At 38.1% G+C, this 70,333-nt stretch overlaps 6 protein-coding genes and 3 pseudogenes across 14 annotated transcripts in view; 5 read left to right on the top strand and 4 right to left on the bottom strand.

Moving 5' to 3' along the window:
• The window catches only part of LOC113679884 (4-aminobutyrate aminotransferase, mitochondrial), an 18,359-nt gene extending 8,044 nt beyond the window's left edge, over positions 1–10,315 (top strand). The window contains exons 9-18 of one of the 5 annotated variants that reach the window (XR_016180339.1): positions 1,359–1,422; positions 2,161–2,309; positions 2,992–3,073; positions 4,517–4,572; positions 4,882–4,943; positions 5,956–6,061; positions 6,775–6,921; positions 7,965–8,105; positions 8,579–8,690; positions 9,400–10,315. Coding sequence is in view for 3 of the 5 variants with exons in the window: in XM_027196858.2 (XP_027052659.2) it covers positions 1,359–1,422; positions 2,161–2,309; positions 2,992–3,073; positions 4,505–4,572; positions 4,882–4,943; positions 5,956–6,061; positions 6,775–6,921; positions 8,579–8,690; positions 9,400–9,524 (915 nt within the window). In the remaining 2 variants the exon portion in view is untranslated. Of the gene's footprint in view, positions 1–1,358; positions 1,423–2,160; positions 2,310–2,991; positions 3,074–4,504; positions 4,573–4,881; positions 4,944–5,955; positions 6,062–6,774; positions 6,922–7,964; positions 8,107–8,578; positions 8,691–9,399 lie in introns of those variants that run through there. The other 4 variants (XR_016180338.1, XM_027196859.2, XM_027196858.2 and 1 more) reach the window with 4 other exon arrangements.
• Positions 10,316–11,407: 1,092 nt separating this feature from the next.
• On the bottom strand, positions 11,408–12,777 carry LOC113679885 (uncharacterized; annotated as a pseudogene). Its single transcript, XR_016180340.1, has 3 exons — positions 12,646–12,777; positions 12,452–12,492; positions 11,408–12,219 (listed from the first exon to the last, which is right to left on the bottom strand). The product of XR_016180340.1 is annotated as an uncharacterized LOC113679885 (transcript).
• A 391-nt stretch (positions 12,778–13,168) lies between these two features.
• Positions 13,169–14,586, bottom strand: LOC149038849 (uncharacterized; annotated as a pseudogene).
• A 114-nt stretch (positions 14,587–14,700) lies between these two features.
• Positions 14,701–17,081, bottom strand: LOC113679887 (uncharacterized). Of its 3 annotated transcripts, none has more exons than XM_027196864.2 (4): positions 16,781–17,081; positions 15,696–15,783; positions 15,016–15,141; positions 14,701–14,889 (listed from the first exon to the last, which is right to left on the bottom strand). In XM_027196864.2, the coding sequence occupies exons 1-3, from the start codon at positions 17,060–17,062 to the stop codon at positions 15,053–15,055; spliced, it is 459 nt and encodes a 152-aa protein (XP_027052665.2). In that variant the 5' UTR covers positions 17,063–17,081; the 3' UTR covers positions 14,701–14,889; positions 15,016–15,052. The 3 variants fall into 3 exon arrangements, with proteins under 3 accessions (XP_027052665.2, XP_027052664.2, XP_027052663.2); XM_027196863.2 differs by having other exon boundaries at positions 15,043–15,141; XM_027196862.2 differs by having other exon boundaries at positions 14,701–15,141.
• Positions 17,082–27,372: 10,291 nt separating this feature from the next.
• Positions 27,373–29,125, top strand: LOC113680308 (uncharacterized). Its single transcript, XM_027197321.2, has one exon. The coding sequence runs from the start codon at positions 27,402–27,404 to the stop codon at positions 28,167–28,169; it is 768 nt and encodes a 255-aa protein (XP_027053122.2). The 5' UTR covers positions 27,373–27,401; the 3' UTR covers positions 28,170–29,125.
• Positions 29,126–29,309: 184 nt separating this feature from the next.
• LOC113680307 (thioredoxin domain-containing protein 11) lies at positions 29,310–42,528 on the top strand. 2 transcript variants are annotated; one of them, XM_027197319.2, is made up of 14 exons: positions 29,310–29,470; positions 29,747–29,960; positions 31,613–31,750; positions 33,345–33,425; positions 33,879–33,969; positions 34,497–34,600; positions 35,126–35,194; positions 35,802–35,936; positions 36,542–37,468; positions 38,098–38,152; positions 38,837–38,985; positions 39,485–39,597; positions 40,363–40,443; positions 40,994–42,528. In XM_027197319.2, the coding sequence occupies exons 1-14, from the start codon at positions 29,391–29,393 to the stop codon at positions 41,601–41,603; spliced, it is 2,847 nt and encodes a 948-aa protein (XP_027053120.2). In that variant the 5' UTR covers positions 29,310–29,390; the 3' UTR covers positions 41,604–42,528. The 2 variants fall into 2 exon arrangements, with proteins under 2 accessions (XP_027053120.2, XP_089040643.1); XM_089184517.1 differs by having other exon boundaries at positions 29,324–29,470; positions 29,903–29,960.
• A 3,112-nt stretch (positions 42,529–45,640) lies between these two features.
• Positions 45,641–47,676, top strand: LOC149038848 (uncharacterized). Its single transcript, XM_089185175.1, has one exon. It carries the CDS (start codon positions 46,786–46,788, stop codon positions 47,227–47,229), a length of 444 nt encoding a protein of 147 aa, XP_089041301.1. The 5' UTR covers positions 45,641–46,785; the 3' UTR covers positions 47,230–47,676.
• Positions 47,677–47,993: 317 nt separating this feature from the next.
• On the top strand, positions 47,994–63,225 carry LOC113680309 (signal recognition particle subunit SRP68). Its single transcript, XM_089185174.1, has 13 exons — positions 47,994–48,331; positions 49,352–49,418; positions 50,445–50,558; positions 51,209–51,404; positions 52,422–52,504; positions 53,721–53,925; positions 55,801–56,040; positions 56,182–56,424; positions 57,512–57,606; positions 58,511–58,640; positions 60,326–60,401; positions 60,675–60,724; positions 61,672–63,225. Exons 1-13 carry the CDS (start codon positions 48,217–48,219, stop codon positions 61,900–61,902), a joined length of 1,845 nt encoding a protein of 614 aa, XP_089041300.1. The 5' UTR covers positions 47,994–48,216; the 3' UTR covers positions 61,903–63,225.
• Positions 63,226–66,616: 3,391 nt separating this feature from the next.
• On the bottom strand, positions 66,617–68,078 carry LOC149038847 (uncharacterized; annotated as a pseudogene).
• Positions 68,079–70,333: the final 2,255 nt, after the last annotated feature.

The following is a 70,333-nucleotide window of genomic DNA, read 5'->3' as shown; positions in this document are numbered from 1 at the left end:
TGTCTCGACAATATAGTGGCAATGCATCTGTTATTGCTGTTTTTATGTTGATCAAAACATCGCCTTCCTGAAATACACTTCCATTGAATAGATCGGTCCATAAATTTATGCTACTTGATAATGAATGGACAAAAATTTCATGGCCCTCGCGATCTTCGGTTCTGAGCGAAAGGATTGACTCACTCGCTTGTTCAGAACTGCTACGGGAATTTCTTCCATCTTTTGTCAGTTCATTCTTGGTTTGACAAAGTTTTACTTTACAAGGAAAATGATTTAATTCAAAGAGCAAAAGTTCATCGCGAAGACTAATCAATGGAGTTAGAAAAGTCATGAATTGGTTTCCTTTATGGCAATTGTGATTTTGCAAAAATTACGACTTGCCCACAAACAATATCACTCTGGTTACTTAACTCTGACGATGCTTTTACTGCCGCGCATAAAGACGAAATAAACGCTTTCTATGACCACCTCAACAAATAGAATGCCGACACACAGTTGACCAACGAAGTTGAAGAGGAAAGAAGTCTCTGTCTTTTGGACTGCTCGATAAGCTGTGACGAAAGCTCACCACGAAAAATAGTTTCTAGGAAACGGTCGCATATTGACAGATAACTAAACGAATCGTCTACAACTTGACATTACTTAAAGCCAAGACTAGTTTGCAACAAACCAGACAGTTTATCCCTCAGAGGAATACCTTGGCCGGCTATGTCTTCCCCAAGAAAAAAAGTAACGATGACCTCATCAGACCAAACAGTAAACTACTAAAACAACTGAAATGAGTGTGAACTCCGTCGAACGCTTATCTCGTAAGACTACTGTACTTAAAGGGTATTTCTGAAACCATCTCGAGCTGAAATAGCTCCACAACGCTATCCACAGGCCGATTACTGCGCGACGACATTTACTAGTGGAGACCAAATATAAAAACGAAAGTGGCATGCAAAGAAAAATAGTTGTGGACCAGCGACTTGGGTCAAATCGCTGATAGACAGTGTCGAAGGGTGTTTAAGTACCTGCGGGTTTGGCACAATAGACAAATTTATTCTGTCTTGAGGGTTGAGCTATAAGGATTTCCTGCTAGATCTTTAGTTGCAAAGGTGTCCCATGAAAATATCATCAGCTGTAGACGTTTCTTTGGTTTAATCAACTGACTTGATAATATAAATTGGCCACCGTAAAGGGTTTCTAAGCTGACGTTTCGAGCATTAGTCCTTCGTCTGAGCGAAAAACGAAGGGCGAACGCTCGAAACATCAGGTCAGAAACTCTTGTAGTTGGAACAAGTGATTTTTGATGCCTAGAACATTTGTTCGTTTTTACATAGTTTAACAAAAGGGAATTTCCTGTACTCCGTTAGGCTCCTGGCACACCACCGTTAACAATTCTTGGTTTTGAGAGAGGATTCCATGGTCGAACTCTGGGTAAGTTAAATTGTTTTAAATACTAGGACACATTCAAGACTGTTGTGGAATACGCATTGATCTGCAAAAACACCAAAAAGACGTTCTTTACCAGACATTTAAATGAGAACATTTTACTTATTATTGTAGCAATGCAATCAAATTCTCAAATGTTAAGAAAGACGTCTCTAAACGTCTGCTTCGTTTATTGCAAGTTTCTTTTCTATGTTGATGTAGACTTTTAACTTTTTGACCTCAACCTTGTTGCGGAAGGTCATTATACCAAACTGTGAGTATCAACTGAGTACTTCGTGTCATTGGAATGATGGCCGGCCAGGAGCGTTTGAATGGTGAACAGATTGGTGCTTTGGACATCGCGGTTTTAATTTTAGGATAAATTAATCTGATTGATTAATAACAGTGGAAATTATGTCCAGCGTTCTCTCAGTAGCAACTCGTTGGTTCCCTCTAGAGGGCTTCCCTCGCGCGAGACAGCCGATTGGTGACACCGTTATATAGCTGGGATAGTTAAGACTGCACCTCAAATGAGTTCTGTATTTGGAAAAATAGGATATTGAATTTAATGAAAGGTAACATTCCTCACCCTTCCCCCCCCCCCCTTCATCTCTCCTTCATAGGCTAGACAGAACCAACGAACCAATGAGAACAATAGTCTAACTCCGAGGTAGAAAAACAGACATTAATCAGTGCGCATAGTGAAAGTGTCACAATGCAATGAATTTGTTCTTTGTTGCTCAGGTGCTCTTTCTACCACTCGATCAAAAGCAATGGCAAGAGTAGACATTCCTACATTTGATTGGCCGAAGGCGCCATTTCCTGTCCTGAAATATCCACTTGCAAACTATGAAAGAGAAAACAAAACAGAAGAGGAAAAATGTTTGGAAATGGTAATGTAATTTGGCAGTAGTTTGAAGTCTGATGATGGTGCTATTGCAATTCTCACAACGTCTTGTGGTTCTGTTTTTGTGGTTTCTCCCACCTATAAGAGACTCGTAAATCTTCGAGATGAGTGAGTGAGTGAGAGAGTGAGCGATGGTAACTTTAGAATTCCGATTTTGACCTTATGTTGACCCGATGTTTCCCAGTGCTACTTACTGTTTGTTTCGGACCATCTTAGTAGTTCGATATGCGCACTCGAGACACATTTGAGTTCTCACCTTTTGTGATTTGTGGGTTATGTCCAATAACATATTATGTTATCATCCTTGTTGTGGCTACTACCTCAGTCTATAATGGGAGACAGTAGCCATGAGGTTATGGGGATGAGAGAACGAGTAGGTGACGGTATATAACAATAGACCTCCGATCTCGACCCAATTTGGAGTATCTTATTAGTTTGACATTCTTACTCGATACACATTTGAGTTCTCCCCTTTTGTGATATCAGGCTTATTGCTGACACTATAGAAGACAGCAGAAGACAATAAACACCTCACGATCATTTAAGGATTGCCTATGATAAAAAACAGTACTTTTCCTTGCTGAAATGTCTCGTGAAACTTAAAGGAATATCAGTAGCTGCATGCAGTCTTAAACTGCTTATTTATTATTCTTGTTTCTCTACAATAGGCTCGTCAAGCTATCATTGATAGTAATAATGCAGGCAAACCAGTTGCAGGAATAATCGTCGAACCCATTCAAGCTGAAGGCGGTAAGAGTGTAAACAACAGGGAATCAAATTTGCTCCTATTTAAAATTTTTGGTAAAAAGAAAAAAAAAAGTTGACACTGGCTAAACGAAACGTCTAGAACAATATATTTTTCGGCCAGTGTCACCTTTTTTTTAACTCGAATTGCGCGCATGCGCAACAGCGAGTTCTAGATACGATGTGGGGAATGACACTCACTCGCTCGCTCGATTGTTCGATTCCTGTAAACTTTTTTTCGATTTTAGGCTTTTGAGTGCATTTGATAGTGGCGAGCAATAAACAAACGAAATGGCGACCTTTGTTGTTAAGAATAGTGGTGGGGTGACAAAGAAGCCAATGATAATCTTAAAAGAGTTTTTTTTTTCGTTTTAGTTTCAACAAGCGGCGCCAGTGACTGGCAGGCATGCAAGGATTCACACTGAAATAACGGAACAACCTTCGTTTTTCATAAAATTGTAATTTGCAATCCTTAAACTTGAGAACAATCCCAAGATTCATTGAAAATTTCACTTACTGCGAAGCGCTCGGAGTTTACAGATGTTCAAAAGCTTTTTCTGTTACGGCGTGAGATCGAGGACAAAATCGATCATTACGTTTCGTATCGTGTGTTTTTTCCGTGTGAAGCAACAGAACATGCCGGCGACTAACGAAATTACAAGTTAACACGAAAATCAAATAACACCTAAACAAACAATTTTAGCTACCGATTTTCAGTGAATTTTTAAAGAACAATTTTCTTTTACGTTTCAAGACAATTTGAAGATTCAAAATACATATTACGTACTAAAATGCGAAAGTTACACACCACAAAATTGATAAATAGGCCTGAAATGAAATTCTATCTTGTTATTGATTATACGTTACCCAGCACGTGACTAAAATCTACCCAGGCGGAGATCCAAAATGACGGTGGCAGTCTTGGCTTAGTGATATCACTCAAAACTCGTTCCCGTTTGTCTCATTTGATAAAGAGGGAATCGTTAATGTTTTCATTAAGACAGTATTGCCTTGATTTTCTAATATTTACAATGATAGACAGTAAATTTCACTTTTCACCCACATTGACTTCCAACCTTTTCTTTTGAACCAGAAACAGAAATGATATACGTTTAAAACACATGACATCATCCACCCTTGTCAAATGCAATAGCATGATCATTTCAATTGTAATGCCTTCTTATCCCAAGGTTACTTTGTTTCTTTGCTACATTAGCGAACACTGAACTACTGCTCGTACTCTAGATATGACAATCAACCATAATATACCCTAAACCAGATAACATTAAACATAATCCAAAGAATCGTGTGTCAATTCACGAGTTTGCTCACAGAGCACTTTGATTTAATTCTTTTTACCAAAATTTTTAATATGCCTGGCTACACACCGAATATTTTTTGCTCCTATTTATATTATTATATTTCTTGAAATATTAGATTTTCTTTCAGGAGATAACCATGCAAGTGCTGACTTCTTTAAATCTCTTCAGAGGATCGCTAAAGAGGTGAGAATCCAGTGATCCTGGTTACTAGAGAATCCCATCTATCCATGAAATTGGGTCGTCATGAGTGGCTGTACATCTATACTTACATATGCACGCAAAATTTTTCACATACACAACAAAAGTGACTAAGTATGCTGGTTGTTTCCACACGTTAACGTTCAGTTAAATCTATTGAGTGTAACGTTCTTTTATTTTTTGATTTGTTTTTATGTCGTTAACAGCACACCAGTTCACGCGAAAGCAAACTAACATAGAAAGATCGTTATTACTATTATTGTTATTATTATGATCTTAACTCTTTTCTGGCAGTTTGATGCTCTGTTTATCGTTGATGAAGTACAGACAGGATGTGGAAGTACCGGTAAATTCTGGTAAGTATGAATATTAACCTCTATTAACCGAGCTCGAACGCGTCTTTGAAAATTATTAGTTTGAGATCGCCACGCTGGGTACCATTATGACCAAGGGCTAAATTCCCTGTTGTAAGGACCTTGCTGCGCTTGGTGCGTACGACATGACCTCGAGTGAAACATTTTCCTTCCCACACAGTCAGCAATCACATAATGTAGCGGAGGTAGTGAGTAGTTCCACCTAGACGTAATAATGACGCATTCCTAATGTTTCCTTCTTCCTCAAAATATATGCGCAAATGACGGGTTCTGATTGTTATACTCTGCAATTTTTTTTTATCATGGAAACGAAACTCGCCCAAAAATTTCAAACCAGTTTTTGGTCGCGATGAGAATTGCAACGTGTGAACTGCAGAGTGCTAGTTTTCTTCAGACGGTGAGGGCTAGTGGTTGCCCTATGTTGCATTATGCTTTGCTGTGATTGGTTGGTTTTCAAAAGCTGTCATTGGCGCATTTCGATGATGAATTCCCTCATCGGTCCACTGCCGTGCCGTTGAGTCGCGGCTTTCTTTTTTGATCAAGGGGATCCATGTTTTTGGAGTTGCCATATCAGCCTCGTTAACCCTGCATGTGAAAAACTGTGGTGACCTCGATCATTAAATGTTAAATCACTGCAGAGCGTGCAGCGTCCCGTGTTGTATACGTGTTGTTGTCTACGTTTTAGCGAGTCAGATGTCTCAGTTATGCCCCTTGATTCTTATCTGTATAGGTCTTTTAGTTCGTAAATTTTGTTGCCTTTACACGAAATTCTCTTAATCATTTTGTTTACAGGTATACATAATACATTTTCCTTACTGAAATTTTAGTAACTGCTCAATATTTTTTCTCAGTTTGACTTGAAGTCTTCTTTAAGAAAGAATTAAGGAAAATGACATCTGACACGCAGGAGCCGCCTTTTTTACGATTTTGCACATGCTAAGAACATAATGAAAGCCAAAAATTTATATACGATATCTTTTTATTGACCCGGCAGGGCACACGAACACTGGGGTCTTATTGAACCTCCTGACATAGTGACCTTCTCAAAAAAGATGCTAATCGGTGGGTTCTACCATAGGCCAGAAATACGAGTTCAGCAGGTTAGTTTCTTTCCAATAGAGAAACGTGTTGCAGTTTTATTTTGCAAATATTGTTATCACAAATATTGAATATGATTAGTATGTGCCGCAATGTTGTATTCTGTGCGAAATTTGTTCTCTCATTTAGAATGATTTACTCCAGCTGTAACCATACGTACATTTTTGCTCATTTGTCTCAGTCGCAGTCTGTGCACTGATGTTGGTGAAGTAAGTTGTACCCAATGCCAAAGCAGGATTGGTGATTACCCTTCCATAAATCAGAGCTCGCAGGTCATATCATTCCGTTGTAAATATATCAGTCCGGTTATATCAGTCGCTTCCTACCTGTATCCCGCTTTTGTGGTGGACGTTGTCCTGATGAAATTTAAAGGAAACTCTCGGTTCGTTTTTTAGAAATATCGGTCCGCTTATTCTGTAAGAGTGCTCTGTTAGGACTGGGACTGGGAACGAGACGACCGCTATTCACAACATGCAAAGCGCCATGTCTGGTATCCACCAAGACTATTAGACATTAAATCAGCAGGAAGCAATATATAAGCAACACTCCCATGTGCTGTGTCTGTGGTGGTAGTTACCGTTCAGTGTGGAAAGTGGTCAGATACTAGTCGACGCTTGCGCTGAGCTCACCAAAAAATTAGCAACTTCAAAACTACTTCATTTGTTTTTTTGGTAATTGTTTCATAATCCGACAGTTTCTATTATTTGTTTCGTAGCCACTACGTATCTTTAACACGTGGATGGGGGATCAAAGCAAACTTGTTCTTTTAAAAGAAGTTGTTAAAGTGGTGCGAGAGGAAAGCTTACTTCAAAGAGTACAAGAAAGTGGCAGGGTTTTGTTGAATGGCTTGGAACACATGCAGGTGATCACATCTTTAATGTGATGTGGTGTGTTGTGATGTAGTCATTGTGTGTTAGGTGATGTGCTGTGGTTCGTACAGTGTCAGTACTATATAGACTAGTGTTCGTTTTGGACAAAGTAAGAGAGGAGTAAATATGCTATTGTTTTGAATCTTACACAAAAAAGTATTCAAGGTTTAGTTCATTGTTCAATTGCACTTCGTCCCTTGGTTTTAAATTTTTAACCCTTTAACTCCGAAATTCTAAGTAGTAATTCTCCCTACTGAGTTTCGTTAATTTTCTTGCACCGACACCAGTGAATAGTTTTTAGTATACACTAAAACAGTGAGATAATTCTGCGAAAAAAGACGATTCTAACTCATTGATTCCTGCAACTGTTAAAATATTATCGGGCGCAAGTCCCGCAAGCGTTGCTCGGAGGTGAATATGAGCGCGGGTTATAAAACAAGCTGTTATAAATCATTTACTTTGAGGAAATAGTTTTTCCAAATTTTTGTGATACACAAGGATAAGATTGTGAGGTCGATTTTTATCACGTGATAGTAAATAAGGGCAGAGCCCACTTCCGCCTATTTCCTTTTATTATCTGTCGCCCAATAGATAGCGAGTAGCGTAGCCAATCAGATTTTTGCTCCTGTGATAGAACAGCCAGTGGATTCATGCTAACTTACTAATAGAGTCCATATTGCTGTGCGTATGTTCAAAAATTCAGTAGAACTCCGCTAACTCGAACTCTCACCGGGGAAACGAAAAATGGTTCGAGTTAGTGCGGTATTTGAGTTTTCGACTGAGATTGCCGGTTGAATTTCAATTATCCCTTTGATAATTAATAAGGAATCATGTTCAAGTTTTACCATTCCTGCGCAATTGTTAGTCCTTTTCGTACATTTAATTTGTTTATAACAGCTTTTTGATAAGGACGTTTAGTTTGGGAAGGTTAGCCAAATGTGTTACGTTTCCCACACATGTTCTCACGTTCGTGTGATTAAAGATTGAGACGTGTCAATTAGCTATCTTTGACGTTTATCGACCGCCGAATTCTCAGGGTAAAGTTAACCGAGTTCGTGTCAGCTGATCGTAAATGACTGAGGAATTGGGATCAAATCCAAGGAAACCGGATCTTGTTCGAGTTTGCGGGGTTCTACCGTAGATCACAGATGACGTCAAAAGGTGGTAGAACAAAAAGGTGATATTGCTGTTCTTACCTGATTTTGACGTCTTATGTGAATGTACAGACCTAAGGCAACATGGAATCTACTTGTTTTATTTGATAAAAAGGCGAAATGTTGTTAATGACGACGTCAACTATTTGTCTGTTCTTCAGTAGATCATGAGTAAAAAACCAATGAAAATGCGTGTATAATCCAGCTTATCATAAAACAGTCAATACTATAAATCTACTAGCATTCTATCACAAATGCTGTAATCTCATTGGTTTCGCTACTCGCCATCTATTCCGTGATTGATAGTGATTAAAGTGAGGAGTGAGAGGCGATGTGCGGTAGCAAACTTTTTTTCATCACTTAGGGGAGAACTCTAGTCTGATGTTTTTCTAAGATTTTCTTAACATGTTTATTTAATATCCTTTTGTAACTACTTACAGGTGAATTTTAACGAGTAGTAATGAGGTTGTTCACACAATATTTTTTTATACTCTAGGAAAAATATCCGGGATTGTTTTCTCGTGCCCGTGGTGTAGGAACATTCTGTGCAATCGATTGCACCGATGCAGATACTAGAGCAGAATTTCTTTCAAAGATGAAAGCCAATGGTTTGTATCCAAGTCACGGAAGGGGGCGGTTTGAAAAGGGTTCTATGGGTGCGTTTGACTTTCCCGCCCTCCCTCACTCCCTCTTTTTCGAAGAAAGCTACCTGGTAACCCACTAAATTTGACAAAAACGTTATATTAGGACCCCTCTACTAAGAAATCCTGCTGACACATTCGTGACGAAATACTCTCAAAAATAAAAAAATTAATTGAAAGTTCGATACAAGGGTAAAATTGGACGTGGATTGTTGAAATTGGACGTGGATTGTTGAAATTTCTCATGACCTACAGCTGTGTACCTTTGTTGATGGAGTTTCTAGTGATATTATGTCCCATTATCATCTTCAATCAAAGGGAATTTCTCGCAAGTAAAGATAAACTTACGTTATCCACATAGACGCGGACGCTTCCTCGAGATAGCTTTACATTTGGACAGCGGGTAGATTAGCATATTTGGTTTGAACTTGGAAATGATCAACTTAATTTACATTTGAACGAAATTCGTTAGAAGTGTGCTGCACCAGATCCAACCTGTCCTGGAGCTTGGGCACTTTAAAATTATTGAGTTTCTGAGGCTGTTGTCCTGATAGTTAAGACTGTTAAAATTTTTGTTAAGTAGGAAAGTTTCAGATTTCTTTGTATTTGATTGTCTTCATTCACAGAGAAACTGCAATCAGAATTTAACTATTGTTTCGTTTTTCCTTTCCGTCAGGTGTGGAGATGGGAGGTGGGAGTGGGGAAGTAAGCATCCGCTTCAGACCAACATTGACTTTTTCACAACGTCACGCAGATATTCTGTTTGAAGCAATGGACAAAGTGGCCTCCCAAATGCGATGATGTTGGATGTCGTTTACTCTCGAGTGAACCATACTTCTCTTTGAAATTTGTTTCAAGTGCAGTGATTTTTTTGAAGGAAAACTGTCAACGAACAAAGTTATTTTGATTTCCGGCATTTTTTAAATCTAAATTATGTTATGTCGCAATGACATTGTACTGATGCTATATAGAAGTAAGGTTAAAAATTCTATTCCATACCGCACTCTGTTAAATGGAGGTGAAAACTATGATTTCGTGGCCCTTTTGTGTTATATTAGGAGGTTACAGACTTGGAAGGTTCAGGAATACACCCCAGTGGCTACCTAAATCTAAGTGCACAACTCAGATTACCATTCGCAAATTTCTGACGTGTTTATTGGCTTTGTAGTAAGTTTTGCGACGTCGTCCTAAAGTCTTAAGGGATTTTCGTTACCAGAAGGACAAGCATGAATTAAGTGATTTTGAATTGCTCAAGCAGTAGTTTAGAAGTGGAGAATGTTCAGCTCTTGGACTGTTTAAACAATGCAACTGAACTCTCATTTGATTAAATAGGGTAAGTTTGTAAAGAAACTGTGGTGCTGCGTGGGAGGGAGAGTAAAACAGGGTAATTTAGTATTATCAACTGAGTTGATAGCATAATCGGCCATTGTGAAGAGCTTAAAAGCTGACGTTTCGAGCGTTAGTCCTTCGTTAGAGGGATTGGAGGAATTATGAGTTGTGTGTGGGTCTATATGCAGAAAATCGAGCTATGCTGTTCATGGAATGTGGTGACATTCCAAAAATAAAACAAAAATAAACTACGTGAATGAAAGTGATCCTCGCAGTAATTTGCACTACTTGAGCAGTATTGAAAATAAGGCCTGAAAAAAATTGAGGCCCGTGTGGGACTTGAACCCATGACCTCTGCGATACCGGTGCAGCGCTCTACCAACTGAGCTAACAAGCCACCTTGGAGCTCGTCAAATAAACCCGTGAAGTGACGAATAAACGGCTAAGAATATATGAAAGTCATATATTTGAACTGCGGATAAAGACGTGAATGAAAGTGATCCTCGCAGTAATATGCACTACTTGAACAGTAGTGAAAAGACGTGAATATTCAAGTCTCGTACAGGCCTGAATTTTTCTCAGGCCTTATTTTCACTACTGCTCAAGTAGTGCACATTACTGCGAGGATCACTTTCATTCACGTCTTTATCCGCAGTTCAAATATATGACTTTCATATATTCTTAGCCGTTACAAAATAAACTAGTTGAATGAAAAGCGCTCGTTGATACCGTGGGGACTAAGAGTACCGATTTGAAAGATAAGTTTTTCTTCTAGAGCTTTGCGGCTTTCCCGAACTGTCTGATGCAGAGAAAGGCAGCAAAAAGCCATATGCTGCTTAGAATGATTAGGGAGATTAAGGGGTCTAGCGACTGGTTTGGATGCGTCCATCTTTCTACGTCGCGAGGGTGTTCTCGGAATCGGTCACCAAGTCGTCTTCGTGTTTCACCAATGTATGAGTTTCTGCAATAAGTACAAGTTATGCAGTAGATGACAATAGGGAACTTAAGATCCGAGGACGGCGGATGTCTACGACGAGGGGGGACTGAGAAGAGGTTGCCGTCGCAAGGCGTGAAAAATCCTTAAGAGACCAAGTCGAAGGCGGGGGCGGCATTGTTTATATATTTTCGATTTTTATCATAAATTACTTCAGTCATGGCTTCCTTTAGAGAGATGCGTAGCATTCTTCTGCAAAGTTTTGAGGGCAGAAGGCATAATTCAGCCATGTTGGCCGATTCTGGTCTTCTTGATGAACTCGAGCAACATGCTTTCTCAACAACAAGAGAACCAATGGCTCTCCATGGCGACACGGCCTATCCTCTGCGTGTTTACCTCCAGGTACCTTACAGAGGTGCAGAAATTACACCACAAACGGAGCTACACAACAAAGCCATGAGTTCCGTTCGCATGTCTGTCGAGTGGCTTTTCGGGGACATTGTAAATTATTAGATTACTAGAGGTTTTATGATAATTTGAGACTGCTGCTGCAGCATTAGCGTGAACATCTTCTGAAATTTTTGCATTTGTTCTTGTTGCTGTTTAGTTTGCTGCTGCATGACCTGCATCAAATCCTGTTGCTCTTTGGACTGCTCCTTCTTCTTACTTTCAGCCTCTAATCGCTGCTTCTGTAGCTGCATTTCTTCCATTTTCCATTTCTACATGAGATCGTTCTTTTCTCGCAAATATGCCACCATGTCACTGCCACTTCTTCGACGTTTTGCTCTTGCTGCTGTTTCATTCTCTAACTCATCTTTTCTTTGTCTTTTCTGTGTCCCGCCAAGGTTCTCTAGAGCTCTGTATCTCATTTCCGCTGCTTTGGCACTATCGACTTTCTTTTTGTCATTTTGCGCTGTTTCTTCAACCACAGCTTCTTTTTCTACTATCTCCTCAAGTGCTTTTTCAACGTCACTCAAATCTGTATCTATTCCACTTGCCTTTTCTTCATCTCGCATCTTTGCTCTAAATTTGTCGCTCAAAGGAGTTCATCGTTCTCTAACAGATCGCTTCGTCACTCTGAGTTGGGGATGTTGAAGGCTGTTCAGATTGTTCGCTATTTTATCCCAAATTTGGCCCCTTGCAATGCTTCCTTTCTTTGCCTTGAATGGTTCAAGAACGAGAATCTCCTGACAAAGAATATTGTCATGTTGTACAGTCCACTCCATGTTGGTTCTAAAGATAAAAGTCAAATGTTAACGCTTATTTTCTTTTTGTTTGTGTTGCATGTTGTTTGTCTTTTTTTTTTTTTTTTACTGCAGAAAAAACCCTTTTCTGTTCACCAAATATGCAAGGCACTTTCACTTTCAGAGAGGTTATCAATTATTAAGCGGGGAAGCGTAATTTGTGTTGAGTTTCACCACATTCATTGCTAATAACGTGAAGAAAAGAGAATAAGAGAACTTACTGAGCAATCTTCTTGGCACTCGTGTCGGCTGCAACCATGACCTGTTTAGTGGAAAAGGAAAAAAACATGTTTTTTCTCGAAAATTAGGTCACAGAAGAGTAGGCAAACGAATTAAATATATTTTTGACTCCATAATGTGCAAAATATTCGAAAATTTTAAAAGATATTTTATAAAAACACTGTAATCAACTCACGTTTTGTACGAAACGGCAAACTAGTTGTTTTGACGTCGCAGACAACACAGCTACGGCTGGAATTTACGGGGAACAGCTACCGAAAGTAGGTAAACACACATTCAAACTTCCGCCCGCCGTCGTAGACATCCGCCGTCCTCGGATCTTAAGATCCCTGCTACTACACGCCTAAGTATTTTGTTTTTGGCGGGCACGACGGGACCCATCCCAGTCTTACTCTTCTATTGCCGTCGCCATTCTAGCTTCCGTCCTGGTATCTTAAGTAGTTCCCTAATGGCGGAGGTGCAAGTGAAGTGATCAGTGATCTTGATCCTTTAACTCCCAGACCAAATTTGTACTTCTCCTTACTGTGAACCATACAATTCTTATGATGCTAGTTACGAGAATTTAGTATTGGATCAACTAATTATCCCCAAATCGATAGTTTTCTTTATTCTGATCACTTGACTGGTCGATATTGTATTAATATCGTAAGGAGAAATTCTGTCTTGGTCACTCATGGGAGTTACAGGGTTAATGGATCTCTTGGGTCCCGACATTTTCTCTACGTTATGAATGAAAGGGCAAGTTTTGCATTGGGAGCGAGTGCATTTGAAATTTCTAGGTCGGTCATTGGTTTGAAATAACTTCTGACCAAAAGGTTACCAATATTTTGTTACTTTTGAATGAAATTAGAGGAGGTTGCGAAGTGATAGTATTGAATTGTTTAGAAGTAATTTAAAGTTTTTAAGAATGATAGATTTAACTGCGGGGTTGTGAGGGTCAAATGTGGGAGTGAATGGAATGCAATCAGTATTTTCCTTCTCGGGCGTTTGTGGTGCTGACTGTCGATCAGTTTGTTGGTAGTGGCCCGCTTGAACGACAGAAATAGGGAAGCCACGTTCATCGAAAAACTGGCTCATTGCCTCTGGCGGACTTTTCCGAAAAATCAGAGTCGTCACTACGTTAACGACGAAGTCTGAGAAACTGTGAGAAAGGTACGGAATTCTTAACGTGTGATGGGTGCGAAGATGAATACAACAAATAGCTGTGTGAATCTGTAGGTTTGTAGTAAACATTAGAGCATAGACCGTTGTCTTCAAGCGAAATCTTGACGTCTAGAAAAGCTAAAGAAATGTCGGAAATTCCCAGGTATATTTTAGAGCCGGGTGAAAGGAACTGACGGCGGTTATAATTTAAGTGAGCTCTTCTCTGGTAGAGGAGATAGTAGCGATGCAGTCGTCAATGCAGCAACCGCAGAGTTCAGGTTTGCGGCTGTTGTAAAGAATGGAGAATTGGTGTTCGATAAACCCAACAAAAAGATTGGCGTAGCTGGGTCTCATTTTAGTACCCATGGCTACGTCATTAATTTGTTTGTAGTAGGTGACACCGAATGAAAAGCGACTGAGAGATAGTACTGGCTCGGCTTGACAGAGTAGTGTTTCAGAGCTAGGTTCCTTAACAGTGCGTTTATCGAAAAAATGTTTGAGGGTCCGGAGACCTTCATCATTGAGAATGACAGTATAAAGAGAAGTGATATCGATGGTGAAAAGAAGTTTGTTTTGGCTTTTCGTTCAGTCATGATTGTGGTGCAAGACAATTCTCAAACAGAGAATTCAGTTGTGTGTGGTACTCAGTTTATAGACCAATCATAGAACATGGTAAGGCAAAATAGATGTACACTTTTAGGTGTATGTTAGTCTTCATTTACTGAACATTCTTCCATTAGTTTCAAACACCAGGAATCTCAACTGAAATCAACCCTTAGAACAACACAGCAGATTTTTAGGGGAAAACCGTACCTGCTCAATTATACATTCATGGCGTTACATTCATACAAAACTGTTGATCAGTTTAACCCCAGTAATTAGCACATTTGACTTGTCTTGCAGAATTTTTTTTTTTTAAATCCATTAGAAATAACTTCCCATGTATATTGACATGATAGCTTAAATACTTCATTACATCAGCAGAGCCTTTGTCAAAATAAAACAAAAAAAAGAGCCACTTAAATTGAACCCTCCCCTCCTCATAATTTTCATTTACCCCTCCACCACTATTTAATAGACAATGAAATGACAAGAAATGACTCAAGTTTATTTACTGAGCAGCATACATAAAACTTGATTTACCAATCAAACTGAGAGCCTATAAAACACCAAACAACTCAAATTAAAACAAATGAGAAGCAATAGAGGTGGGAAGCCTCCAATGTAATTTCACAAAGCACATAGTCATCTGATCTCCTCTCCATTTGGTAGAATACTGTAATATAGAAATTATCATTAAAAAAGTGGTTTACTTTAAGTTGCTTCAGACACAACAATGAACAAAACAACAGACAATTCACAGGAAAAGCAGTCAGTTTCAGTAGAAAGTGAAACCATTTACATCTGAGTGCTGGGCTTGGCTGAGTACCTTGCTCGTGTTAATGTATATCTAGTGCCTTGGATATGAACTCTACGGCATCTTCTACAGTGAAAACCTTTTCAGCCTCTTCATCAGAAATTTCAATACCTAAAGAGAAAAATGCAAAAAATTAATTGTTCAATTTAAGTACTCAGTAGTCAGACTAAAATCATCTTCTGGTGAATCAGTCAAACACTGCCATAATCAGAATCTTACACAATGATCACTAGTTAACATTTTTCACAGAAGCAATTTTCTCACAAACTGTCTAAAGTTAACTTGTGTGGTCAAGAGGTCAAAAACTATCAAGCTATGTCAACTTTTTGCTTTAATAACAGCAAAAGTAGCTTGTCCACATCCTAGGATTTCACACTGTGCCCACAACACATTTTTGTTTTCTTAATTACAGATCATACAAAACTACTTAAAGGGGTTTCTTAGCTCAGTGATGCACAATGAAACCAATTTCTACTACTGTTGAACACTAGCCTGACAGCAGTTCCTCATTATTAGTGCTGCATGATGCACATCTCTTCCCCAGCTGGAAGATTTGAGACAAGTTTAGGAGAGGTTTAGAAGGGATCTGGCTCCAATAATGAAAGCCTGTAAGAATACTAGGGCTCTTTTCATGCTATATTTGTTATTAAAGCAAAATTTCTCACCAAATTCATCTTCCAGTGCCATGACAATCTCCACTACATCCAAACTGTCCAAACCAAGATCGTTGACAAAGTGACTCTTACTCGAAACCTTTACAAAAGAAAACGGCAAAAAAATAGAGTTAAAAAAAGGAAGTAAGATTTTTTTTCCTTTCAAAGTGTTGCCCACATAATACAACTAAGGATGACCACATGTCAAGCTATGTCAACACCCATACCACTGGAAATACCAACCACCAACAGAAACACAGAGGCATTCTGTGGAGGCCCAGGAGACTCTCAGCAGAAACAAATTTTGTCTGTGACAGGCCTCTGTTCAATTTGCTAGCAAGCAATTTAGATTTCAATTTTTTCTTTCCCTTTTTTTTTTTTTTGTTTTTTTGTTTTTTGTTATTCTAACTCAAAAGTGGCTTAAGCAAGCAATGACAGAATACATTAAAGGTTGCTGGTTGGGTGTGAGCAGCAAAAATTGCTCCCACAACAATTCTTAAATAAATTTAGTAAATTTATTAGCCATTCTGGTATATTTCACTTACAGCCAGGCTCCTTTTTTCACTATTACCTTGACCCTCTTCACCTTCTTATCTCTCCCCATACACTACCTAGTTTTGAGCACAGACAGGTGATGAAGATCACCATACGCAATCAGGAGATGCTAACGCAATTGAAATTCAAGAACTACATACAAGATTTTTTGTCATGAAAACATAATTGCTGTGGCATTTATGGTGGCATATTATACTTGGCTAGTCATTCTTTAGCATGCTAAACAATTCAATTCAAAAATAAGTTCTTGTCGATAAAATGAGTTCCTTTCAATATTTCACAACAATGTTTCTTGGAAAATGTCATTAACATTTCAATGCTCAGTTTGACATGTCAAATATTTTTGAAAATTTAGCCCTTGAGGGTCCACCATATCTGAAAGGGTTAAAACTGGTAAGTAAATAACATTACCATCTTTTAATCCAATAATCAGGAAATGGACTAAAGGTACGCGCTTCCAAATCAATTTTCAAGTTGCTCTTGGCGAAAATACTCCTGTAAGATCACACCGACATAATTCCAATAAAATGCAAAATATTCACCTTTTCAGGATTCACTTTGTCAAAAAGTTTTAAAACATCCATCGCCCGTGTCTGAATTTCGTCTCTTGTCAATGCCGTTCCTGCGTCAGCGAACATGCGAACACCCACAAGAGCAGGTCGCATTTTTTCAAAGGAGTTACTCCCAGGAAATGTACTCTGCAGGTGTTTGTTAGAAGCAAAGATTACTCGTGGTAAAGAGCAAACAAGGCGTGTGTGCCGTCCCCTTGACAAAGAGTGACAAAAGAGACCTCTACCAAGACGTCGACACATGCTGGTCGCCATTTTCAGTTCTACGACAACTACCTTGATGAATTGTGGGAATATCAATCGACATTAGTTAGGCAGGTACGTCATGTATGGGTAATTACTATGTCCACAATACATATTATGTTCAGTACTTTACACGAATATAATGTCCTATATCCTCACTTGGATGTTTATTTGTACCCAATTCATTGACCAGCTCCCAGTTGGCTTGTTAGCTCAACTGGTAGAGCGCTGCACCGGTATCGCAGAGGTCATGGGTTCAAATCCCGTACGGGCCTGAATTTTTTTCAGGTCCTATTTACACTACTCGTTTCAGTAGTGTTCTTTGCTGCGAGGATCTTCTAATTTCATCTCTCCACCGCAGTGCAAATATGTGAATTTTCATATATCTAAATTCTTCATTCACTTGGATGTTTATTTGTACCCAATTCATTGACCAGCTCCTAGTTGGCTTGTTAGCTCAATTGGTAGAGCGCTGCACCGGTATCGCAGAGGTCATGGGTTCAAATCCCGTACGGGCCTGAATTTTTTTCAGGTCCTATTTACAACTACTCGTTTCAGTAGTGTTCTTAGCTGCGAGGATCTTCTAATTTCATCTCTCCACCGCAGTGCAAATATGTGAATTTTCATATATCTAAATTCTTAATGTCCTATACTTTACATATAATATCCCACACACATACAGCCATACACAGCGATACAGGGCTATAAACAGCTATATACAGCTATACACAGCTAAACAGAGCTGTAGCAGGTAATTTAGTGTTAACAACTAGGTTGAAAACGTAAATTATTTACCGTAAAGGGTAAAAAAGCTGAAGTTTCGAGCGTTAGCCTTCGTCGGAGCGATTAGAGGAATTGTGGGTTGTGTGTGGATTTATATGTAGAAAGTGGAGCTACGCCATTGGTGGGAATATGGTGACGAGAAAACAGGAATAATGGCGTGGCGTGGCGTGGCGTGGCGTGGCGTGGCGTGGCGTGGCGTGGCGTGGCGTGGCGTGGCGTGGCGTGGCGTGGTGTGGCGTGGCCATGGGTACTAAAATGGGACCCAGCTACGCCAATCTTTTTGTAGGTTTTATCGAACATCAATTTTTTAGCCAATACCACGGCCCAAAACCTCAACTCTACGGTCGCTACATTGACGATTGCATCGGCGCTACCTCTACCAAAGAGGAGCTCACTCAATTTATAACCGCCGTCAATTCCTTTCATCCGGCTCTTAAATATACCTGGGAAATTTCCGACACTTCTTTGACTTTTCTAGACATCAAAATTTCAATTGAAAGCAACGGCTTATGTACTAGTGTTTACTACAAACCTACAGATTCACATAGTTTTTTTTTTTTGTTTTTTTTTTTAACAATTTTATTTACAAGACGATCACTTACACTACTTACAGCATTAATTACACTTACACTGTACTTGCTACTAACACTACTGATACTTACACTTACACAAATTATGCATACACTACATTACGATACATGTATTACAATACTATTAACATTAATTTAATTTACGGTTGGCGTGTTTACAAAGTTCTTTTCAATTAAAAGACAATCACAAGTAAACATAAAGGTCTCAAAAATGAAGTTAAGTATAAGTCTAACCTAAAAAACAGCAGTATGAAAAATTAAAGTAAAAAAGCCCACGTGCGATAAAATTTCGGAAGTTCTTTTTTTGCGGTCGCGATCTCTTTTAGGATTTCAAGTTTTCCCGTGATGAACAGTAGGAAGATTTGAAAATCTAAGATGTCTCCGCAAAGGCTTGTGCAGAAAATGTGATATTTGGCTAACAATAGGCAATAATTTAGGACTTGCCAATGCTTTGTCCTATAATGCCAGCCATAGAGTATATGACTTGTGGATAACGTTATTGTTTCATTTGTTTTTTGGTGCCACCAGTCTTGAAACAGAATCCAGAAGTCGAGTATTAGTGTGCAGTTTATTAATAGGTGATGCAACGTTTGTTTTTCTGTATTGCATAGGTTGCATAAGGGGCTCTCTGAAATGCCGTCTCGGTAAAGAGTGGCGCGAGTTGGAAGCACGTTATGAATCACTTTATACTGAAACATTATTATTTTAACTTCGTTTGTTACTTTAAATGGCATAAGATAAACGTTCTTGATGGTAGTTTTTGTAAAACCGCGGCGTAGAATTTTGGTTTCGGCAGTGGGAGGAACAAAGACGGTGTTTAAAAGAGAAGAGTAAATAGAACTGGTTCTTAGGCTGTTTACAGTAGTGTTCGCGTGTGTGACGTTTGGAATAGGGTTTGTAAGAATAGCTTTCCAGTCTTTTGGGATTGCGTTGACCAAGCCATAGTATGTGGTGAAAGGCACATTTAAATTAAATTTTGTGACAAATTCATGCCACTTCAAAAATTTCTGATTTTGGTTTAAAATGTCGCTTATCTTAGTAATACCGGCGTCATACCAAGTTTGGTAAAAGACAGATTTTTTTCCTATAAGAATTTTTCTGTTATTCCACATTATTTCGTTTGGAATCGATGCCCGTTGAGATTTTAAACTCGCAACAATAATCTAACACTTTTTTTGTAAAATGCATGAAGCTTATCATCGAGGTCTAGTGTGCTTGGTGTAAAGTTGCATTTTGTTAGAAAAGCAAGACCACCATGTTTGTGTAAGAGCTGGTTAGGAATAATTTTCCAGGAGGCTTGTGAGTCATCTTGAATTCTGTTGACCCAAGCTATTTTGAGTGCTTTTTCCATGATATTGAAATCGCACATTTTCAAACCGCCATCTTTCCTTTCTCCAATTATGGTGTTTCTTTTTATTTTAGGGGGTTTTCCTGCCCAAATAAAGTTGAAAGTTAGCTTATTTATTTCTTGGATATACTGATCTGGAACAGGGAGCACGGAGGCTGAGTAAATTAACTTAGATATCCCAAGTGTTTTAACTATGTTTATCTTTCCATACAGAGTTAGATTTCTCCGTTGCCAAGTGATTAGCATTTTCTCAAGATTACGTATTTTTTCACCGAAGTTCAGTCTATTAGCACTTTCTTGGTTATGAGAAAAATAGACACCAAGGGCATTGACAGGTTTTTTTGGCCATTTAAAACCAAAGGGTTCATCTATTCTGTCTTTCCATTCGCCTAACCACATTGCTTCGGTTTTAGTTGTGTTTATTTCTAGGCCAGAAAGTTCTTTAAACTCATTTAAAACCTTCAATAGACTCACGACGGAATCGAGGTCACGAACAAATACTGTTGTGTCGTCGGCATATTGACTTATTTTAAGCTCATGCTTGTTGACTTGGATACCTTTAATAGTAGGATCATTTTTTATGGCTTTAGAGAGGAGTTCTATGCCGAGAACGAAGAGAACGCCAGACAAAGGGCAACCTTGCCTGACTCCCCGCTGTAGGGAGAAAAAAGTTGAGGCATGACCGTTATTCAGAACACAGCTAGTAACATTATTATAAAAAATTTTTATCCAATTTTGGATGTCGTGGCCGAAGTTGAAGAGCTGCAACGTTTCTAAGAGATAGTTTCATTCAATGGAATCAAACGCTTTTTTGAAGTCCAAGAAAATGGCAATACCTTTTTGATTTGTTTTATCTGTGTAATGTATTAAGTCATAAATTAGCCTTATATTTTCACCAATGCAGCGGCCTTTAACATAACCAGTTTGATCAGGGTTTACTAAAGTTGGCAAGACATTTTCGATTCGCTTGGCTATAACCTTAGTGAGAATCTTGTAGTCGACGTTGAGAAGTGAGATGGGCCTTAGATTTTCCAGAATAGTTACTTGTTGTATTTATCCTCACATCCATCACACGTCAAGAACTCCATACCTTTTTCACAGTTTCTCAGACTTCGTCGTTTATGTAGTGACGACTCTGATTTTTCCGAAAAATCAGAGGCAATGTGCCAGTTTTTCGATAAACGCGGCTATCCCGTTTCTGTCGTTCAAGCGGGCTACCACCGTGCCCAACAAATCGATCGACAGACAGTACTACAAACGGCCGAGAAGGAGAACACTGACAGCATTCCATTTACTCTTACATTTCACCCTCACAACCACGCAGTTAAATCTATCATTCTTAAAAATTTTAAATTACTCCAAAACGATTCAGAGACTGGCACTATCTTTTCGCAACCCCCACTTATTTCATTCAAACGTGACAAAAACATAGGTAACTTTTTAGTCAGGAGTTCATTTCAAACCAATGACCAATCTGGAACTTTTAAATGCGCTCGCTCGCGATGCAAAACTTGTCCTTTCATTCATAACGTAGAGAAAATATCGGGACCCAAAAGATCCAATAAGATCATTGATCACTTTACGTGTACCTCCGCCAATGTTATTTACTGCATAACTTGCACTTATTGCAATAAGTTATACATCGGCGAAACAGGAAGACGACTGGGTGACCGATTCCGAGAACACCTTCGCGATGTGGAAAGAAATGACAAGGACGCATCCAAACCAGTCGCTAGACACTTTAATCTTCCTAATCATTCTAAACAGCATATGGCAGTTTGCGGCCTTTCCTTACATCTAGGCAGTTCGGAAAGCCGTAAAACACTAGAACAAAAATTTATATTCCAAATCGGCACCCTTAATCCCCACAGAATCAACGAGCGCTTTCCATTCAACTTCATTTATTCCTGTTTTCTCGTCACCATATTCCCACCAATGGCGTAGCTCCACTTTCTACATATAAATCCACACACAACCCACAGTTCCTCTAATCGCTCCGACGAAGGGTTAACGCTCGAAACGTCAGCTTTTTTACCCTTTATGGTGCTAATTTACGTTTTCAACCCAGTTGTTAACACTAAATTACCTGCTATACTCTCCCACCGACGCAGCACCACAGTTTCTTTAGAAACTTACCTCTTTAAACAGAGCTATAGACAGCTATACAGGGCCGTACAAGGCAATACACAGCTATAAAGACCAATACAGAGCTATACACAACTATACAAAGCTGTAAACAGCTATAAAGAAATATAAACAGTTATACAAGGCTATAAAGGGCTATGAAAAACTATACAGAGCTATACACAGCCACACAGAGATATAAACAGCTATACAGGGCAATAAACAGCTATACACAGCTAAACACAGCTATACAAGGCTGTACACACCTATACAAGGCTATACACAGCTATACAGGGCTATACACAGCAATACAAAGCTATACACAGATAAACAGAGCTCTACACACCTATACAGGGCTATCCATAGCTATACAGGGCTATACAAAGCTATACAGGGCTATACAAAGCTATACAGGGCTATATACGGCTAAACAGAGCTATATACACCTATATAGAACTATACATAGCTATACAGGGCTAAACATAGCTATAAAGACTAAACATAGCTATACAGAGCTATACGCAGCTAAACAGAGCTATGCACATCTACACAGAGATATATGCAGCTATAAACGGCTATACACAGCTAAACAGAACTTTACACAGTTATACAGAGATATACTCAGCTATACAGGGCAATACGTAGCTATACAAGGTTATACATAGCTAGACGGAGCTGAACCCAGTTATACAAGACTATACACAGCTATACAGGGCTATACCCAGCTATGCACGGCTTTACAGGGCTATACATTGATATACAGGGTTATACACAGCTATAAAGGTCTATACACAGCTATACACGGCTGTACAGGGAGGGCTACACACAGCAATACAGAGCTATACACAGATAAACAGAGGTATACACACTTATACAGGGTTATACAGGGCTATACACAGCCATACCCAGCTAGAGAGAGTTATACATACCTGTGCAAGGCTATTCACACCTATACAGAGCTATGCACAACTATAAAGAGATATACACAGCTATACATGGCTATACAGGGCTATACACAGCTATACAGAGCTAAGCACAGCTATACAAGGCTATGCACAGCTATACAGTGCTATACCCAGCTATACATGGCTGTAGAGGGCAATACACAGCTATACAGGGCAATACACAGCTATACAGGGCTATACACAGCTAGACAGAGCTAAACACAGCTATACGGGGCTATACCCAGCTATGCACGGCTTTACAGGGCTATACATAGATATACAGGGTCATACACAGCTATAAAATGCTATACACAGTTATACACGGCTGCACAGGGATATAGACAGCTATACAGGGCTTTACACAGCAATACAGAGCTATATACAGATAAACAGAGGTATACACACATATACAGGACTATATGCAGCTATACACAGCTATATGCAGCTAAACAGAGCTATACACACCTGTGCAGGGTTATACACACCTATACAGAGCTATGCACAACTATAAAGAGATATACACAGCTATACACGGCTATACAGGGCTATACACAGCTATACAGAGCTAAGCACAGCTATACAAGGCTGTGCACAGCTATATAGGGCTATACCCAGCTATACATGGCTGAACAGGACAATACACTGCTATACAGGGCAATACACAGCTATACAGGGTTATACACAGCTAGACAGAGCTAATCAGAGAGATGGTGGGGTGGTAGACTTTTAGATGGTGTTGCAGTACCCGTGGATGCCAACAATGGAACGTAAAATTTCTTAATTAGAAATGATCTTACAGAAAGGTAAATCGGTACAACGAAATGGATAATCAAATAGGCTTCCGCACCCTCGGAAAACTCGAATGACCACCTGTTGATGAATTAACTGACTTTACAGCTTGGACCATAAGCGTCAGTGAGAGGCTTCAGTACTTTAGTAATGAGAATATACGTCATCTACCGTAAAGGATGCACATAAACCACGAGGAACAACTGGCATCTGTCTTTTGCCAAAAACGGCAACAAACTAAAGAAAGAATTGTTTCGCAAATTTTAAGAAGACGTCATCTTAAAAGAGAAAAAACCCATCCGTATGAGGGAATTTCCGTATCTCCAATAATGACTCCTTGTTGTGCGGCTTACGTATTCGAAACGAACGGGAACAAAATGAATTACTCTTGTTAAGTACCTCACACTGAGGATACGCTTTGGCGAAATGGTGATTCGCTTGCATGGGAAGCCTTCGCCCATTTTGCTTAAATACCCGGTCAAAATAATCTTTTTTGCTAACATAACTGGGGTGGAAAAAAAATCCTTGGACGGCCATGAAGACTGACGAACGGCTTCACCTCGAAACAACAGCTTTAGAAAATAGTCTTAGAAACGGTGACCAACTTACATTATCAACTCAGTTGATAAAACCAAACTTTCTTGTAAGCCCCCCCCCCCCCCCACCCCAGCACCACAGTTTCTTAAGGAACTTGCTCGTTTACTTTAACTTTGCTATTTAAAAAAGCAATCAAACAAACAAACACATCCCCCCACACACATACAAAAACAAATGAACACAAAACTAGACAAAAACCCTTCGGACCGTAAGAATGGGGCAGGCAAGTTCGGTCTAAAGTCTCTTAATGACAAAAAAAAATCCAATAAAATGAAGGAAGGAGGTTCGAACTCCTAAAGAGCGACCTGTAACTCAGTTGGAAAAGTGTATACCAACGGAAGAGTTAGATGATACTTAAGATGTTTGTGACGTACGTGAAATTTTGATGAACTAAATGCCAATTATTTAATCGACAAAGCCTCGTAAAGCGTTTAGAAAGAGGACAACTGAGTGTAGTATGAAATTAGTCATAATTTACTAATTCAAACCATCTAAACGGCTTCGAGCTCCTTGAGAGGATCGGCAATGAGGGGCAGCATTGCCCACTGTTGAAATGAAGAATCAAACTAAATTATTCGACGTTTGTTAATAGATCTTAAAGTATGTTGCGCTTCGATAACCTTAATGGAAATTGTTGTATCGACCACAGATTCGCAAAGCATTGCAAAAGAGGGCAAACGAGAACAGTATGATATTAACGATGTATAATTTGTCATCTGACTCAAACCCTGTACGCTTCGAGCTGTTTAAAGACGATTATCAACCTTGAGGCAACATTGCCGACTTGTGAAATATGGAACTAGACTGAATCATTTCGATTAGCTAAATGCGAACCATTTCATTGACCACAGACCCGAAAGAGGACAACCGAGTGTAATGTGACATTACTAATGCCGTAATGACTCACCAACTCAAACGCTGTAAGCTTTGAGCTGTTTGAAGGCAATCTGCTACTCAGAAGCAAAGTAGCACACTATCAAAATGAAGATTAAAAAGGATTCTTTAGACAGTTGTAAAGATATCTTGAAAATGTTGAAATTTCGTTGAGCAGATTGTTTTCGTTACCACAGAAGATGCATTGCGAAAGTGGACAACTAACTGTTATATGACTGACATGGTCATGGTTCACTAACTCAGCCCATGTAAACTTCGAGGGTAATTGGGAACAGTATGATATTATCGATGCATAATTTTTAACTAACTCAAACCCTGCACACTTCGAGCTGTTTGAAGACGGTCATCAACCCAGAGGCAACATCGTGTACTGGTAAAACAAAGAATTAAACTGAATCCTTTGACCTTTGTTAAGACATTTTGAAGAAGGTGGCATTTCGGTCAACTTAATAAAACCTATTTTATCGACCACACATTCGAAAGAGGATGATCGGGTATAATGTGACATTAGTTATAATATAATGAGTCACCAACTCAAACGCTGTAAGCTTCAAGCTGTTTGAAGACGCTCAGCAACTCAGAAGCAAAGTTTCATACTGATAACATGAACAGTAACAAGGAATCTTTAGACGGTTGTTAAGATATCTTGAAAATGTTGACATTTCGCTGAGCCTAGTACGCATTGTATCAGCGACTACATGCAGACACAAAAGGTACGAAAAGCATTGCGAAAGAGGACACCTGAGTGTTGTATTGTTTAGACGCTAGGAAGTAGGTGACATTTTCAAGGATGAACGAAATGCGAATCAACAGAAAGTCGCCAGCTACACATTGGCAACGACTTCAATTGTATTACAACGAGTTCTCCATATAGTAGGTCTCATTTTCCTGAAAGTTTTTAAAAAGCTAACTACTCGGGACTAACGGCGTAATTTCTTCCAGTCGGTGATATATATATGTAACATTTTACGCCAGTAATATAAATTAATTATATTTTAATTTATTATAATTAAATCACCGATTGGGTTAGTGGCGTAAAATCTTACAGTATATAGACTGTGTTAGTCGCATATTACGCCGTTATATATATTCCCCCCCCATGAGGCACAATGGGGTAACAATTTTTTGTCCTCATCATGGTTGTCCTTTGAGAGCCGCTGGGTGGAAATCTTATCCTCGTCCAGGTATACTACGAGTGCAGCCTCTTATTGCCTGGGAGTGAGAAGCCGGGTCAACGATATCTCTCAGCCTCTACTAAGGTAATGGCACAATTGCCTTCGCACGTCGTAAGATTATTCCTCATTATTTTGCAGCAACAGTGTGGAGTTACATTTTGCTTGTATGATCACGTAATCACAGGCATATACCAGGACAACATTTTTTGGAGTTATCAGAGGGCATAGCGGAAATGAATTATCGCGCATTAATGAGAAACCATCCTGACAATCTAAACTTTTTTAATGACATATTTGGCGCGTACGTACGATGTAAAAACACAACGGTAGATATCCTGAGTTTCTTTCGGTTCACCAGTGTAAAAACTGAAAAGTTTATATAAGGAGAGAAGAAGATGAATTCTTCGGAATTAGGCAAAACTGCCTAACACATGGATAAAGGGGTAAGTTTCTAAAGAAACTGTGGTGCTGCGTCGGTGGGAGAGTAAAGCAGGTAATTTAGTGTTAACAACTGGGTTGAAAACGTAAATTAGCCACCGTAAAGAGTAAAAAAGCTGACGTTTCGAGCGCTAGCCCTTCGTCAGAGCGATAGATAACACATGGATAATTTGATAAGGAATCTCTCGGGTTTTAACCTTGAAGTTGACAGTAAGCTATACGGGAGCCAATGACCATAAAGGCTTAGCCGGACCTACAAATAGGAAAAGGTGAAGTTGCGGAAAATTTGAAAATTTTTTTGGGCAAGGTGGGAGAATTCATTTGGGGACCACGGTTTTGGTTTTCTTTTTTCGCCACGCAGCAAGTTACAAAACGTAAATATAATTCTTCTTGGTGCCTTCCCGGATACCACCGATGCCTTTTCCGATGCCTCTATTGTTTATTACAGCAGTAAAAGATATATGTGCCATCAACACTTTTGAAAAATTGCTTCACATTTTAGTTAGCGAAGTATACTGTTAATATTTCGGCTCTACAACATTATTGTTTTCCGCAACTATAACTGATATGTCTCTATATGAAGTATTAAATTTGTTTCCCCGCTGACCACTCGTATTTCGGTCTTTCCTTCATTCCCCACTCGTCGCCCGTGATGTGTAACTCCCAAATATGGTGGTCAGTACAGCACTTTCTTCCTGCGTAGAGCACAGTTTGCATTTCTTCAGGAATGTATTTAGGGCTATACCCATCAGACACTGTTCTTACATTTCAGCATTTGAAGGGGAAGTCAAGTCAAGTGGTGATTTACACCTAACGAATGGCCGCGTACAAATACTTCATCTAAACTCTTCAGGTTCAGATGAGAGGTCATATACTGGGATGGCCTCGAGAACATTCCTTACTGCCTATAAATCAAAGCATGCTGATCATATTGTTCAAGATATAAACCTGTGGGATAAGGAACTTTTACAATACGATTTATCACACGTGGCCAGCAAAATGCGAATGGTGAGTGGTCAAGATGAACCATCAGACAAAGTGAATTTTGAACCAGTGGAAAGGATGATAAAAACTTTATTTTCGGCAGATAAGCTGGTTGTGTCGTGTCCAATGTGGAATTACAGCATCCCATATGTTTTGAAACAGTACATAGATTGCGTTGTTCAACCTGGATTGACCTTCAGGGAAACATCAACTGGTCCACAAGGACTGTTAACGAACAGACCGTTATTACTTATAACCTCGTCCGGGGGGGACTATTCTACAGGCCAGATGAAAATGCTTGACTATCAGGTCCCTTACTTAAAGGATATATTTGGCTTGATTGGATTTACTGATGTTAGACATATTTATATAAAGAACACAGCACATGAGAAGCGAGATAAACTGTTGACTTTCATTGAATCAAGCTGCCTGGAAGCAGCTGCAAAATTTTGACTGTACCTTCTTCTCAGAAGATATTACTTGAACGCTTGCAAACGTTGCTATTTTACAATGTTGCAATGCATTCCATTTATTAACACTTAAATGTTTTGGATTTTCTAGGGCAAAGGTAATCCACTTTGTTGTAAATTATGATTATTTTCATGATTTCACAAAACTTAACAAATCATTTTGGTGTTTATTTCTCCTGGAAATTTGAAACAAACTGAAATATTTGGTTCACTTTTGTTGTCTCATTAGAATTAAGTTCAATCTTACAGTAAACATTTCTTTATAGTCCATAAGTACAAAGTCATTTGCAATTTAATAAAATTTTAAGTAGTGCAATCGACATACCCTGAAAAATATGGCAGTGTAAGCACCATACTCTCACAGGTTGTTGTGGGCTAACAAAGGCTGATTGATCAATTTGAATGCTCAAATTCCTGTGGTCACCATGGTGAGCACTGATCATATTCAGAAAGGGGTAGTTTTGATTTTATATGAAACTACTGAAGGATTGAACCTAGAATTTGGCTTGGAGGTGAAGCACCAGATTGGTGCAATCTTCAATATTTTGGAGTTGATTTTAGTTTGATTTTAATTTGAACTGGGAAGGTCAAAGCTGCCCAGCATGGAATTTCAAGCCTTGTCTCAGATTCCTACATCTATACCAGCAATTGGGAACAATTCACTAAAGGGACATTTCAAATGGCCTGTAGAGGCAAAAATTGTCACATCTGAGTACATAAGGTCTATCTCACCTTATACTGGTTTTTTAGACAAAGATAAGGCATTTATTTTTTTTAAGTCCTTCATTTACACCCCTCATACATTCCATTATATTCAAGAGGTTAGCACAGTCTTTACACCAACTGGGTGCTTTGCAGGTGATGACATCAGGAGCTGGTAACATAATCTGTGCAACCACAATCCACCTATTCTGAAATGTAACTCTTACCTGCAAAGCAGGATTATGGTGATTTTTTTTAATTCAGAGAACTCGAAAACAACCGCAATATTTGGATAGAATTCGTTTCTCAGGCAACCAAAACCGCCATTTGTAGTTCGCCGGCTTACCGACAATCTCGGAACATTGACCGAAAACTCCTGGGAACGAGGTTGGTCCCCGTTGACTAAACCGCTGACAGGCATTGCAAACGACATTAGGCTCGAGGTTTCCAAGATGGCGGGGATTCGCTGTGAGACGATTCAATAAGAGAACATGCCACCGTGATGTTGTTTAAATATCAGTTTCTACTCATTCATGGAATTTCACAGTTGTTATTATCAAGATCTACGTGGTTTTTTGACAAGTAAGCTCCTAACCTTTATCGATAGCTGTTTCTCCTCTCCAAATAGTTATTTAGTAGAAAAAAATTCAATTTGATGGGATACAGGTTTCAGTCGCACAAAAAAATAAACCTTTTGAAACAAACTCTTGTGGAAAATACAATTATCATTATCATTTGATTACCTGTCCTCGGCTGGTAGGTCTTTCGGTCAGTTAGTTAATCATTCAGTGATTGATTGTATGCGGTTTTTACATTTATCAATTTTTTTTCAACTAGACCTTGTGTTCTTGTTTCTAGTGGAGACCCAAACTTTTTGCAACTTTCTAAATCCCGTAAATTTTTTACCAATACTGGAAAAGTTGTTGAGATATCAAATGGTTCCATGGAGGCATTCAAAGACTTGCTCAGAAAAGACAAGATTACTTTTGTACTATTTTATGCACCCTGGTGTAGTCAGTCATGGATTGCAGCCAAAGAGTTCAATAATACTGCTGAAGTACTTTATAGAGAGGTAAGCTGTCTGTTCAGGAAGTATTTATTTGCCTACAAGCCGATCCCATCTATAAGTCAAGACCCAAAACTTTTAGCTTTGAGAAACTGTTGAATTCTAGTGAAAAGTAAACCATAAACATGTAGCTATGAATGGAGACCAAAACTTTTATTGAAATATTGTGAAGCCCTCCACACACATTGTAAAGTGAGATGATTAAACATAACCATAAATCATAATCAAACAAAAATTAGCATCTTCCCTCTCGGGAAACACTCGCATGCAACTGTAAAGAAGTTTCTGAATAAACATATCAATTAAATCACATGTACATGTTGTTGTTTTTTTTAATTGAAAACAACAGCAAAGAGAAAATTTGAATTTAATGTGATCTAATTTTACTTGTTAGGAGTAAATAAATATGACCACTTGTGCAACAGTTCATCAAACATTAAGGCATCATTAATAGTCACACAAATATACATTCAATTTACTGTATTCTTTTGGCAGAAGCTCTCCAGTCAAGTTGAAATTTGACTAGTTCTCAATTTACTTTACTTTGGAAAAATTGTTCGGCTCATAGGCAATTAATTACACTAGCCTTCACTGGACACCAACCTTCAGTTGAGACATACAGAACAATTTGTATGTTTCATAGAGGTACTTTTGTACTTAGGTTGAAGTAAGTAACAATTTATTTAAAAAACACCCTTGCCTTGTCAACTAAGTCAATTTCTACAAGGGGGATATGAGTAATATTAGATACTCAATTTAAAATCTAAACAACTACATTTTTAAGAAGTATGTTGAAATGTTAAAATAACTAGTCATGAAATAATCTACTCAACAATATTCCTACTCTATGATTTAGCTATCTCAGATAATGAGAAGATGTGAGAGTTAATTTGGATTTTAAATGATGATGGATATTCACTAAATGGATTGTCTTCAGAAATGAATTCCATAGTTTAGTACCACTTTAAGAAAAGATTTTTTTTATTTGTGCTTTTTTATTGTTGTACTGATTGAACAACATTATTTTAAAGTTTCAAGCTAGCAAAAAGAGCAGAAAGCTGTTCTTGTAATTGTACAACCTTTTTCAATGGTGAATTGACACAAATGTTATTGAGAAATTTATGTAAGATCAAGAAGACCTATAAGCCAGGGCATATGGAGAAAGCAACTTTTAAAAGTTCTTTCAGAAATGAATTGTTCTAACTCTTATATTGCATTATTGATTGACTTCTAAACATTGTCTTATGCAGCAATTCATTCATCTCCAAACTTCTTTAATTGGCCTCTAGTAGCTTTCTTAGAAGTCTCTTTACTAATGTCTAGGTCTCTCTCTTTTCCATTTCTTTCCTAAGGTCCTCATTATTTTTTTATGGGAATTAAAAAGCAGTTTTGTATTGAATACATTGTTCTTCATAAACCTTTTTACTCAATTAAGATATTAAATTTCTTTGGTGCTAAAGACTTATCTAAGAAATTTGTTTAAATTAACCTAATTAGCACTTTTATATTTGGGTATGGCAATATTTAATCATGAAATTGAAATATTTTTTGTAGTAAGAGTAAAATTAGCTACATGTAAAAAACACAGAGAAGTCCTTTGGTGTAAACCACAGGGCCTAAAAAGTGCCAGTAGTAACTATCATTAATTTTATCTACAGGTATCCTTCATCGCCATTAATTGCTGGTCAGGCACTTGTTCTCTACATCATAAACTGGATTTGTATCCAAAATTAGTAGCAATCCACTCACACTTTGATGGAGTGGAGTACAAAGGAGTACACAAAACATTCAGAATGGTGAGTAATACTCAATAATGTGATTATGCTTTAAGTGCCACTCCTGATCAGTGATCAGGTGACATTAGTTTGTGTTACCATTACTTTGTAACATAAATTTAATTCCTGTTGCAGTCTCGCAAACGCTTAATTTACTGAAACAAGTCTAACAAGGAAATCTTCTTCAGAAATAGCTAATCCAATGACCTTTTTAAAAGAATGTTTTTGATTTAGTGATCACTTTAGGAATTAAAGAAAACATAGGCGTTAATTCTTTATTATGCATTAGTTATTTTTAATTTCCAAGAATTACCAGAAGAAGATACAGACTTTTTCTGATGCAAAGTGGGTCTTGCCAGGGCAATTTATTCACAAATTGCACCATTTTATACTTCAAATCCCATCTTTTTCCCGGCCAATGAGAAAACTTAACTACAATACTACAACCAGTCAAATGTCAAGGCTTGTTTTAGGAAATCAATCAAATTGCAAGGAAATGAGAGGCAACTTTTGAAACTTTTAACAAACCAGCTCAATATACTGGATCAATAAAATACTTACACATACTAAAATAAACTTGTATTAAGTAACTGTATTTTGCTATTTCAAAATTCATGTGATGAAGTGGTAACTGAACTGAGTGGAGTGCAATTTTGGTCAGAGATCATACAAGTGATTTGAAATCATGCGCATGATTTCAGACCTAATAATACACATGCAAAAATTTCAGCACACTCATTGGTTGAGAGCATGTCAATTAATCCTAACCAGTGCAGAAAGTTGAAATTGAGTGCAGAAAGGTGAAATTGAATTGATTGACAGTCGTGAAAGTGCAATTAATCAAAATGGAGGACAACAGAAGTGAGGAGAAAGGAACCTTTCAATTCAGAGTTTAAGGGAGAATGCTAAGTACAAAAACACCCAACAAAGGAAAAACAACTGGTTTAAAGTCTGGCTTCCAAACAAGGATATGGAAGAATGGACCAGAGCCCCTGAATATAATTTTCAAAGAGTTTACATAACAGTTCATACAAAAGAGGAGAAGATTACAAGCGTAATAGTTTTCATGTGGTTATTGCTATTGACCAATATCTATCAGCCCGACAGGTTTGTGCAATTTGGTGAGCCTTTTAAAAATGTACTTGTGCAGATTTATCCCAAATTGCACTCAAAATCATATGATGACCTATACAAATTGTTTTCTACTCAGTTTAATAATTAAATCTGATATAATTACAAATTGTCTGGTATGCTTGAGACTTTTTATTTGATCTTTAGGCTGGAAACTGAAAAGGCCCAAATGAGAGAGGGTCACAAAGTAGGAAATTGAGTATGACATCATGCTCAGTTTTACCCTTACTCAACTCAGTGGCCATTCGGCTTGGAATATTGTTCAATTTTTGTATTCATCCCTTAAACTAGATTGTGGAAAAGCATAAATTGTGTTTATTTGAATTGTGTAGCTAGCTGAATGATGCCTTTTGGCTGGAAAATACTAGGAATCTGGCTGCCAATTTTTCAAACAAAACAATCTGTACATTTGCTTAGTGGTGTTCTGATATCCATACGATACCATCCCTTAATAATTTGATTAATTGAAACATCTTTATTACAGGTTGCATTTCTTCAATCTGTGATCAGACCATTTATGTACATAGGTACCAAAGCAGAACTTACTTTGGCAAAGCAGAGACAGGTGAGATATGAATAATAACTCAGCCTGCATGACTTGTGTAGAAAGGAGTATTGGAAAAGGGAAAGTTAAAATTTGTGCAGGAGTGGGGAGTGAATACCATCAGAATCATTCAAACCATCTTTTTTCAAAGAACTTTATCTTCAGTGTTTGGCCAGGAGTGTTTTTCTTGAGGTAGCAATCAGTTTGCTGACCAGGGGAAAAGCAATAAAGATATGAAATTAAATGTTGCTGTAATGTTCAAACACCCCCAAAGAGAACATTTCTGAGTGCTCGCTGTGTGGGTTGACAAAAGACCTCATAAGGGTCTAAAGCCCCCCTCCCCCCTTCCCTTTCATTGAAGTCTCTTAGTTTCAGTTCTTAGTTTGGGTATAGTGAGCCAGTTTTATTAAATGCATTGAGTTCTTTGATTCTGAAACACTTTTGTATAACTAACAAATAACTATTTCTATCAAGGAGCTTGTCATAGCTTATTTCAACCAGACTGCACTAGACAGTGCACGATACAGTACATTCTTCAGTTTGACATTGCAGTTTGTTGCAAAAGGTGTGTTTGGATAGACTGATGTTACTTCTGTATCAATCTTTTGGTAGGAAGCTGTGTAATATATACTGTTAAGTAGCTTCAGCCAAGTCATCTGCCATTTCAAATTGCTCTCATAGCCTATAGAATAAGTCCAGTGTTATTAATAATATTGTGAAAATTATGTAGATTACCTGATCAATTTTGTTTACTGTGTACTTTTGCTACATCACCCTCTAAAGTTTTGTCACTCTGTTTTAAATAGCCAGCCTCCATTAATAAGTGGTCATCAAAGCACTTACCTTTGTAAAATGTTTGATTGTAGCCAATTTTTCATAGAGTAGTATTATCACACACAACCTCTCTGATATTGGTAATAGAATGAGAAGTTATTATTTAAATACAGTATTTTTACTTGTTTTTCACTCATCTGATACGTAACTGCAGTGTAACTGGCTTGCTGCTTAAGCTTTTACATAGCAACAATACAGGGGAAAACCTTCATATTGGAAAAATGGTCACCTAAGATGTTATGTTGTTGTAATTTCTAGAGTCCAAGCCTTTGTTCCTTGTTTTGACAAATGGCAAGCTTGCTTCTGATGCAGAAGCTGATAACAGTGGAGTGTCTTACCATTGTCTTAACAAGGCTGTTATAGTAAGTTTGATACATAACTAAGTAAGATATGGGGAGTTCTCAAGTCAACTTTAATAAGGTGGAATATACTGTTTAGGCGGTTATTTTTTTGTTGTTGTTATTTCCATTTTCCCACATAATGACATTGTTTTATGGAGCTTGGTTATGGTGTAGGAGGACATTGCAAGATAATGAGATAGTAATTTACACTAAGTCTAGACTTGCACAAGGGAAATGGTAGCATTTAAAATGGAAGAAAGAAAAAAGGAAGAAGAAGGAAAAAAACCATCAAAAACAATAAAGTACAACTGAAAAGGAACATGTCTAAATTTAATTGTTGTGAAATTGACTCATTGTGTTGGCAAAGTATGATTTATTTTATCACACAACAGCTTTCCAATTGTTAAAGAACATTTTTAAAAATCCTAAACATTTTTTGTTAGCTCCTAAAATTATCAAAATAAGGAAACATTAGTTTCAAAGGTATGTGAAATTGAACTGTTTCTAATTTTTTTCTCATGTCACACTATTCTTTACCAATATCAGAAATATCCATCAAATTACAACTTCTCACATGAGAACCTCACCAACTGGATTAATGCAAACAGATGTGAGGTAAGAAGAACATGCATCCTGAATCCCTACAATCTCAAACTACAAGGTACCCTTTTCCAAGTATTCAGTTAGTAACACAAAGCACAATATTAAATGGTGTGATAATAGTGGAGGAGGAGAAGATCAGGGCAGGTTGGGTTGGGCCGGGTCAAGAAACCAAACCTCCCTTGCATTGTCAATCTGCCACTACTATCACACCAATTAACATATCACTCTGTTTTACTGCCTGGATGCCAGGAACAGGCTAATGATCAAAATGACAAAATGTTGATGGGCTAATGAAACAAGAACCACATTTTTAGCAAATACAACTATTGAGTGGTACTTCTGTAACACTATTTGCATTTGTTGCATATAAGATTCTTCAAACATCAGAAGAAAGGCGAATGCAAATGAAGATTGTTTTTGCCCCTCCATTTTTTGGTTAGGGTTCTGAAAATGATTCATAATCCCACCAGTGAAAGTCTCTCTACCAACCTAAAGAGATAGTTTTTCAATATACTCAGTCTGCAGGAGTAATATGGAGCCTTTTCCTGTGAGAAAAGTTTTTCATAATGCTACAAAAAATTTCAGAAATTTCTTCACTTCGCTCTCTTTTCCTCCACAGCTTGTGGTTCAACTTACCCCTACTACAGCTTCAAAAAAGAGTCTTGTGCATCATCTCAGTAAAGGATCGGCTCTTATTCTATTTATACCAATGAAACTTAACATGAACACAAGTGATGTGCATCTACTACACACAGTAGGTTATTTTTATTTATCCCCTATGAACTGGCACTGTTTTGCCAAAGAAGCTTAACAATGAATAACCCACCAGGCTCTTGCAGCCCACAGTACTAGTCACTTTCAGCGACTGACTTTGGATCACTAATTAAGAATACACTCCATTCAATAGATCTCAATAATATACCAGCACCATTTTAGCAACTTATAAATGACTGGTACACAACAAACAAACCTAACAGAACAAACTTACATTACTAATGGATTGACACAGTAATCACGATGGACTTAACGTTTCATTGATAATTTTGTTTTATCAACTGAGTTGCTAATGTGACTTTGCCATCATTGGGGGGGGGGGGGGGTATTTTAAGCAGAGGTTTTGAGTGTTAGCCCATTGTCAGAGCTAATAGAGGTATTGTGGGTTGTGTATGGTTATATATCAAAAGATGGAGCTACACTATTGGGACATGTACTATGAACTAATTTTAAAATGGTGTAGCCATGGGTACCAAAATGGGACCCACCTACACCATTCTTTTTGCCTTTTATAAAATTTGTGTGCTAGAAGGGAAATTTTGTTTGTGCTTATGGTTTTGGTGATTGTATTTTTTTTAATTACAGTATAGTCATGCAGCAAGTCAGTATTACAACGGCTCATGTGACTTTGTTGCATGTAACTCAAATAGCTCTTCTGAACATTCTGAAGAAGCCATTGGAATATACAGAACTGCAGAAGAATCAATACTGTTAAATGTGGACCAACTAACTGCAAGAAATGCACACCATAGAGGGCCATTCACTGCTAACAGTATAGGCCAAGGAAAATTCAATGTTGTCAGAACACCACATCAGCGGCTATATTGGAATTGCCAGTCATTTAAAGTTAAAAAACCGGGTCACCCCATACAAAGCAAGAGCTTTAGTATCTGTAATTTATGCCATACATGTCTTGAGCATGGCCTTTGTTTAGAAAGGAGCATCTTCAGACCACCATTTTCTGTTAAAGATCATACTCTGTCATCATTACCCTCTTTTGGTTATGGCTGCACCTCTTTTAGGCACCACTACTTTGTACATTTTGTTACAAGCATCTGCTGCACTCCCAAGATGGGAGAAACTACTGAAGATGTGTCATACCTTAGACAAAGCGAGTTTCCACAGCAAGCGTTACAAACACAAATAGATAATAGTGTGAGTGGTATTGTTGAGGAGTTAGTGAATTCTGTTACCCCAAAATCGAAAAGATCTTCTACAAAAGGTGTTTATCATCAGTTGATTAAACAGGATAGCTCATTAACTGATATTCATGGGGAAATGGGAAGAAATGTCTTCCCACTGTCTTCATTTATGGAAAGGAGCTTTGATTCCTTTCATGACAACTGTGGACCAACAGACCCAATAAGCAAGTTCGCTGGGGCAGGATGCACTAGCAACCGATCAGTAAATTTTTTTCTTGTGGATTCCATTGAGCACTGGACAGTTGCTGAAAGACTTGGTGTTAGCTGGACTTCTGAGGAAAAGATTGCTTTAGTTATTGCTGATTTCAAGGTAATACAAATTCTTAAATGGTGGCTTTGTTCCTTGTTTCCTCCAACTCCAGACAGTGAGCACCCCTATCATGATGTGCCGAAGCAAATCTTAATTTTTATGATACTCTTGAATTGTTAATTCAGCCAATTTGCTGATTATCAGCCAGAAGTGGATAACAATGAATATACGACAATAAACTCCTGTGATAGATTTTTGGTGGTTTATGTTTAAAAGGATAGCCCTTCTTCAGAACACTTTTCTTGAGCAAAGGGCTGATGTATGAAACTAAAGCTTTTGAAAAAAAATTGGTATGGTTATCTAGTAAGCTGTTATCAATTTCTGATTGATAATCAGTTTAGTTCTTTAACTGTCTGCTTAAGGAGCTTAATAGTTCTTTTAGAAACTGATAACTTTGCACAAACTAGCAGTTTGCAGCATTCAGTTACAGCTTAAGAGTACATTGTCTACTTCTGGTTATTTGATCCTTTTTACCACCTAATTGGTCCAGTTATCAAAGGACTTTGACTGTTAGATTCCTAAATTCTGAAGCAATGAAAGGTAGCCTTTGGCTCTGCTCTGGTGTGTTTTATTGTCCAAATTTTTTTTGCATTAACCACAATTGTGTTTAAACTTGTTACCTCTTTTAGAGCAATGTTCAGTTTGTCCTGGATAAGAACTTGGAAATCACGAATTCCTCAATTGGTAAATACAATTCGTTTCAATAGCTTTTTACACTGCAAAATTATTTTTATATCTGTAGCAAATTCTACATTGTGAAATATCGTTAGAGGACTGTTTGTCTATTGCCCATATTGTTTAACTTTTCTGTGGGAAGTGTAACTGATTCTAGTATTGCACAAGAAGGTTGCAGCTGTGCCTGTATTACCAGCAAGAAGCCCTAACAGTGGCTGGATCAGCTGCCTCTTGATGATTGTGTTAGCACATTGACTCTTAACTGCTTGATTCCGGGAAGGCTCAGAGGAATTAAAGATTGTAGTGTCACCTGTAAATTTTTGAGATTTATTTCTGCATTTCAAGTGAGGATGAACTAGGTTTACCTCAGTCAGGTGAAGTTTGTTTCAATACTTGTGTATTTGTTTCAGTTGCCCATTGTTTGCCAGGGGAAAAAAGCAGTTAGTATAACCTTACAATACAATATAATACAATAGTTTATTGACACTACCCTGGTAGGGCTTTTCAGTGACAATGAGAGACAACTACCGTAAACTAATTAAGGTGAAAGAAGAGGTTTACAATTCAATTAAACTGAAGGGAAACAACCTTTGACAGTAAAACCCATTATTGAGCTCTGTGTTTCCCTCACTGCACTTTGCAAATGACTAATGTGAACCATTTAGAAAATCACACAAATACTTCTCTTTGCAGTTGAGTTTATCATGGCCTATATGGCGGGAAATCTAACAAGACATTTAAGATCTGCTAGTGTTACCTCTCGTAGCTGTCCACAATCACAAGCCTGCGTAGTTGAGGTTGTGGCATCAAATTTTGATGAAGTGGTGTTGGATGAAACCAAGGTTGGTTGAGTATAAGGAAAACTGATGTTCATCTAAGTTGAATGAAAGATTTGTCAAGATGTGACAAAGCTATTTTTAATGAAATGAAGGTGAAGATCCATCGCCTTTTAAGAATTACTGATTGTACACAATTGAATGCTGTTAACAGAAATATTTAACTTTTTATGGACTTCTAAAGAGTTGTATCCCCTTTAATGTTCCTTTGTTCCTCTACTCATGATACACTTAGTCAAAAGAAGTTTTAATGACCCCTTTCTTCATGAGTGAACCAAACCAAAATTTTCACTGAAATAAATTTCATTTGACTTGTGGATGACCCATGGTGAATGAAAATGCCACTTTCTGGACCGGTTTATTCATTTATTTATTTATTTATTTTTTTTTTTTTTGAATCTCAAATTGCAACAGGTGCCATAATTTCACATTTACTCTTCTCACAATGATGATGTTAAAAATTGTATAGTTTCTGAATCATCCTTCTTTCAAACGTATGTGGCAGGACGTTTTCTTATTATACTATTCTCCATGGTGTGGTTATTGTCAAGCACTGGGGCCAGTTTTACTGACTGTGGCAAGATTTTTCAAGAAGCTAACAGGTGTTACCATTGCAAGGTATAGTTTTGTGCCACAATCACATAAAGGTCTCCCATCTATTAAGTGATTTTATATGAGCCTCTCAATGAGTTTGGTTTGTTTTGTGGCGGCCATGTTGGAAACAATTTCGTTAGCGAAGTCTGAAACTAGTTGTGCAAGGGTCTGGGACTGTTGGAAAATTTTAAAGATAATGGAAGTCCAATCACTTGCCGAGAATGATGAACAAGGATTTTCACCCCCCAGTTTCAGGCTCAGTTCGTTTCAGATTACTTGTGTGTAATTGTTTTCTAAGGTTTATCTCTGATTTATTTTAAAATAAGTACTAGATGTGAGAACATCCAATTATAAGATAAGCTCAGGTTTGGAAGCCATTGAAATATTCCATGTGTATGAACAAAACCACTAATTAGGCGAGAGGGGAAGTTTTTTAATCCTTGCATGTTTCGTGCGGAAAGGTTCAAATTGATTATAATGCAAGTAGGTTAGAATAAAGGAATTAAAAGCGTTATCTTTTCTATGTAACACACTTCAGTTTTAAAATTATTTAAAGGTAAATATACTGAATGTTATAATTTTTTTATACTACATCGATACTTGATTATTGTAAATAGGTGTACATTGTGTATTGCACTTACCGTTATTATATTTATTTCTCTTTTTATCTGATACCATGTCATTTCCTTACACGTTTTTAGTCTTTGTTTTGAAAAAACTCAGTTCAACTTAAGAAATTCATAAGTGTGTTGTGTACTCATAGAAGTTGTTTCGATGTCTGTCTTTCAGGATTAATGCAGACCAAAATGATCTACCGTGGAAATTCCATGTAAATCACTACCCCTCTTTCCTTTTCTTCCCAGCTCACAGGTATACCAAATTTTCCTTGATATGCCGCCAATATCAATATACATCCAAATTGATAGAAGATACATATAACTAAGACGCGCAAGCATACGAATTTAATACTAGAACTAACAGCATCTCTTGAAGAATTTGTTATTGTAACTAAAAGATTGGTTTTAATGGCAGTCGAAAACTTCTTGTAAGCAAACTAGATTACAGCAAATTAGCCTCTAGTAAACTTGACTGATGAAGTTCCAGTCTAAGAAAAATCCTAGCTTTGGAGTATACAGTGTACCTCTTTGTCATTGGTACGTAATTCACTGGCCCTTTTGTATGGAGCCTGGGTTCCCAAATGGTTAACTTAAATTTCATCCTTTTTATTTGTATTCTCCTCGCCCTCAATACTTGAACCACACTATTCTCGTCTGCTGCGTATCTCTTCTTTATTTAAGTCTGTGACAAAATAGCCACTGAAAATAGACTTCTTTTCTCGCATTTTTTCCATCCTGCACCTCATTACTTTTCACGCTAAACCGTATGGCTATTGCCATTTCTGTTTTTTTTTTCTCAATAGGAAAGACTTGTCCATTCGTTTCCCAGACTCATTGGAACGAACGTCAGCAAACATAATTAATTTTATATTGAATCATGGATTAAAGGAGAGAAGTGGAGCTGAGAAAGCATGTTTCTCTGAAAAAGTAAGAAGTGAAATCAGAGAACTTGAAAAGTCACTTTGCCAAGTAGAGAAGGATAAACAATTACTCGAAATCAGACTTGGGGAAGCACTTCGAACAAGAGAACTTAGAGGCAATGCACAAGACAGAGTCGCTACGCACCTGGAACAAGAGTATCAGGGAATGGAAGAAAAGGTCCATAAACTAGTGAAAGGAAGCAAAAAAGTTTTATATGATCTTTGGGCCGCTGAAACTAAACTGAATGAAAAAGGAAAGCAATTAAGTGGACTGTCATTTGACAAAAGGCATTATGAGGCAGAGAATGAGAAGTTGTCTGAAAAAAATAACAAGGAGAACGTTGCGCTACTTGAACAAAGTAAAGTGTTAGGAGAGCTTCAGAAATCTTTAACAGCACTGAGAAGAAGAGCAACATACCTAGAAATTTCTAACAACATTCTTCGAAATAAATTTAGAAAGTCGTTCTCAGAAGCTCACTACCCAAATTATTAGAAGCTGAAATCATGAGAGGGGTGATCGACTTTGAGTGACTTAAAAAAATGAGAATGCGTAGTCACATAGTTTTAAGTCCATCAATGTCATGTTTACATTTACGTACATCAATATCATGTTTACATGCTGAAGCTGAGCCACAAGTTTTCAAAAAAGTTAGTGCATTTTCCAGAGTAGAGAGTGAAATGCCCTGGTTGGCGCCATATTGATAACCCAGTGGTTCTATTTTGAATTTATTTATGTAATGCTGATATGATTATTTTGGCATAACCCTGTTACACCAAGGGTATTAACATGGTAGAATTCCAAAATAGCTGATGGAGATGTCTGATGTTGTTTTGTTTTGGAAGAGTTTCAGGTTGCTTTCTTACTTTATTAGTGATCAGTTTGTTGCGACCCAGTACTAAAACTCCACTTTGCATAGTTTATTCACATGGGTATAAATTGTTTTGAAACCGTGAGAAGGGTGATCGACCTTGAGTGACTTAAAAAAAAAGGAAAATGCTCAGTCACATAGTTTTCAGTCTTTCATGATGCGAAGAAGAGCTTAAATGAGCCATTATTTTATAGTTTACTCCTGATGAAGTAAAACTAAAACCCATGAGAGGTTTCCAGGCTGATATATTAAATTGACATGCCTGTGATAGGCTTGCGGGCATGTTAGGACTTATTAGCATCACTGTGGTCCCTTGAAAATTTTGCAGAACAATTGTCCATTTTCATGGTACGGCGGTCTGTATTCTTAAGTTCCTTAAATGTTTTTGCTTGCAATAATGGAACACAAGCCTTAGCTTTAATGTAGGAACCAAACCCCAGTAGGTGAAAGTAGGCGAAAAAAAAAACCCGAAACGTCAAACTAATGGAGGTTGAAATAATTCCGCATGTAAAAGATGAAGAACACAAGAAGTACGTATATTTAAAAATATTTATTGTTCCCTCCTCCTTTTTCCACCTATCCGAGGAACTTAAAAATTTCACATTTTCAGGCTACGTTTCTTGATTTCAATTATTATTTGGCTGATTTTGCCTTGGCCCATTCTGGTCGGCACCCTTACCTTACTCAGGGCGTGAAATTATTTTTTTTCTGATAGCCACTTGTCTCCTAATTTTTCAAAATGGTGGCCAATGCAAAAAGGTGGTCGCCGTTTTTAAAGACAAACAAAACCTTTTTTTCACTTTTTGTCTGCGTTCTAGATAGACCCTCCAAAATTGAGTTCTACGAAGTGGACACTAGTATGGGTGATATGCGACATTCAAGCTCACCTAAATCCAAGATGGCGTCTAATTATAGATCGAGATGCATGTGCTGCGTTTTGGAAATTAAACAAACTTAACGAGGAAGTTTGCCGCGGATTTTTCTTTGCAAATCTTTTTAATTCACTACATCTCTAGGTATGGTCATGATGAAACATTCTAGTCGTCAATTTGGCGACTACTTTTCAGGATTTGGTCGCCAAAGTGAAAAATTTAGTCGCATTGGCGCCTAAATCAGGCGCAATTTCAATTCCACGCCCTGTGTAGGAAAAGAGATCAGGATGCTTTTTCTGAACTGAACGTGCAACGGGCGACCCTAAAAGCTGGAACGGTGGAATGGTGGAATGGTGGAATGGTGGAATGGTGGAAAATTACCCCAAATCCTAAAACATGGAACGGTGGAAAATGACCCCAAATCCTAAAACATGGAACGGCGGAAAATGACCCCAAATCCTAAAACATGGAACGGCGGAAAATGACCCCAAATCCTAAAACATGGAACGGCGGAAAATGACCCCAAATCCTAAAACATGGAACGGTGGAAAATGACCCCAATTCCTAAAACATGGAACGGGGGAAAATGACCCCAAATCCTAAAACACGGAACGGGGGAAAATGACCTCAGATCCTAAAACATCGAACGGTGGAAAATGACCCCAAATCCTAAAACACGGACGGATGTCAGGGCATGTTTCACAAATTTTGTACAAAGACACCAAGCGCTTGGCTCATTTATCCCCACGACGATAACGTGTGACTAAAATTAAGTGTTATCAAGGTGGAACAGGAATTTGGTAAAAGAAAGTTAAAGCTTGACCTGTCCAGGTAAAGAGTCTTGTTAAAAAAGAAATCACACATGTCATCTTAAATGCATCCATTTGAAAACATTCTTCATCCTCATTGCTCATTGCTGTTTGTTACAGCCAATCCAGCAAAGTCCCAGATGTTATTTCCATAGACCGTTCTGAAGATGAGAATCAACTAGAAAAGTAATAGTATTTCAAATACCTCGGAGTTTGTGTTTATATGTAAGCAATTGTAGCAAAAGTTTTCGCTTGAGTCGACCATTGTTTATGTTATAAGATGAAACCTGTGTGTACATGATTCGTAGACAGGTCCCGTTAATGTTAGTTATTGCTGAAATTATTTCCAGTTTTTTTAAATCAACATCATTCTCACTTTTACATTAAGCAACCGTGTGGCATATTTTGTCTAAAATTCACTCATTATTATTAATATGGTTAGTTGGTGAAACCTGTGTTAAGATGACTGACATTGACAGGTCCCGTTAATATTAGATAATGGTATTCCTCATTGATTTAAGCTCGATATATTTTCACTAATAATGTCGGAGTTTTAGATAAGATTGCGTTAACAAGAAATAAGTCAACGCTTGTGATTGCATCACTGCATGTGGACAAAGTCAAAACCTGACAGGCCTAATGTCAATTTTACTCAAAAAAGAGAGGTTGATAAATTAGTTAATGGACATCCACAGCATGATATTAAACATTATTACGAGCAAAGATATTTTTTTCCGGTATTGACTTAATATCCGCGGAAGTTATCCTCCTAAGGGGAAATTAGTTTGGGTACACTTGATTTTTATTTGGCTCTCTTGATCCTTTGGCCTTGCCTATAATTCCGTCTTTTAGGCTTTGGGGTAATTTTCCGCCATGCCATCTTTTAGGAGTTGTTGCTAGCAAATGACTGGAAAAAATGGGGTCAAATCCAAGGGAAATTGGGTCTTGTTCGAGTAAGCGGGGGTTTCGAGTTCGCCGGGTTCGAGTTAGCGGGGTTCTAGTGACAGGATCTATTCTCACCATGCAAATTAGAAGAATTAGTGAAATAGCCTTTTTTTGTCCAGAAAGTTTATTTCTTCCGCTGATATGTAAGCCGTAAATTTCACAGTAGGATGGTGGTGTTTTGGACACCTGGTCGCGAAGAAATTCTTCAAATTCTTCTTGACGGCTTCCTTCTGCTAACTTTCTTTTGTCTTTTCACGCCATGAGAAATTCCCACGCGCGTGACACCCTGCAAACCTCTCTTCAACTAGTGTTACTCAAGTCCCAAAACTTATTCGTAGATGAAAAAACGCTCGTATTGAAGGGCTCGTAACGAGGGCTTGCTCTCACGCTAGTCTAAGTTTGGAGCTGGGGCTGAACGTTGTCATATTTTGAGGAGCCTGAAAACGTTCCTGTGATGTTCTCACATTTACAAGCATATGAGATATTATTGTTTCAATAAATCAATACAGACGTGACCAGGAAACGTATCAAAGTTATAATTGTTTATTGTAATGTGGTATGTCGAGTTGGTTTTCACATGCTGTGCGACTTTTTATGCCGCGACTAAAACTCATGGCAAATTTTGCATAACAAAAGGTAACTAAACAGGGTTACAACGCGAAAACGCAGCTATCTTTCATGCATAATGGTTCATTATTATTTATACCACTCAGTTAAAGAAAAAAAATTAATAACACTTAATTTTAGTCACGCGCGTTATCGTCGTGGGGATAAATGAGCCAAGCGCTTGGTGTCTTTGTACAAAATTTGTGCAACATGCCCTGACATCCGTTCCGTGCTTTAGGATTTGGGGTCATTTTCCGCCGTTCCGTGCTTTAGGATTTGGGGTCATTTTCCGCCGTTCCGTGCTTTAGGATTTGGGGTCATTTTCCGCCGTTCCGTGCTTTAGGATTTGGGGTCATTTTCCACTGTTCCGTGCTTTAGGATTTGGGGTCATTTTCCGCCATTCCGCCATTCCACCGTTCCTGCTTTTACAGTCTGGGAGCAAATGTCATAAAATAAGGTCCCGTGTGAAGTTCGTGCTGAAAGCAAGCACCTAGTGTAAAAGTGTTCATTAGGTCCTACTAAACATAAAAAGTTTTGGTGCCAGCTTTGCCACTTGCTCAGACGGCTTTTAAGGGGGGGTTAAATTCTGACCCACGAAATCCAGCGTGAAAACGAGGCTAAAACACATAATTCCTCATAACTTTGTTAATAACAGACAAAAATACACCAGACTTGCTCACATGATTGGGCATGATCCTCCCTGTTGGTTTATGCTAATTTACATAGGTCACGTGACCTTACGCATGAAAGCGAGGCTGAAACACATAATTTACTATAAATTTGTCAAAAAAAATCCTTATCATGCCAAACTTGCTCACCTTAGTCAGTTAGACATCTTGCATCAATTGGTGCCACTTTGTAGTGTCACGTGACCACATACATGGAAATGAGGCTGGATTGCAAAACACGCCAAAGGTGAACACATCACCCAGGACAATAACGTTGACTCATTGTAATGTATATTAATGCTGTATGTATAGCATTTGAATAAAAAAAAATAAAAGCTAAAAAGCTGCAATGATAATGTATTTCGTGTGGCTTATATGACTTTATTATGAGCGATTTCTACAATCCTATTTCGCAATGGGAGACAAGTCGTTGTGGCATGGGGAACGGAATGTGAGGCAACGCACAGAGACGTCAGGCATTTACGAAGTACACAAGAAGAAGCCGACACGAAGATTATTTTACATGCTCTGGATGCCTCTGCTCAAGGTGCTACCCAACTATCTATATATTCTCCTGACACTGATGTTCTTGTTTTGGCTCTCCGACGGTATCCAGATTTGTGCTCCAACCCTTGCTTTGTTACTGGAACCAGCAGTAGTCGTAGAGTTATCAACTTGAAGTCAATCGCAGACGCCCTTGGGCCCACTAAGACGGCTGCGCTGCCAGCATTTCATGCGTTGACCGGAGCAGATGTTACTGGGAGTTTCTCTGGAAAGGGAAAAGCCATTTGTTGGGATGAGTTTGATAACACCAGCACTCCTATCTTGCAAGCTCTTGCTAACCTCGGCTGTGGGGAACAGCCAGATGACGGCACAAGAAGTGGAGTGGAACAGCTGGTTTGTCGGATGTACCAACCAAAGACAGACATCAAAACTGTCAAAGCCCTCAGATGGTCCCTCTTTAAGAAAAATCAAGCTGAGTCTGAGAGGTTGCCGCCCACACAAGCTGCTCTCCATCAAGCCATACGGAGAGCGCACTACCAGCTTCTTGTTTGGAACAACGATCATGTAGCAAACCCGGTGTTGCCCTCACCAGAAGGCTATGGACGGCAAGATGAAGATGGAAAGTGGGTACCAGTCATGAAAAATCTTCTACCAGCTCCAGAGGCAATTATACAGCTTGTCCGATGCAAGTGCGCCAAGTCCCATTGCTATAACAACCGTTGTCAGTGTCAAAAAGCCGGACTTGTCTGTACTAATCTCTGTCTGTGCTCTGAAGATTGCCAGAACGAGTATGCTGAAAGTGATGATGAGTATGATGAAGACGAAGTCGAACAGGAAATTCCATAGCAATGGACAACAGAACAATGTATATAGATATTCAGTAAGACTTTCATGACTGTATATATAAAACAGCAGTGGTCGCTATTTTCATTTTCTGCCCTTGTTCCAATATACATGCGAAAATGAATACATGGAACCAGTATCATAAGTTGGCAAAATTATTGATTATGTGTACAAGATAAATTCTCAAATGGAGCCTCCGCAGTATTTGCTTTGACCGTCTTGTCCCTGTGCTATGGGCCATAGGACAATGATTAGTTGAAGTTTTTATATCTGAAATCGGATAACCAGATATGTATCTGCCTAGTAGTTGTTAATACATTTGGCAGGACAAATGCCATCCTACACGATGCTACCAGATATATCCAGCCTCGTTTCCATGTATGGGGTCACGTGACACTACAAAGTGGCACCAATCGATGCAAGATGTCTAACTGACTAAGGTGAGCAAGTTTGGCATTATAAGGATTTTTTTTGACAAATTTATAGTAAATTATGTGTTTCAGCCTCGCTTTCATGCGTAAGGTCACGTGACCTATGTTAATTAACATAAACCAACAGGGAGGATCATGCCCAATCATGTGAGCAAGTCTGGTGTATTTTCGTCTGTTATTAACAAAGTTATGAGGAATTATGTGTTTTAGCCTCGTTTCCATGCTAGATTTCATGGATCTGAATTTAACCCCCCTTAAAAGCCGTCTGAGCAAGTTGCAAAGCTGGCACCAAAACTTTTCATGTTTAGTAGGTCCTAATGAACACTTTTACACTAGGTGCTTGCTTTCAGCACGAACTTCACACGGGACCACATTTGCTCCCAGACTATTAGGGTCGCCCACGTGCAACGCCCTGCTCCGAATCCAAATGTTTGTGAGAATTACTTTCAGAAGCACGAGCACGTGGTTTACAAACTCATCCCTAGTAGTACTCGGTTGTACCTCAAGCAGGTAGGTTGGAGACTGGCCACGTCAGTCTATCACTTCATTCTATTTCAACATGGCGGCGACTAAAGCAGTGAGTGAAGCATTTCATGTAGACAAAGAAACTGACGAGGTTATGGGCGAAACGTCAGACGAAGTTGATCCACAACAAGCTATCCTGTGTTTAGAAAGTATCCTTGTAATTATTTTTTTTTTTCTGAAATAGTGTTCAAAACCAAATGAACGAACCAGCATGTGAGCCTTCGTTAAAGAATCTTAATCGTAAGAGACATTGCGGTTTCCTCAATAAGAAGTATCTTTTAAAAAAAGCTTTATGAAAAGAAGTGTCTAATTTTTACATAAAAGCAAAAAAGCTGCAAAAGGTCTTGAATTAGTGAAATTTATGCCACATGGTTTTAAAATTTTGAATGCTTTAGTTGCTAACTACGTTATTTCACGATCAGAAATTAAAACGTTCCAGCTTTTGGTTTTAAATTCTGAAAGTTACTTAAATTAGCTTTGAATTTTATGAAAAACCTCATTGTTGGGATAAATCAACCCTGTAAATTCTATTCTCCAGGCTGTGGAGTTGTTTGCAAAGCTTTACTTGTAGTAACTAATGGAATTTTCATTCTGGTTTCAAGGGTTTGACTCAAAATGTATGAAGTGTTCGCTCTTCACTTATGTGTTGAGAAGTAACCTAGCGAACACTGATTGCGGGTACAGTAATATCATTTGGGGTATATCAGTGAATATTCCCTGGTTCTAACAGGGGTGTATTTGGTCATGTGATGGATTATAGAAAGGCCCATTCACTGAGGAGGTGATGGATATTTATGAAGGGGCAAAGTGGCAAGGTAAATATCCACTGCTAACCAGTGACACTGAGTTCAATAGTTGTTGTAGTATCATGCTTAAACAGTGAGATAATATATCACAAAAAGATGGGTTAACTCATTTATTCCTGTAATGATTACAATATTTTCAGGTGCAAATTCCAAGCAAGTACCTTGGAGGTGAATAGCAAAGGATATTCATAGTCACCTCTGACCCTATCCACTGTTTAAGCATATACTTAAGAGATATTCCCCAGTTTTGGCTGGTTATTTTGATGATGCTAGTCTTTTAGGAGGACATTTACAGTCAAGCAAAACAGATTCTATCTCTAGTGAATAAATAAAATATTTCTTTAACTTATATCTTAAAACAAGTTCTTCCAATTATCAGAGATGCTCAAGGACAACATGGGTTACGTCATGGGGATTATCAGAGATATAGGTAATATGCTGTTGTTTCTTTGGTTCACTGGAATCTTTGAAATTGGATTTTTACTTTTCTTTTCTTTAACAAAGATACATGTACCTGTAGTACAGTAGTATGTGTTAGAATACCAAGGCTGGGTTAAGATAACCCAGGGTAAGTGTGAAATGAAAGCTTTAAAAAATATATAATTTAATTCTTTTTGTCCTTAATTTGATCATTGAATGTCTGAAAAAGAATAGAGAAAATTCACCCAAAAAGGCCTTTGAATGAAGGAGTAAAGAAACCCAGATTAAATTTTAACCTTGGGATAGCACTATTTGGCCTTTGAACAACTGGGCCTAGGAGTCTAAATAAGAAAGTCAGTTTTGGTGTTTAAAATCGTATTGGTGGAGTTAGAGAAAAAAGCCATTAAAAGAATTGAAGGCTCAAATTTGGGCTCACCCACTCTTTTACTTAAACAAGCAATGTCTTGATTTTTCCAAGAATTGTTTGCCTGAAAACATTCTGGTCATCTCAGGGAAAGGGAAAACTGCTAATTTCAAGTGTTGTGTTACTACTATTACTGGAAAGAACATACCAGGAACACAAGCACATAAGCCATTTTTACCCAAAATTTAAATGACATACTAGGGGAGAACATACTGCAAATTTGCATGAATTTATAGGTATGTATAGCAGACTAATGAGAACTTCATAAAAATATTCAAAAATAGAAATTGGTCATTGCTTTTGCAAACATAAACATGTAATTCAGTAGATTTGACATCCATACAATTATAGCTAAAACTATTGGGGAGACTTCAAAGTATTCTCTGTTTCAATGTTTGTGATGTAGTGGGTAATAGGGCAATCAGAATAAAGCAACTTCCCAAGACTGTACTTGTGATTTATTTTCCAAATTTAAATTACCAAACTTGAGGTGAAACTTTTCTGCAAGTCCAGGTTATATACCAGTTTTAACAGTAATTCTGATAAAAATACATAACTCTGAGCAATGTAATTATAATTAGCTTATCATTGGTGATCCTCAATCCTTATCAGGCAATACTGTCAGCGGAGGTTGAGAAGATTATACAAGACTTTGAATTTCCAGCATGGTTCACGAAACACATTCAAGGCAAAGACATTAACACAGGAACTGCTGAAAGATGTCAAGTAAATCTCACATTTCATTCAGATGTTCCCTTCAGAGTTTAGATTTTGCTAATAATACTGCAATTGTGCTACCAATAATTAAAGCTTCTATTGAAATATCATAGACAAACTAATGGTATTCAATGTTATATATTATCAATTATCCTTAGGGCTTTGGTTTTACAAGTTCATATTCTTATGATGAAAGCCTGTGTTTGTTATTGCTCTGACTGGCTAAGTTCTTGAACATTTTTCTCTACTAATGCCCAGTGGCCTTCTTATGTCCCTCTGAAAAAGGGAGATTCTCTTTCTGTTGTATTTCTTAAAAGTTTTCTTTGAACTTTGGTCATTGAACACAATGCAAGTTCAGTGTACAGGTGGCTATTTAATGACTGGCTGAATAAGAAAAAGGAATTCTGTTGTTTATTACAGTGGTAGGCTCTTTAGGATTTTAAAACCAAACACCGAGTGAGTAATTTTCTTGCTGAATCCACTTCCTCTGACAGTGACAAAATTTAAAGCTGTAAATCAAAGTAACCGAAGAAATTATTGATGGTAGAGAATTGAGCCCTTGTCTGCCTAAACCCTAAGTTGGAGTGGGGTGTGGTGAAGGGGATTTCATAGAAAAAACATGGGACTACCATTTTCCTTTTTTTTTTCCTTCTCTCAAGGTATTTACACATTCCTTTAATGGATGCAGAAAGAGCTTGGAGTCATGCAATGGAGTTGAAGCTATTGGCTAACACTGAACTGCGCAAAAAGTTCCATTACATTAGAAGACTTCGTAAGGCTGCAAGCCATGCTACTCAGTTAGAAGAGCTCTGTTCTGGTGATGTCTGTGATGCCAGAACAAAACTTGAGGCCCAGGTACAATGCTTTTACTTATTGAAAATTTTTAATACCCTTATAAGTCTTTCAGCATTAATAACACTAAGTTTTTCACAAAAGTTATTACTAAATAAGACTTTTGACTTTCAAAGTGACACTTGCTACATCACTTAATTTTCTGAGCAAAACTTTCAAGTAAACATCCCTAACTTAAAAATGGGTGTATTTCCAAAATTATTGTTGGAAGGGTCAAGATCAAAAACAAAGAAATCTTGGAGCCTTTAAGAACTAAGGAAACTTCCACGAGGCGCTAATAAGAACCCAAAATAGATTAAGGTCACTTTCCTGATTGACTTTCAAAAGAAAGGTGCAACACAATCACATGTAAATGTTCTAAAATTCAATTTAGTGATGGTGCCTTACAGAAGTTTAAACAAAAAGAAACAAATGTATCAGGTCCATGCTGCTTAACATCTTCCAGTAGTTTCAAGTGCAGCAAACTGCAACAAGAGCAAAGGGAGATTTAGGTGTGTTATAAATGACATTATACCAACAAAAAATATTTTATTAATTTACAATGGTTACACTGGCCTGCACTGGAAAACTATCAAAATACATTGTTCAGAATGGAACTAACCCTTTGTTGTTTGATCTTCTGCAAGAATGTGCCTTGAAACTTTTTATTTTCACAATTTGTTGCAGTATGTACTTATTTTAGTAACTGGAGACTAAAAAAAAGTCAGTGAGTCTTCAGTGACTTCATTGTGGACACCTCTGTCAAATCAGCACCTCTAATGTGGATACACAATGGGCTACTAGTGGAATAGCCCTTCCCACGCTATAAAATCCTTCATGGAGTTGGACTTTGCAACCATTTTGGTCTTACTTTCTTTCAACAGTATTCCTGTTGTCACCAATTTTAACTTTGACAGAATACATCTCCATTTTATTTGTATGTGCTGTTTTGCTTTAGTCTACAAGTGCAGTCCTGCTGTTGTTGTATGTACTGTTCTTGCAGCTTTTTCTCATAGCAAATTTACTCTTCTTTGTGAACAGGCCTATGCTTCTTACATGAAAGGCAGTGTCAGTTTTGAGCTGCAGAATTGGAAGGAGGCTTTTGAGTTATTTGGCCATGCCCAGTAAGTTTAACCCAGGGTTTTCAAAATGACTTTTAGTAACCACACTGTGATGCATAATGTGAGACACTAGACCATTTTATTTCCATCAATGTTAAGTTTACATGCTGAAACTGAGCCACAAGTTTTCAGAAAAATTGGTACATTTTTCAGAGTAGAGAGTGAAATTCCCTGGTTGGTGCCTTATTTTGACAACCCTGTTATTTTATTTTGAATTTATTTAGGTAATGCTGATATGATTGTCTTGGCATAACCCTGTTACTCCAAGGGTATTAACATGTTAGAATTCCAAAGTAGTTCATGAAGATGTATGATGTTGTTTGTATTGGAAGAGCTTCAGGTTACTTTCTTACTTAGTTGGTGATGTTTGTTGGGACCCAGTACCAAAACTCCACTTTGCACAATATATTCACATGGGTATATATTGTTTTGGATAGATGAAAAAGAACCATGATGGGATTTTTGCAAGGGAACAAATGGGGCAAAACTTGATTTTGAATGTAATCAATGGCTAGTGTTTGAAGCCAATATACTTGTGGAAATAAAGAATGCACATTTGGGAACTTTTTTTTAGGTTCACAAGCAGAACTTCTCCTTGCAACTAATTGCAGGTCATTTGTGAGCTAGGTTACGGGAGCCTCAACATCTTTTTTGGGGTTGAATTTTTAAAGAACTTCTTTGCTGTTCTAGTTCTTTGTGGTACAATAGCAAGTCCAAAAAAGACCGCTTACATGTTCTTGCAGCACAAGAAATTCTTGAGCCTCTGCTTGCATTTGCAGTGTTTTTGAGAAGAGCTTTTATTGCAGTTTTCTTTGAATTTCCACACACTTGCTAGGTTCTTAAATGGGTTTAACATATGTCGAACCACTAATTCAAACTTTTTGTATCAAAACAGTAATAGCTGCCAAAGATGATTTGAAAAGTTTAAGTAATTTAAACATTTTCGTAATTATTTATGGTGAGGGGAACAACAAGGTAGTATTTACACAATTCTTGTTCTTTGATTAATATGTTTGAATTATAGGGATATACTCTGCACGCAAGAACCTGCAATGCCTGTGGACACTGCATTTTATAAGTACATTGGCTAAAAACACCAGCCAGCCAGGAAAGGATTTGTTATTGACCTGGCCCCAGTTTTTCAAAGGGTAGATAATGCTATTCAACAGATAAATTACTGTTTTATTTTAAACATTTTTGCCCATTTTACATTGAATAGGACTATCTATGAAAAACTAGCTGGGGCTTTCTCTGAGGAACAGCGCACCATGTATCTTCAGAGAGTTGAAGAGATCACTCCAAACATCCGATACTGTGCATACAATCTTAATGAGGGAACCACAGACATTAGTGATTTAATGCAGTTGAGGTGGAGTGCTTCTGGAAGCACAACACAAGATCCAGTTTTAGCAGCCAAAATTGATGTAAGTTGTATGCAAAAGGTTATTAAGACAATTTTGAAGAATTAGGTTACATCTCCTTCATAATTCCCACAGCAGTCTCATGAATTAACCTTTTGTCAGGTCATTTTTAAGCCAGATATGTTCGTGGCTATTACCTTCCAACTTTCATTTTGGAGTTCATATAACTGCTCAAGGCCTCAACAAGTAGCAGCACCAAGGGTAACCAGTCAACTCGCCGACGGACCAACTCGCCGATGCCAACTCGCCGACGTATAAAATCGAGTAGAGACGTCGGCGAGTTGGTCGTCAATCCAATACAACTTATTAGAAGTTAAACATACAGAAAAGTAAACGATATTTAGTAAAAAAACACTGGTGTACATTGGTGAACATCAAACAGAAGCTTAAACATCGGTGAACATCACCAATGACTTTAACAGCTTAAAACGCGAACGAGTTATCTTGTTCGCGTCTGAAGCTGTTAGAGTCATTGGCGATGTTTACTCTACTTTATTCGCCTTAAGATCCTTATAAACTTCGTTGCAAAAGAATTGCTTTTTACCAAAGATCTTGTCTAGAAAGCCAAGTTTTCTTTAAAAATCTGACTGATTGTTATGATGAGTCTACAGTGTTGTTGTCACACAATAACTTGTTTGCGCTTGAAGCTGTATAGAGTCGTTGGTGATGTTTACTTCCCTTTATTCGCCTTGAGATCCTTATAAACTTTGTTGCAAATAAAAAGAAATGCTTTTTCCTTAAGATCTTGTCTAGAAAGCCAAGTTTTTGTTAAAAAATCTGAGCGATTGACATGATGAGTCTTTACAGTGTTGTTGTCACACAATAACTCGTTCGCGTCTTAAGCTGTTATAGTCATTGGTGATGTTCACCAATATTCACCAATGTTTAAGCTTCTGTTTGATGTTCACCAGTGTTTTTTTACTAAATATCGTTTACTTTTCTGTATGTTTAACTTCTAATAAGTTGTATTGGATTGACAACCAACTCGTCGACGTCTCTACTCGATTTTATACGTCGGCGAGTTGGCGTCGGCGAGTTGGTCCATCAGCGAGTTGACCGTAATTCGCACCAAGTACACCAGGGTCTTTGTTTTTATGTCTGACTTTCCTCTTCATTCCAACTTTTTTGTTGGTAATAGTTTTGAGTAGCTGCTGTAGCTGTAGCTGTCTCAAGTTGTGCATGGAATCTGCATGTAGACTGATGCAATGCCCAATCCTAACCAAAAGGTCTCATAGTTTCCTTATGAAGGACATTTATTTGGTGTTGTTTGAAAAGATTGAAATATGAAGTATTCAAAAACAGGCCTTGTTTTTACAACAAATCACATATTACTATTATCATTTCTATATGGTCATGCAAAGCAACCCACTTGGATTCTCCAAGTAAATTTTACTGAAAGTCAGGCATTGCAAAATGCAGAATTAGCATTTAGGCCTCTTGGTTGGCAGAGTATTCAGTGGTGTGGAATTTATCAGGGGGCATAGGTTCAACTCCTCTGAATTCATTTATGGTGGTTTACTTGACAGTGGGTGCTTGGTCATTAAACACACAATGAAAGTGCACAGTCAGAAATGGCATTTGATCATAGCTGTGGTAGAAAGAATTTGGCACTCAGTCAATCAGTTTGAAAAGTTTTGCTCCAAAATTATTTTATTTTTCTTGACAATTCATTAACTTTTTCTTTGTCATAAGCACTTACCTAGGAATAGTTATTTGGTAGGTAGTGCCTGCAATGTAGTGTTTTTGTTTTGTTTTTTTTAAGAGAAAATAGCTGAAAAATAGACTGTTGCTAGTGACTTAAGTGTCTACTGCTTGAGTCCTTGCTTCAATTTCTATTCCTCTTTGCTGAACATAACATACATGATTTTACATCTACAGGAAGTTATTGCTCAAACACGCGAGAGAGAAGCAGCTGCCATGACAGAAGTGAGCTGGTGTGGCCGTAATGTCCCAGTAAAGAATGAAAAAGTTCGCTCATTCATACTCCACTCCCAACAATGTGCAAGAGAATTAGAGAGAGCTAGTACTTTAGACAGCAAGCTTACATTGTATGACAGTTTACTCATGGAGTGCAAGGATGCCTTGCAAGCAATCAAAGACGAGTTAAAGGGAGACACAGTGAGTTACAGCTGTTTTCTTCTTTTGCATTTATATGTTACAGTATTGATCAATCTTTTGGGACTAGTCACTTGCATTAAGTATATACATTCAGTAACAAAAACCAGGTCATCATGATCAAATGTGCCTTCAATTTGACAGGGTTCTGGCAAGATGCGGTCTCAAAAGTTTGAGGCACAAACAGGAAATATGCAGTTTCTTCACAATTACGTCACTTTTATCCGTTTGAGTAAAACAGTAGAAAGAAACTTGCTTATGGCAGAGTCAATGAAAGGCAGTTTACCAGCAGTTCTACAGAATGCTGCTGAGGAAATAACAGTAAATACTGTCAAACGCCTTTCCAAGCCAGAGGACCTTGTGCGAATATATGACATTATATTGCAGGTATGGTTATAACTATTTATTGGCTATTACTCAAAGTTGATCTGTGTTAGGTATAGTGCATGCAGTTATAAGAACCTCACAAACATCATGCATTGCCTTAAATCACAAAATGTATTGGCATAATACATTGTAGGCTGACTGACATTACTCAGAATTGTATTTATATCTGCTTTAGTTATCACATTGTAATGATGTCATGTCAACCCCGAGGCCATTTGTAATGTTCAGGCTTAAGCTCTGAATTGTTGGTTTTCATGTAAACATTAATACATATTCCACAAATGGAATTTTGATGCAAGTAAATGGTTGTCTGGAAATGCAAGTATTCCTTTAAATAGGCCTGAAAATGAAAAGTGCCCCCTCTTTTAGTTCTTGATTAAATTTTACCCTCCTTACCACTTTAATCTGTAGAGGTAAATAGTGTATTTTTCCTTTTTTTTGGTACATGGAGTTAAAACTGGCATCTGCATAACACACAATGCGAGAACATGAATGCCATAGCCTTACAGGTTACAAAATTGAAATTGGCTTATATCATGCATCAGTGTTCCATCTTTCTCCTATTTCTAGATGTTTGCACAATTGCTTGCTCATTAATGACATTATTCACTTGGCCATCACTACTTCCACTATTAACTTAATTATTACTTTCCAAATCTACCTATTATCACCCTCATGTTCACTCTTGCTGTCCTCCACTGAACCTAAAAAAGATGGCAACCTCTTTATTTCCTTATCCTTGTCTCCCTATCTCCCATCACCTCCCCTCCACCTAAATAATGACTGTTCCTTAAATTTTTGTGGATAATCTCTTTAACAAACTCGAAGAAAGTAGAGGGCAGAAATGATTAACTTAGTGGGGCTGGGCCTTTAGTCTTGTTGTATAATGCTAATTGAACTGAGTGGAGTGCTGGTGGTCATTGATTGGGAAAAAGGTGCAATTTAGAATTGAAAAATTGAATGATTCTGAAATAACTGGCACTGCTGAGAGAAAATGGATGTACTAAATATACATTACATCCTTACCTCTAGTTTTTCTTGTTAGGGTGAGTCAAAGTCAGCAATTCACACTTCTTGTTCCCTTTAGAACCTTTCTGATATGGCTGAGTTACAAGAAATCGATCAAGACTTATTGTTTTCCAAGGAGGTTGCAGCTCAAATATTGGAGTGTAAGGCCCACAGGTATAATCACATCTAACTAATACAGTACTTAGATGAGCTGGTTTTGGATGGGTAACTGAATGTTTATGGTTTGTTGTATGATTTTAAGTAAGTGAAACCTATATTTAAACAAGATGGGAATAAAAGCTTAACAGCTTATAGGGTCATGTAGTTTTTTACTCCCTGACCTTTTAACAGTGAAATTAGTGGAATTGTTGCTTGATCCTAATTTGGCTTGGAGGGGAGGAATATTCTGGTTATTTGTTTCAGTACTAATAATTTTCACATTATGTTTTATTACACAGTCAGTTAAGGTTCTCGTTTACTTACAGTGTCACTGCCTAACACTATGGAGTAGCCATTCATAGTGTATATATGAAAGGCACAAAAAGACAAGACTGAAATTATCAATTTTAAACATGAAAATTGGACAATAAGTCTGTTGAAATCGAAATCAAACTTTTTATTCAGGGAAACTTTATGGCACTCCTTTTAAAAAATTCATTCGTTTTTACTGAAAATTATCAAACTATTACATAATCCCAAAACAGTATAAAGGGTACGTGTCAGTTACTTGTTATTTGCCACTGAGCAATTTTCAGGTAATTTCTACATGCATATCAGAGTCAGCTTGATACGGAATTATAGAAAAAAAAAGAAAACGAATGCCTTTTTGTTCTGATCGGTTTTAAGCGGTAAATGCTTTGTTACAGAAAAAAGAAAAAGGATTCGGAATAAAGTAAAGTTTTGTCACATTCATGACCATTCACGTCCTAGTTCATCCTTCTGAGTGTCAACTTTTTGCAATGAAGTGAATAACATACAGGCTGTATATAAAGTGAAGAAGCACTAACAGTAAGAGGGGGCGAAGAGAATCAGCTTTACATCTCTCTTGAGCACTTTCTACTGTTTTTCTTCTTTTCAGGTGTTTATATGTAGCCCATTCGTACTTTCTTGGCAAGAAGTGGCGTGAGGCAATGTCACTGTATAACCATGTTGTGAACCTTGCAAGCTCTGCCATCACTCATTTCCAAGAATTTAACTCACTTGTGCAGGTCTGTCTCTATTTTCTCCATTGTGTGTTGGGTTATTTTGATTTTGTTTTTCAGTTTGTCTTTTATCCATTTTCTCTATCCTTTGTCCGAGAAAACTAACAAAACCAGAAGATCGAGGTACATGGTTTGCCGTATTATTTTCAAATTACAAAAGCTACCTGATATGTTTGAGAACTGTAACTTTCTTAAGTGGTTGTGCGTTTTTGGCTGAGTTTTTATGCCGTAAACATGGGCCTTCAAGAGTCCTTGAAATGAGAAAGATTTTGATCAGGTGGGGATGAACCTTAAACTAGATTCTGGTTTTTGTCTAGGAATATTCATTCCCTTTGTTGAATGGTAATAATATGTACTTATGGACTGAATGGAAGGGCTGAACGGGAGAATATTTGGCTCAAGCTCATGACTTACCGACCGAATGCAGCAAGGTCCGTGCGTCATGAAGAAGAGCTATATGTTCTACCTTCCGGCCTAACCTACATCAGTCAATAAGCATTTCATTATATGACTACCAAGTATTGGAAATTTCGAAAATTTTGTTTTAACTTTGATAGAAAGCGATAGACTGGCCCGCACGGGAAAACCACAAAAATTATTCGTTAATAATTACTTTTCCATCATTTTCTCGAGCGAGTACAAGAAACTCACAATTCATGGAAACACGTGAAACACTTCACTTGCCTTTCGTGCCATCGGTCAGGTTGATGAATGAACGGCAAAGCCTTTACGATTCTCAATACGAGGTAGTTTGTCGGAACTTTCTCGGATTATGGCGGCTAAAGAAAGAAAGAAATCTAAGCTACAAATGAACAAATCTAATCCGTATTGCTCACAGACAGTGACGTTCAAACTTTCCTAGAAGAGGAAGAAAACCAATGTATGAAAAGAAAAACCAAAAGTTCGGTATTCAGTGGCCTTTGGTAATAGTGTTTCTAGCGGCTGAGAACGAAAAGCGACAACTGAAAGATTAGCCATTGACCGATTTTGGCTGTATAGACTTCTGTAAAGGCTTCTGTAAAGGCTTCTGTAAAGACTTCTGTCGGTAAGGACAAAGTCAATGAATGAGAATTTTGTAAATTGAAAATTACACCCATTGTTGCTTTTGAGCCTTGTCGATTCTTTTATTTTCATTCATTGATGAACTTTGCTTTTCTTGTCACCAAAGAGCAATTGTGTTTATATGATAAACAAAATAATACATAGTTGCTTGTAGATATGGACTTTCTCTTGAAGTCTTCGACTCGACATCTCACCCGCTCGCTGCGCTCACTCGTGCATTAGCTATCGAGTTGAATACTCGAAGAGAAAGTCCACATCTATGCGCGCCCATGTATTCTCTATATATCTTTATTCTTTTAGAAAATGAAAGGCACAGAAAGTCAATATGGCGTAATGATGTGTCTCTTTTCTTAGTAAAGAAGTTTTCAGTCGGCGTGGACAACTACTGTTATATTTTCGATTGGGGTTTCTATACATTTGGGGCTTGGCCCTTCAGTGCAAAGTTAAGTTCTTTACATATGCTGCAAAGTTTTTATGTACTGCGCACTAAACATATGGAAAGCTTTGAATTATGACCCTTTTTGTTTATGTAAACGGAGCACCTTTCTACTAGTACGCACCTAAGTGCTACGTATCTCATGGAAATTTTTTTCCATTTTCATTTTATATCTCTTTTTTCTTTTTTTTAGGTGATAAGCAGTCTTCAAGAACTTTTGTCACAAGCCCAAGGCTTCAGATGTTCTACTTATGCATCTTGCCTTCTAGGTATGCTATTATTTAGTTCAGAGCATCGAAGGACATTGTTGAGTAGGTGAGCTTGCGAAAACGTCGAAATACAGTGTTTGTGTTATCAACTATCCGAGCTGATGACTTCGTAACTCCTTCCTTTCTCTGTCGATCCTTATCTTCTATAGGCACAGCGTTTTAATCACGCAGATTTTACGAATTATCTTTTGGTTATAGAACTGTTTCTCAACTATGATGCAAAATGAATGAAAAATACATATATTTCATTACAAATCCATCTTATTTTGACAGAGAATGAAGAGGTATCAGATGAAATCGCAGTTATTACTTTGAATGATAAGGTAATACTGAAGTATAAATTTGTATTGAATGTCTAATTTTAACATGATTAATCGTATTCGGTTGCTTTACCTCTGCTTTTGGCTGATGGATTAGGGACGAAGGGTGTGCAGTGTGAGGTAAATGCAACATTAACTGGCCAAGAGCAGAAAAGTTGCTTCACGTGGAATAAATTCTTCCCATTCCACTAGCACTGTGTAGCCACTATCCAACGGAAGAAGTTATCTACGTAAACCTACCTTGACTTTTGCTTGCCGGAAAAAAAGTGATTTAGTTGTATCTTCAAAATAATCTATCAAACGTCGACGCTTTACTTGACGGCTTGAAGTATTACGACGCAGCTGTTAAAAAATGAGCTTTGTTCCACGATGTTGTCCTATCTTAAATTATCAGTATGCACAAGTGATATCTAGAAGCCTATTGAGTCACCATGGTAATTAGCTGAAGAACGATTTAGCAATCAGATAGCTTTACACTATGTATACGCAATGTTGTTTTCTCCAACAACCTTCATCCGTTGGATCACCGTTTTAGGGAATGGCATATTTATATGCTGTCTGGCTTGTCTGGTGCATGAAATGTCCTGTGAAACTACGCAAACACCTGGAAGATTAGTCTATTAATTGAATCGGTAGGGGTCTCAAAAGAAATGAATGAGAGCAACAGCCATGCTTGACTTCTATCAGCTTTTTAGGTGAGCGAATAAAGCAAAGGCCCAGAATTGTTTTAATAAATGAGGAAATAAATAACCCACTAATGAGCTACACTACAACAAAGCGTAAATTTACAATATCATTTATCTGCTCTCAATACATTCCATTTTTGATTAATTTACTTTCAGCCTGCTAGGTCGACATCTCAGTTTCTAGAATAGCGTCAATGAGCTGATAAGCTCAGTCAGACCAAAAACTGGCTTATTAATGAATCTCTTTCTGCTTTCTTCATTTAGCCACTCAGTAAGCGATTGGAATACTATTTTTCTGACTATTCGCTGACGACTAAGAAGCCGCAGGTTACTTCATTTCCACCAGATTTTAATCCGATACCTTGCAAGCCCCTGTTCTTTGACCTGGCTCTCAATCAAGTCAAGTTCCCGTCATTAGCTCACAGAGTAGAGGAAAAGAAAAGTGGCGGACTAGCTGGATATTTCAAGGGTTGGCTGTGGGGCTCTGGACCTTAAATAACTGTTTGAGATGAACTAAATGTTCGGTCAATTTTGAGCACAACTGTAGTTTAGTCTATTTTCAGTAGCTTGGGTTAAAACTAAGGCAATTTGTGTTGAGAATATTTCACAGAGTGTGTATGAATAGTTCGAACCAACTTTTGCACCTTGAATGCAGCAACGATTTACGATGTAAATCACCAAATGGAGCGCTACGAAATGTAATCTGCCGGAGATTTATTAACCTTGGACGCCAAAGGAGTAGATGGTTTCTCTAGACATGGGAAAAATACAGTTCTAGTGAATTATAATCGTTTTTGCCGAAGTTTCAGCTACATACTGCTAGTCTTTGTCAAGCAGCGAAACGCCTGCAGGCGTTCACACGGGAGTTTGTGTCTACCAGTGGATTGCAATATTCGGATCTAAGGTTTTAATAAACGCTCATTACGGTCAACACTTGTCAAGGAGTCCCTATAAATAACAGAGTCAAGTTCATGGAATGAATCTACTGAATAGGACAACTTGCCTAGATTGGCTGTTACTGTTCCCTGATAGTACAGGTAATTTGTTGTCTTATCGTGATATATATTCGCATAAATGATATGTGCTTCTTTGTTTGTGATAACGCAATTAGTAAGGCTTCGCTGTGAAAAAAAACTGAACAATTACCTTCCCCTGTATTGTAGGTTCAAGCTTTGAGGAACTTATAACATTTGCATAGCTAATCCTTTGAACAGAAAATGATAGATTCACATTAAGTTTGCCTGGATCACATTTCAGAGTCGATATGCGAATTTGTCTGTTAACTGGTGACAAAAACCAAGACAAAAAATGACCAGGCAATATTTCGCAGAGAATTGTTTTATTCAAAGTGGTGCTAGCTTTGCCTTTGCGCGCGAAAAACTTACAAATCTCTTGCCTTTACAAGACCCACAAAAAGGGGTTCATACTACTTGGATCCTTGTGTACAAGACTTCACCAGAGATTTGCGTTGCATCGCGTTGAAAACTTTGCAACTGTCAAGAAGGAGATACTCGGTTAAATAATACTTTATGGAGGTATCAACACTGTAAAATGATATTATCCCACTACGGAATAGTTAACGTTGCCATAGCCTGAGTTGGCGTTTATTTTCAAGCCATAACTCAAATGTCTTTTCTAGAATCGAATTAAGGGCTAAGCACTTAAGAGAGGATGTCGGCATCCATCGAACAAATTTGAAAAATTGTGGCAAGTCGACCAATATTCGTTTTCTCTCCTACTATCATATTTTGAAGTCCAATATGTCCTAATGATTGTGGTGTAGTTTTTTTGTAAAAATATATTTTCGTTTTCAAGAAATTTTTTTCGTTCGACTGCTCAAATACGTAAATTTTCACCGTGAATATTACCCGGGTTGTGTGACCTCGTGTAACGAATACACTCGACCTCTGGTATTTCTGTCAACATAATCCTTCGTTTTATCATCTAAACGTAATCCCCTGTCATTATTGAAGCTGGCAAAGAAATATTTATTTTTTTGGTGAATATTTTTGTCCGACATACTTTTCCTATGTCGAAAAGTAGTATCAAAACAAAGACGGTTTCAACAATGACCGATATGACAGAATCTACTGAGCTTCTAGCTTTTAAAAGACAAAAGGATGGTTATGAAGTTACTGTAAAAATTTCTTTGTGTATTTGTGTTGCTCTATCTTGAGACGAACTTAAAGTCAGGCGAAATTTACTTGCTAGCGACCATGAAATATACATGGTGCGCCTACTTGTCGCCACCGTCTACTGGCATCAATCACTACAATTTGTAAAAAAATCTAACATAACACTCTTACGTTGTTTATGTATGATTTTATGAGCTGTTTCGATTATTATATTACGTCTGGGTATTACTTTTTTCCAACAGAAGCCCAGGTTTTGAGTTGTGTTCTCCCCTCCCCCATTTACATTATAAGCTTGTCACGCAATAATTGATACCGACACAAACGAATATTTACCCTGTATAAAGATTGTTGTTTATGTTGAATTGAAAATATTAGAATGTGTGCTTTTTGTGGTCACTAATCGTTGTTTCAGTGGCAGCGAAGCAGTTAAAAGCAGGTTGTTGCTTCAACGCTATTGAAATTTATAGTATACAGACAGGAGAGCAAAGCGTGATGCTCTGGGAATAAAATGTTACATGATATCGGGATGAGCTCTGTTCAAGAACGAGTTCATTCTGGTGTCCTTGCGGATTTGGACCCCCTAGATTTGGACCCCCCGTCCAAATCCGCTAGCGGATATGGACCCCCCCCCCCGGTCCAAATACGCTAGCGGATTTGGACCCCCCCCTCCGCGAACTTGGACCCCCCAACAAAACTGAGTGGAAACATCGTCCTTAACGTTCCGGTAAAAATGGATGATACTTTACGTCCCAGTGCGTACTGAAGTATGTTTTTCATTCAATACATGCGTATCGTTAATGCATACGAACTGGCATCCCGTCGGATGTTTCTTTTGACCAAGGGAAAATGGGCAAGAGTTTAGTTTGATGTCTGGAGAGAGGTCGTTTTTGAACCTTTTCCGCGATAGTCGAACACCACTAGATTCAATAGGAGACAAACTTGTGACGCTAATTTATTTTGTCATTGTTCGATGCCCGAGTGTTGGAGACGTCTTCATAATTGTTAAGGAGTTATTTCGGATCCCTCAACAGTTAATAATCGTTAAAATTAGAAAATAAGATTGAGTCCGATGTAATAGTCTCCACTTTTGTTAAGACGTTGACATGTTGATTAATGCTGATTTGCATCTGAAAATAAGCTGAGAATTCCAATAGTTCAGAATAGAAACATTTTTACTTATCATAGGCTTTACGAACGACTTATAGTAGGAGTAGTTTCTTCGTTCTTGTTCAGAAACTGTTTAATGTTATTATTTTAGAAAATCAGACTGAGTTATTTTTGTGACTGGACGCAATAGTCTCCACTATTGTTATGACGTTTCGTATCAATGTTGATTCGCTTCAGAGGAAGCAAAGATCTATCGTAACAATTTCAATAGTTCGAATGCAGTAGTTTGTTCACATCTGATTCTTACGTATACTGTACGACTCGCTATAATAAATGCAGTAGAATTGGAACGAAATGGCTGGTTTTTTCTTTTACCTTTATTGAGGAATGTTGTGTTGTGATTGAAAAGAACATCGACAGAAAGCTTGCAAATAGAATTAGTTACCAAATATGATACAAAGGTTGCTTAGAAGGAAAGTTTGGTGGGGGGGGTCCAAATCTGCGAAGGGGGGTCCAAATCCGCTGTGACACCAGTTGCCACATGATACCAGGGTAAAATTTATTCGAAACGAATAATTTTTGACTAAGTTTATCGAGGTTTTCATTTCAGAATTCCTTCTGGATGACCTTTTGTACCTGAATAATGTAAACGATATACGACACATGTCTGCAGAGGAAAAGACAGGAAAGGACAAATATTGGAGATGTCAAGCTGAAGGGATGAACAGATACCTTGAACGAGAGGGATGGAGAGCTTGTCCAAGTTCTTGTTGGAGGCATAATCACAGAGGTTGTAATTGCCGTGCATGATTGGATGACAGATGGATATGAAATCCATGACGTCCTTCTGAAGATTTTGCAGGACCTTTTCTCTTTCCACAGCCCGTTGGTCTTTCTGGGTTTCAGTTTCGACATCTTGAGTGCCTTTTTCTTTGCTGTCTCCCGCGAAAAGAAGCTTGCTATTAGCTGAGATGTCAGGTATTCGTCTACTTTAAAAATTGGTTCGCCACATGCCAGTCTTGCCTTTCGCATGGATTTCGACACAGATACAGGATCCACCTTGTGACCAGTTTGACTACCAGCGTTAGAAATGTCAGGCAAGTAATCATGCTGTATTTTGGATAGTCGCTTGTAATGCTTGGAACTTTTAAGGCCCATCCCATTTTTAATGAGGGTTCACCTCGTTCAAGGTTACCAGCTTGATCAAAGACATAAAGGACATTAGTCGATGCACCTTCTTCAAGTTGAGCTGCATATTTTAACATAGCCTTGTCGTAAAGGGTTTCACGTTCTAGAACATATTGGTGTTTACCGCAATCGAGGTGGTTCCGACGGGATGAAAGTCTTTGGTACGACTAAATACAGCCCTCTTCTGTACAAAAGAACATGGTCTGTTCCTCTGAGTCGGAATCTGTTTCCTCTGGTGTGTCAGTTATCTGATCACTAGTTGACTTGCTTTTAGCTGAAACTCGTCATCTTACGGTAACGTCAGTGAATGATACATTAGAGCAGTGTGTGGGTGTGGCTTTGTTAAGCGTAGGCAGCTGGTGATAAGTAGGAATGTCAAGGTCACTCTAAGGTAACCATTTGCTAGGTCCAATGTTTTACGCTCTCCAAACTCGAACACCCTCTCGACTAAATGTCAAATTATTAAGGAAACTAATTCCCTCCCACTAAGCTTCAAAAGGCATTTCAACGGTTTGCTCATTACTTGAAGTAACTCTTACTCCCGGTACTCCACCAGCTGACTTGATAGCTTGCACCATCTGCTCTGCAGTCTCTACATCATGGCCTTCATTCAAATATATCTTAATGTGACTTTTGATCGTCGCTGCTTTGCGATCGCATGGGCCTTTTCCACCTTGTGGATCAGAGTAATCAACGTGACATACATTGATGTTGTTCTTTGTGGCTATTCGCTGGACAGATGGTAAAACTGAGGTCGAGTGGTCTACAGTGATCCAGCATTGTCTTGTCTGAGAAACACTGTTTGTACTTCTGGTGAAGTGGACTTGAGTTGCTGGAATACGTCATCGATTATTGCTAAAACAGTGTCACTGACTTGGGAGCATTATTTGAAAACATGGACAAAACTGAGCATTTGCATGGTGCTATCTTTTCTTCTTATCGCTACGGTGATGTGCCAGCTAATGCCACGTTTCCCGAACCAATCATTTTGGGACTCACGATACCTTTTTAGTAAAAACTTCATTGCCCAATCAAGAACAAGTGGAGCAGATGTTGGATTCAGACTTTCTAGAACATCCAATCGAGCTTGATCTTGGTTTGAAGAACGAAAGGATATGGGCCTTCCACACGCTAATTTTTTGCATTGACTGCTCACCTTGGAACTTCATCTCGTCTTTTTCAGCACCATCATCGATCTTTCCTAAAGCGGACTGAATTTCATCGACAACACGAGGAAGTATATCGCAGCGGTCACACCTTTCCTTATGTTCGTGGTCACAAGGTGAGATGTAATCTTTGTCACCAGGAAAATGGTCTACAGTGATCGGCGACAGCTGAACTTTCAGTAATGTGTACCTGAAAAATGAACATACAGATTTATAACCGCAACCCAATTTAAATAATTTTTCTTTTCATGCTCACCTTGTAATCCGTCTCTAGATACCGTTTTGATTGTTTGAGCTTTTCACTTTGATGCTTTTCCCACGTTAGACTGGCGCCGTGCTCATCACCCAACTTTTGTACTATTTCTTCAAGATCATCATATGCTTTTGCTCCATCTGCTGAAAAATAGTCCAGACCTTGCAGTGATTTGCGCACAGAAGCTGAACATACTTTTAATACTCTGCATAATGTACTTCTACTCATCGGACTGAAGCCAGACTCTTTACAATGACTTCGATATTGGCTGACGATTTGCTCTGGAATCATTGTTCTAATGACATTTGGGACCTTAATTTCCACATTCGATGACAGCTTTAACAACTTCTCCCCAAAAGGGAGATCTTGGACCACATAAGCGCTAGTAATGAGGGATAAGAAGTGATCTAGTCTTTCTGAAGCAACATAAATTCTTGTTGATGGGGTCGTTGTGACAGCTGTCCCTCGTCCATGTAGCAAACGGTGATGCCTTGCAATATTGTACCTGTATCTGGTGAGATCTGGTATCCACACTTGTAGGTCTTTGAAAAAGACTTTGCCAGCTATGATAGACAAGATTTGTCGTCGTGTGCCCCAGTGGTCTGCATTGCTATAGCATTCAACTAGTGCCTCTAGCAGTATCGGGTCGATATTTTCACTAGTATTTTGGGATTCGCAGACTATTTTTAGAAGATTATGTTTTTCTTGCGGGGCGATTTCTTCAAGACATGCATCGATGACCTGTCTGGCCCTCCTGGTATGCAGACGCTTTGTTCGTGCCGAAGCTTCATCCCACGGTGTTGCGTGCAGTAAGGAAGGCATTAAGATGGTCTCTAAGCTTTACAACTACTTTTTTGTCCCCATGCACTTCCGTAAACGACAATGACACGTCCAATGGCTCATAGAGGCTCCCAGGTGTGGTTATTGGGGGTATGAAGGAAGAGGTCGCTGGACTATGGACTGTCAGTCTTAATTGTACTTCTTGATCTTCATGCTCTTCCTGAATATTTAAAGCAAAAGCCTATTCTCTATTGTTGCAAAATAAGACTAAAACAATTTTTATGAAAGTGTATACTAAATCAACTGCAATTAACACTAACTTTCTCTGCGCTCGATCTGCGCGCACGTTTTATGTTACTTAAGGTAGCTCGTGTGGCTTAGTGTTTTAGATTCCGTGGTGCAGAATTTTTTGTTCTTTGTCAAATTTAAAGCGAAGATATGCACTTTCTTTGAAATGAATTTTAACAAAATTTACCGTGAAAAACGAGTATTAAACAGGTGGGCGTTTATGCTGCGTGGTATATGTACTTTTATCCAGCAGCGTAAAAGGCTCTCAATTGGAGAGGAGAGGCGACTTCCCTCCCTTTGGATGACTGGCTACGCAGACTAACGTACACTTACCAAATAAAGGTTTTCAAACGTGCGTGCAACATTTCCGAAGTTAACCTCCTCCAGCTCCATAGGACTTAACTTTTTTCGCAGTCAGCGCACATACCTAATAAGAAAACCTCAGTTATTATGGACGTACTGTACAACTAAAAACATTGAGCTTGATTGAAACAATTACGGCCCTTCCGCAGTACGCAAGTCTTTGTAAAATTTCCAAAACAATTAGTACAAAACGCTTTTAAACAAATACAGACGTGCACTTATTTTAATTCCTTCCAAATTATGTCAAGACGAACAAAACTTCAAAAGTACGGCCGTCCTGCCGCCTAACAGGACAGTTTTTGTCAAAAGGAGCCCATTATGGGAAGCCAACAAAGTGTTCCGACATTGGTATAGAAAACTCCGCCTCTGTCTAGATGTTTGGTAGCCTACTGACCAATTCCCAGTCGAGACTTAAGTCTGACGGGACGCGTAATTTTGCACGCGGTGGTAAGTAGCGTACTTACTGAAGCCAGGTTGTATGAATTTTCCAGATACCTTGAGTATTATCCGTAAGTGCAGAACACTCACTGATAATTGCCAATCCCCCTATCGTTTTTTGGAATCGACCGAGATTTGATCTATGAGTGGGGCGAATTGTCAAATCATCGATTGACCCTACCTTCGCTGTGGCCGGACACTTCTTTTGGCACCCTACACCTGGTATTGGAACCACGACTCCACCCAACACCGAGATTTGATCTACGAGTGGGGCGAATTGTCAAGTCATCGATATCTTTCGGCGTCTTGAAGATGCCGGCTCGCGACAAAATCAGATCAACTTCATTTTCTGCATCTGAAAACTTACAACTCCGCAAGTGGCTTGAAATGTCCTTTTTACAACTACGCAAGGGAACGACTTAACAAATACAACTTCAGTCTTCTCGATAACTAAACCCGCAAGTTCCACCAGCGAACGATTAAAATGAACAGCAAATCTCCATGTTAGCATGTAAGATGAGTCGCTTATACAACAGATCAACACGCTAAATTAGTATGTACCTTGTCAATCAAATTGACTTTTGTAAACATTCTCTGACTTACGCTGGCAAAGGAGTCATTGATGAATCTGGACATTTTAGTTTTCTGAATACAGAAATTCCTGGAAGGTTTTTCTATATATCATTCAAAGAGGAAAAAAACAATCTCTTGGTATTTCGGAGGTTGATCCATCTTTGAATTTATGTGTCACGTCATGCAACTGATAAAATAAGATGGAGAAGGTATATAAACTGGAACTCAACTCTGACTAGAATATAGTAGAGAATAACGTGATCATCGAAACAGCTATTAAAATCCTAAATAAAAATGGTAAGAGTGTTATGTTAGATTTTTTTCGTAAATTGTAGTGATTTACGCCAGTAAACGGTGGCGACAAGTAGACACCATGTATATTTCATAGTCGCTAGCAAGTAAATTTTGCCCGACTTTGAGTTCGTCTCACGTTAGAACAACAAAAATACACAAAGAAACTTTTACAGTAACTTCATAACCATTCTTTTGTACTTTAAAAGCTCAGTAGATTTTGTCATATCGGTCATTGTTAAAATTGTCTTTGTTTCGATGCTACTTTTCGACATAGAAAAAGTATGTCGGACAAAAATATTCACCAAAAAATAAATATTTCTTTGCCAGAACAGAGCCATTTG

The sequence above is a fragment of the Pocillopora damicornis genome, chromosome 10 (assembly GCF_964200805.1).
Source record: "Pocillopora damicornis chromosome 10, jaPocDami1.2, whole genome shotgun sequence".
Taxonomy (NCBI): Eukaryota; Metazoa; Cnidaria; class Anthozoa; order Scleractinia; family Pocilloporidae; genus Pocillopora; species Pocillopora damicornis.
Note: the sequence above shows the minus strand (reverse complement) of the source record. Positions and strands in the feature narration are given on the sequence as shown.

Coding starts and splice junctions, on each gene's coding strand:
- LOC113679887 (XM_027196862.2), bottom strand. CDS start 17,062: ATGGCGACCAGCATGTGTCGACGTCTTGGTAGAGGTCTCTTTTGTCAC. Junction 15,784..16,780: donor ACAAAGTGAATCCTGAAAAG/GTGAATATTTTG, acceptor TCTTTTGTAAAG/GTTTCGAGTAAGAGTCACTT. Junction 15,142..15,695: donor GGCACTGGAAGATGAATTTG/GTGAGAAATTTT, acceptor TTTTCTCTTTAG/GTATTGAAATTTCTGATGAA.
- LOC113680308 (XM_027197321.2), top strand. CDS start 27,402: ATGGTGGTCAGTACAGCACTTTCTTCCTGCGTAGAGCACAGTTTGCAT.
- LOC113680307 (XM_027197319.2), top strand. CDS start 29,391: ATGTTGTTTAAATATCAGTTTCTACTCATTCATGGAATTTCACAGTTG. Junction 38,986..39,484: donor TGGTGTTGGATGAAACCAAG/GTTGGTTGAGTA, acceptor CGTATGTGGCAG/GACGTTTTCTTATTATACTA. Junction 40,444..40,993: donor CTTTTCTTCCCAGCTCACAG/GTATACCAAATT, acceptor TTTTCTCAATAG/GAAAGACTTGTCCATTCGTT.
- LOC149038848 (XM_089185175.1), top strand. CDS start 46,786: ATGTACCAACCAAAGACAGACATCAAAACTGTCAAAGCCCTCAGATGG.
- LOC113680309 (XM_089185174.1), top strand. CDS start 48,217: ATGGCGGCGACTAAAGCAGTGAGTGAAGCATTTCATGTAGACAAAGAA. Junction 49,419..50,444: donor GGGGATTATCAGAGATATAG/GTAATATGCTGT, acceptor AATCCTTATCAG/GCAATACTGTCAGCGGAGGT. Junction 58,641..60,325: donor AATTTAACTCACTTGTGCAG/GTCTGTCTCTAT, acceptor TCTTTTTTTTAG/GTGATAAGCAGTCTTCAAGA.